The sequence below is a fragment of the Equus przewalskii genome, chromosome 29 (genome assembly GCF_037783145.1).
Source record: "Equus przewalskii isolate Varuska chromosome 29, EquPr2, whole genome shotgun sequence".
NCBI classification, from domain to species: Eukaryota; Metazoa; Chordata; class Mammalia; order Perissodactyla; family Equidae; genus Equus; species Equus przewalskii.
The window spans coordinates 36,543,544-36,613,325 of NC_091859.1; the positions used below are offsets into that span (position 1 = coordinate 36,543,544).

At 52.4% G+C, this 69,782-nt stretch overlaps 4 protein-coding genes across 7 annotated transcripts in view; 3 read left to right on the plus strand and 1 right to left on the minus strand.

The window, feature by feature from the left end:
• Window positions 1–1,322: 1,322 nt before the first annotated feature.
• LOC103545867 (DNA dC->dU-editing enzyme APOBEC-3A-like) lies at window positions 1,323–5,718 on the plus strand. Its single transcript, XM_070599196.1, is given in 5 exon segments — window positions 1,323–1,458; window positions 2,340–2,391; window positions 2,394–2,486; window positions 4,203–4,491; window positions 4,920–5,718. Coding segments are annotated over 5 exon segments (675 nt in total). The 5' UTR covers window positions 1,323–1,429; the 3' UTR covers window positions 5,132–5,718.
• Window positions 5,719–20,443: 14,725 nt separating this feature from the next.
• LOC103545296 (DNA dC->dU-editing enzyme APOBEC-3F-like) lies at window positions 20,444–36,945 on the plus strand. The gene is given in 14 exon segments (XM_070599197.1): window positions 20,444–20,570; window positions 22,625–22,781; window positions 24,047–24,292; window positions 24,294–24,318; window positions 24,545–24,659; window positions 26,014–26,087; window positions 26,090–26,169; window positions 27,440–27,640; window positions 27,642–27,711; window positions 27,934–28,048; window positions 34,752–34,770; window positions 34,772–34,909; window positions 36,180–36,450; window positions 36,672–36,945. Coding segments are annotated over 14 exon segments (1,665 nt in total). The 5' UTR covers window positions 20,444–20,535; the 3' UTR covers window positions 36,791–36,945.
• A 4,447-nt stretch (window positions 36,946–41,392) lies between these two features.
• APOBEC3H (apolipoprotein B mRNA editing enzyme catalytic subunit 3H) lies at window positions 41,393–46,188 on the plus strand. 2 transcript variants are annotated; one of them, XM_070599193.1, is made up of 5 exons: window positions 41,393–41,671; window positions 44,163–44,319; window positions 45,009–45,276; window positions 45,561–45,676; window positions 46,024–46,188. In XM_070599193.1, exons 1-5 carry the CDS (start codon window positions 41,589–41,591, stop codon window positions 46,093–46,095), a joined length of 696 nt encoding a protein of 231 aa, XP_070455294.1. In that variant the 5' UTR covers window positions 41,393–41,588; the 3' UTR covers window positions 46,096–46,188. The 2 variants fall into 2 exon arrangements, with proteins under 2 accessions (XP_070455294.1, XP_070455295.1); XM_070599194.1 differs by having other exon boundaries at window positions 41,397–41,671; window positions 46,027–46,188.
• A 13,562-nt stretch (window positions 46,189–59,750) lies between these two features.
• Window positions 59,751–69,782, minus strand: part of CBX7 (chromobox 7) — a 20,355-nt gene continuing 10,323 nt past the window's right edge. The window contains exons 4-6 of one of the 3 annotated variants that reach the window (XM_008541800.2): window positions 66,554–66,620; window positions 63,291–63,642; window positions 59,751–62,937 (exon numbers count right to left, since the gene is read on the minus strand). In XM_008541800.2, the coding sequence (XP_008540022.1) occupies window positions 62,780–62,937; window positions 63,291–63,642; window positions 66,554–66,620 (577 nt within the window). In that variant the 3' untranslated portion in view covers window positions 59,751–62,779. The remainder of the gene's footprint in view (window positions 62,938–63,290; window positions 63,643–66,553; window positions 66,621–69,782) is intronic. The other 2 variants (XM_008541801.2, XM_070599192.1) reach the window with 2 other exon arrangements.

Consider the following 69,782-nt stretch of genomic DNA (forward strand, 5'->3'; position numbering starts at 1 on the left):
ACCCCGGGCCTGGTCTCTACAGGCCCAGTCATTGTAGACATGCTGCAGAGACGCTGCTGGATGTGCAGGTGTGCTGTGTATGGAGACGGTGACCTGGGCAGTGTGGGCGCTGGTCAGGACACACAAGACTCCCCAGACACGTTCTCACCCAGAAAAGGCCTGCAACAAAACGGGGGCTGAGCTCCCCCCAGGGCAACGATGTCAGGTTAGAGAGGACCAGGTCTAGAGCAGAGAGGAGATGGGAGGGGACTCTGCACAGGGTGGGTTGGGAGGACACCCTCCTGTCGATCCATGAGGAGGGGTGCCCACCTGAGAAGGTGGGGACACTGTGCTGAGGTCTCCACCCTGAAGATGTGAGGCCAGCCTGGAGGTCAGCAGTCTGGGCCCAGTGCAGGCGCCCAGGGCAGGGTTTGGGGGCTGGTCCAGCTCTCCCAGGACGGGCATCTCCCCTGAGAGTGAGCACTGGACCAGGACAGGGTGGACTGAGAGGAGCCAGGATGGGGGAGTCTGTGGGACAGAGGGGCAGCCCCTCGGGGAAAAGCATGGCCGGCTAGGGCTCAGGGTTACATCTGGGGCTGGAATACAAATTGCCCCCTTTCCTCAGGGCCTGAGGTGGACAGAAAGGAGCACAGGCAGGGCCCTTTCTCAGGCGGGTGACCATCCTGCATCCATCTGCTCCCTGTGTGGTCATGGTTGGGCCGTCCCCATTGGGACCGTACTTTTCTCTGCGTGCAACCAGGGAGGGAGTGAAGGCTCCCTGTCTACTTGCTGTCCTTACCTGGTGCTCCTAAGGAGAGCTCAGCACATAGTGGTCCCCTTCCTTTCCAGCATGAGGGGTGAAGGCCTGCTGCCTGTCTCTCAGACCGGATTCCTCCCTCCCCACTGTCTCCCCGCTGGCCCTTCCACACAGCAGGTGCCAGAGAACCTGGACTAGGCCATGCCCTGTGCTGCTGCTGTGGGAGATTCAGGATAGGCACCCTGGAGCCTGCCCGTTAGGGCTCTGTGTCCTGCACCAGGGCCTTCCTCAGGGTATGGACATCTGTCCTCTGACCCGCTGCCCTGCTGGTCCCTGCTGTCGAGGGACCACTCCCTCCCCAGATCTCATTGTCGCCTGATCCGTCCAGAAGGCTTCCAGGTAGGACTGTTGTCAGAACAGAGAAACCAAAACCTAAACGTCAGCAAGGGCTTAGAGTGGGACATTGGGGCAGAGAAGTTCCTTCTTCTGTGCCACTCCTGTGGGTGGCATGAATGGCCTGAGCTCAGGAAGAGGTGGGGCCCAGCATCACACACTCAGCAGCTTCCAAGGAAGTTGTCTTGATGGTATATAAGGTTCCCGGGTCCCTGAAGAGCATCATAGGAGGAGGACACCGACAGTGAGCAGGCAGAGGAGCAGAGGACACAGAGCCAGAGACAGTGAAGGGACTGCGACATGGAGGGCAGTGCAGCGCCCATGGCCAGGTACCACCCATCCCCCCAGCACTCCTGCTCCGGAGCCCCCTCCTCTGGGTTCACTGATGGGGACTCGCCTGCTCCCCTCAGGGCTCCTCCAGACCCCCGGGGGCTCCTCCTCTTCTCTGTCTGTCTCCTGCTGGCCCATCTTCGGTCCAGCTGTGACCCCTCAGCTGATGCCCAGTCTGCTTGTCCAGCCCGCATCCCCCAGGCTCCTGGGGTCTCCTCCTTGCTGGTCCCCGTTCCTCCTCTTCCTCCAATCCCCTCTGAAATCTATCATTTCTGCTTAGGCATCACCTCTGAACTGTGGGTTAGGAGGTCACTTTCTGCTTTAGGATTTGAATTTTGTTAAGGACACACATTATTTCCACAGGTGAGAAAAACGTTCGATGATTCTGTGAGGAGCATAGTCTCTGGCATTCTCTTTCCACCGTGTTCCCACTCTGGACTGTATTTGGCCCCGATGCAGCTTGTGGCTCAACTTAACCCTGAGACAAGAGGAAAAAGCCCCAGTGGGTCCACTTCCCGCAGGGGAGTGGGTCAGCGGGGACGGGCTGGGAGGGTGAGGCCAGGAGAGGTGACCCGGCTACTCCAGGCAGAGGGAGAGGGCCACATCGGAGGCGCTGAGCCCCCTGCACTGCTCCTGGGGGAGACCCTGACTCAAGGACGGAGGCTGATGTCCCCAGGAGCCCCCAGACGTTGTCAGAGAGGGACGACCTGGTGTCTCCAGCAAAGGGAGTGGAAGCCAGTCCTCCATGGGTCTGGCTGCAATGTGGGCACAGGGGAGGGAGCTCAGGGTGGAGGGAGAAGGGGTGTGGGGGGCGGGAAGAGCACTGAGTGGTCAACTGAGGGAGCCAGGTCTCGTTGGGTTTCTCCCACCTTTGCTCCAGACGCCTGATGGACAAAGACACCTTCACTGAGAACTTCAAGAATGTGAATTGGCACGCAAGGCGACCTATTTGTGCTATGAGGTGGAGCTCCCGGATGGCGACTACAGGGTCCCGCCAGACCAGGACAAGGACTTCCTGCACAACAAGGTGACTGACCCAGCCCAACTGCAGCTGGCGGGACGTCTCAGTCCTGGGACTCTCAGGGGAGAAGCTTCTTGGGGCTCACAGGGTGTCCCACAGAGCTCTCCCTCCTCGTCCCCACAGCTGCTGCGGCTCCACCTGGGGTCAGGTGGGGTCCATTTCTGCTGAGATTGGCAGCTTTGAGCCACACGGTAGAAACTAGTCACAGTGCCCCAGAGTGGCACCACCAGCCAAGTGTCACCCCAGGCTCCAGCAACCCCTCCTGCTGTGCCTGTGAGCATAGGTCTGGATAGAGGGAAGGCAGTCTGGGACAAGGGTCCTGGGGCAGCCTCTGGTCTCAGAGTGCCGTCCTGTGGGCTCCCGGTGCTCCTTCTGGTCACTCCCGGGGGCGCCTGACCGGACCCCAGCCCATTACTTAGGAGATCCGGGCAAGGGCGCTTCACCACACACTGCATGGCCGGCTGCTCTGAGCCCAGGGACGCCCCGCTGGCCCTCGTGCACCCATCACACTCCCGCCCAAGGTCTCTGCACCTGCACCGCCAGCCTGACTTCTTCTCGGTTTCTGGTGGAGAATCTGTCACTCTGCAGTTTGGGCAAATCACCATCCTCTGAGCCCAGGCACCTCTCCCCTTTGCTCTCCTCACCCCTCTCCTCCCTGCACAGTGAGGACCTCACACACTTGGGCTCAGCACAGGGCGAAGCCCAGAGCAGAAGCTTGTAGAAGTTGTTGGTGCATGGATGGGGACAGGGGAGGGGAGTAGACAGAGAGCGGGTGGATTCCTCCACGGAGGAAGCACCCATTTCTGTGGCATCAGGTCCATGAGCCTGGCAGCACCCGGCCTCCTCGTTGCACTCCGCCGGCTCTTCTTCTCCTCCCTGTGGGGCCGGACCAGGTGAGGCTGCTGAAGGCACTTACCTCTGCACGCCAGCTCCAGGAGCTCGAGAAACTCCAGTCATCAAGATGCATCTGATTTCCTTTTTTCTTTTGCTGAGGAAGATTGGCCCTCAGCTAACACCTGTGGCAGTGTTCCTCTATCTTGTTTGTAGGACACCACCACAGCATGGCCACCGATGAGTGGTGTAGGTCCTTCACCCAGGACCCAAACCTGGGCCGCTGAAGTTGAGCATGCCAAGCTTTACGACTTAGCCACGGGGCTGGCCCTATTTTAATGCAATGGTTTAAAAATAAAAATTAACACACATTCCTTGATGAAGGATTGCAAAGAATGTAAATGAAGACTGATCAGAGCCACCCCTGAGGGCCCAGCAGTTACAGCTCAGCGCGCTCTGCTTCGGCGACCCAGGATGGTTTCCCGGTTGAGAAACCACAGCACCCGTCAGTCAGCAGCCGTGCTGTGGTGGTTCACGAAGAACTAGAAGGACTTACAGCTAGGAAATACAGCTGTGCTCTGGGGCTTTGGGGAGGAGAAATAAAGGCTGGTCAGTGTCAGTGCTGTGGGGATCCACAGAGAGCTGAGCTGAAATGAAGGCAGCGCTACGGAGCCGGCCCTGTGTAAAGTGGGGATGTGTGTTCACCACGGAGTGTTGCATTGTGTTTGATCATGTAAACACTGCATGGACATCTGATTCATCTTGATGCTGAGGTGGGCGCCCCGCCCCTCTAGTTTTGTGCTGAGGCCAGTGCCTCCCCTGCTCCCCCGTGCTGCCCTCCCCCTGTGCACAGCAAACGACAGAACACTTTTCTTCTTCTTCTCCACTCAGGGTGGTCACATGGCCGGGCCACCCCGCCACGCAGAGATGCGCTTCCTGGACCTGATCTCTTCTTGGAACCTGGACCAGGATCTGTGCTACAGGGTCACCTGTTTCATCTCCTGGAGCCCCTGTGCTGTGTGTGCTCAGAGACTGGCTGAGTTCCTGCGGGAGAACAGCCACGTGAGCCTGCGCATCTTCGCTTCCCGCATCTACACCAAGGGAGAGAATGGAGACTACAGGGAGGGACTGCGCACCCTGCAGGAGGCTGGGGCCCAAATCGCCATCATGACCTCAAAAGGTCAGCACTCCTGTTCTGGGGATGGGGTCCAGGGGCAGGGAGAAGCCTGTAGGAAGTTGCTAGAAAAGGATGGGCAGGATGCAAATCCCTGGGGGAGGAGCCTTTGTCTGTGGCTTGCAGGGGTGATGCTAGACTCTGGAAAGGACTGTGGGGCTAGTGGAAGGGAGAGTTCAGGGAGGCGAGCTGGTCCTAGGGAGGGAAGGGAGGTTGGGTGGAGGTGCAAGAAGGATGTGGGGCTTCCAGAAAGGAGGAGAATTGGGCTGGCTCAGCTTCCAGTTGGAAGAAAGAGTTTGACGGCTAAGTTCCTGGGGAGAACAGAGAAAAGAGGGCAGTGAAATTGATGGGGAATACTGTCCCTAAGAGTCAGCCAGACTCTGGCCCTTGCCCCTCCCAGGTGGGTCTCAGCCTCATGTCCCCTGTCCCTTCAGAGTTTGAGCACTGCTGGAAGACCTTCGTGGACAACCAGGGAAGGACCTTCCAGGCCTGGGATGAGCTGGATGCTGAGAGTCGCTACTGGTCCATGGAGCTGCAGCGCATTCTACAGCCGACTGCTCCTCCCTCCCTGCCTCCCCTCTACTTTCCTCCCTCCCATCCTGTCCCTGGCCCTTCCTTTCACTCACTCAGAGGCTCCTCTGGGTGATCTAGTCCCTCCTGGGTGGCCAGCTCCATGCCTCCCTTCCCTTCTCACAAGCTCTCTGCTTTCTCCCCTCCCTCCTCCTCTCTCCTCCTCCATCTTGGTGACTGCCCCGCACCTGTGTCCTCTTTCCACCTTTCCACTCCCTGCTCCACCCAGCTACAACTGCTCACCCTCGACTCAGGAACAACAAAGGATGGACCTTACTCTCTCTAAAGAAGGCAGGAGCCCTCCACTGAACCACACATCAAAGCACTTTCTATCAAGAAATGCGAACACACCATTCACCACCATGTCCACATTGATCCAAGGAAACCAGCAAAAGCCTCGGAAGCTCCTAAGAAACAGTTTCAGAAAAAAAACCTCCGAGTGGATTTACTTTTCATAACATCTGTCTTAGGTTCCGGATAAACATCAGTAAGACTACACTCAACACTATCAGAATAGTCTTAAATTTTTAGAGAAATAATTATTCTAATTGATTTTAAACCCAGAGCAGTACAGTGAAATACTAAGAATCTAACGCTGATTTTTTTCTCTGTAAATGTATGATGAAGTCCATATATTTAAATAAACACCTGCTAATGTGCCAACTCCGTGCTCTTTCTTAGTGGACCTTCCGGGGGCGGGGGGGGGGCAGTGGTCGCACTATTTCCATCTGTTGTGAGTAACAATCAGCTAAACCCTGTAGGAGGGGAATCTAGAAAACCTTCCCTCATGGACAACCTATCACACTGCTAGCAGTACTGTTTTTGAAATGACCACTGTTTTTGAAAAGGCCACGTGATAAGAGACAGAGAAAGACCAAGTCTAAGAATTGGGAGGGAGCATTTAAATGTGCAGCTAGACGGGTGGCTGGGACTCACTCCAGCCTTCTCCTCGTTCCTAAGTCCTCTGCCTTGGAGAGGAAGCTGAGGGGGAGTTTTGCTGCTCAGAGGATGGCTCCGCCCTTTACGTGCAGGAACCACGCGGAGTCCAGCCCTGGCAGCTGGGCGTCCTGCACAAGGCGTTCCAGGCAACCGGGGCTCCCAGGTCTCTCCTCACAGACATCTGCTGACATGTCAGGGGCCAAACTGTGTCCCAGCCTCACCCAATGACTGTCAAGGGCTGGGGGAGAGGAGTCATTTAGTATGAGACACGGGAGGTATACAGAATGGGGGCATCCTTCAAAGAAAGGATTAAAAACCTTTCACGATGGGATGCAGTCTTTGATTAAGATACAGAAACTTCTAAAAGACAAAATGATTTCAAAAATGGCTACAAAAGACATCTGTTAGCAAAAAGAAAAAAATCTTTGACAGAAGTCGCTTGTTATCTGAACAGGTCCAACTTCCAGAAAAACAGTTTGGATCCAACCGTTCTTTTGAGGTTTTTTTTTTTTTTTTTAAGATTTTATTTTTTTTCTCCCCAAAGGCCCCTGGAACACAGCTGTATATTTTTAGCTGTGGGTCCTTTAGTGGTGGTATGTGGGATGCTGCCTCAGCACGGCCAGATGAGTGGTGCCATGTCCCCGCCCAGGATCTGAACAGGCAAAACCCTTGGCACCCGCAGCAGAACGTGTGAACTTAACCTCTCAGCCACGGGGCTGGCCCCACTTTTGCGTTTTGTACGCGAGACCTGGTTCAAATTTTGAATGTGTCTGTTTGCGTCTGTGTGTCTCTGCCTGTATTTGTCTGCCTCCAGATGATCTAAGTTCTAAAGGAGCTCTATTTAATTGGTTTGGAATAAACACTTTTATAAGTTATTTATAAATGTAATAGAAACTAGCTCAGATGTTTTTCAGGACATGACATAAAATGATCTTTGGTAAAGGCAAACTTGCTTAAGTTTATTGCTTTGATAAAAATAAATATGTTTTCAGAGTTATCAAGTTGGGATGTGGTACAAACATTCTCTCTGTTACATAAGTTGTCAGCAAAACATAATAATTGAGAATAACAGCTGATTTTGTCTGATGTCTCATGAAGGTTTTGTAGGCAATAAAAATATAATTATTGGGAAGAAGAAAACTAAATAGATATGAAGAGGTTTCTGGAGGAACTTTTTAACAATAATTGTGTGTTATGGTAGAGGTACTTAAAACAAGTCAAGATGACGGCTGACTGTCTTAATATCACATTAAGATTTTGAGAGTAATCTAAACATAACTGTTTGGAACACAATTTAAATAGATACAAACTAGAAATAGTTTTGGGTGCAATAATTACGTTTTATGGTGTATGTATATATATATATATATGCTTGAAAAATAGCTTGCAAAATCTTTTTGGTAATTTGAAACTTAGAGTTTTGCTACATTAAGTTAGATGATAAAAATTTGTTGACTATCTCAGCCATTTCCACATAAGATAAAATATTGGAAATTGACTACTAAGCATAGATTTATCTGCCTTGATTTCTTGGCTCAAAGAAACTAAAAGATGCTTGAGTTTATTGATAAACATGTTTTGCACATGCTGAGAAATTTTCTATTAGAAAGCACATGTTTCTAAAAGGTCTATATACAAGGAAAGTAAAATGTATGTTTTCAGTAAAGAAGGTATAAAGAATAGAGATATTTTGTTTGTTCTATTAAGAAAGATAAATTTGTCCTAAAGTACTAGGAAAGAAGAAAAAAGGAAAGAAGGCATGGGACAAATTCTGAATGTAAAAAGTAATGGCAGAAGGTTTGTGGAAGGAAAACCCTGAGGAGTTTTGTGCATGGTCAAGTTGGCTAAGATTGAAATTAATTTAATTTCAGTATCAAAAGTAAGCTGGTACAAAAGTAGAATTTGGCTTCCTCTCTCTCTCACCTATAAAGATAATTCCCTGGGACTTTTGGTCTTGTATTGATAAAGAGGGTAGAAAAGGACTTTTTAATTTTTGAGTAAGTTTACCTAAACGACAGAAAATGTGTGTTTTGATAAAATAATTTCCTACGTTTACAAGGACTGAGGTCCACCTATGACGGGTTGTTTGAGTGTTTGACTCTCTGTGCCTTTGACTGCTTCTGCTGTCATCCTGAGTCAATCGATAGCTAAACATTGTTTCCATTTTACCAAGCGTTTTAAAACGTTTTGATATTTTTGACAAACTCGCCTCCTCCAAATTAAAGTCTTCCTTTTGACTTAAAAAGGAAACTTTGAGAATTTCCCATCAGCCCTAGGACTTCTCAAAGAATTGGTTCTGTCTGAAAAGAGGGAGATAATAGACTAATTAAACTTATTTGGCATGTTAAATTACATGGAAAGCATTATCAAATAAATGATAACAAACCTTCTTGCGTAACATTGTATGGATAAATGTTATTAACACAAATATTTTAAAAATTACATAACCTTCTGAAAATTCTGATCTCTCCTGAGTGTCAGTCATAGTTCTAGTTATTATCTCAAATTGTTTGTGACGAAAATAACCAAGTGTTTTTGTCAAGCCCAGGGGAGGTGGGGACAGTCCATGTCCTGGGACGGGAGGGCTGGGGGCAGTCATCACACGTAGGAGGGCCTGAGGGAGGGAGCCGCCAGCCCTGGGTCTTGGAATGACCGTGGCCCCAAGTCCAGCAGAGAAAAGGATGAGATGTAGCCACAGGGACCAGCCTGAATTCAGGGCAGGGCAGCTGGGAGGCCACCAGCAAAGGAAACGAAAGCTTCTTGGCTGGGCCCAGGCGTGGGGCTTAGAGAGGAACAAGGGCCTGCAGGGACCCCAGGACAGCGCTGCAGCCTCCCTGCCTCCTCCCGCTCTGGCCCCCAGGTGCCCGAGGCCTCCAGGGGCTTCCACCTCCACCCACTGGCCACAGGGCCGAAGGGCCAAAGGGCAGCACAACCCCTACCCATGCGTCTGGAGCAACTGGCTGGTGTCACCCCGTCTTGCTAGACATTGACGTCCTTCACAGCAGGTGTCAGCCAGGGACAGGCACAGACACGCCCCATGTGCAGGGAAAAAGGTAAAACTCTAGAGATTTCCTCCTTCGGACACCTTTCTTCCCATCAAGTTTAGACCTAAGACGCTGGCAGCGTGGAGTTGGGTGGAGGCGACACAGAAGGAACCCCGAGTCCCAGGTCGCCCCTCAAAGTTCCTCCCACACTCCCACAGGCCTCCCTGGACCATGTTGGGGTGGCCAACACCAGTCACAAGGCCGCCAGAGCCATTCCCTCCAGCCCTGGAGCAGAGCTGCCACCACGGCCACTCGGGGATCTTCCCAGTCTCCCCTGGGCTGGTCTCCAGGAGGTCAGGCCCGGTCACCCCTGCATTCCAGGCCCCCAACCGAGGCATGACCCCGAGAAGGTGCTCAGTTCACCATTACTGGTGAATGAATGAGGCATCAGCCTCGCCTTCCCTGGGCAGAGAGCAGGGTTCCAAAAGGCTGAGCCTGAGGACCCTCATCTGGCTTGCATGGTCTCCCAACCTACCGCCCCGCTCCCTCCTCCTCTGGGGGCCGGGATCTTGCCCCGTGGAGATGCGCCCGTATTCCCATGGACCTTCGGGAGAAGCTGGAGCCACACAGGTGCGTTTCCTGGAGCCCTCGTCCTTATGTGCCCAGACCATGGCCCAGATCCTGACTGAGCACGTGACCTCAGCCTGAGGCCCGACTTCTACAGGGACCTCCAGCAGATCTGCAGGAGCTGAGACCCTGCCCACGCCTGAGGCCTCATGGAGATGATGGCTTCCAGGGGTCAGCTGCCTGGCAGGGGTCTGGTGAGGAGGGCCTAGCTAGTCCCCAGGGGAGTGTCCTGAATTAGGACTGTAGGTGACACTGGGGGCGAGATTTGGGGTCCGAGACATACAGGCGCTGGAGAGGGGCATGTGTGGCCGGGCAGCCTCTGCTCCCTCCTGGAAGCTGACCATCTCCTCTCCCACGGAAGTTTGCAGAACGCTGGGAAGACTTTGTGCTCCACCAGGGAGGGCCTTTGAGCCCTGGCCCAGCCAGCACACAGGCACCAGCAGGCATCCTGGGGGGAGGCGCCCCCGGCCCTCTCTCTCTCTCCCTCTGGCTTACTCTCCCCACCTCCCCGGTCTCTGGCCCTTCCCACCCTTTCTGGGGAGACCTTCCTTCTGTGGGTTTTCCTTTGTCTCCCTTGCTCCCTGCAGCCTCTCTTCTGTCCTCCCTGTGCTCACCTCAGCTTCACTCTCTGCTTTGTCCCCAATCCTGTGTCCCCCTTCCATCCCCTCTGCCTCCCTCCCTCTCTCCCTCCTTCTTTCCCTCTACCTCCTTGCCTCCATCTCCTTCCCTCCCTTCTGTTTCCCTCTTTCTCTCCCTCCCCTCTCCCTCTCTCTCTCTCTCCCTCCCATCTAATTGGTCTTAATTTTCATTTCCCTGATCTCTAGGGAGGAGATGAAAGTGACGCTTTTGTTCTAAGCTCTTTTCAAGGGAAATCCTATCTTTCGCTCACTTCTTTTCTTCCTGTGAGATCTGGCTCTGCTGGCCTGCTATTGGCTCTCCTACTAAGTTCAATGGCCTCATTCTAAAAAAATTTGCAGGTCTTCCAAAATACAGAATGACATAAGCTAGCGATGAAAATGTCAGGGGCTGGCCCCGGGAGCGAGTGGTTAAGTTTGCACGCTCCACTTTGGTGGCCCACGGTTTTGCTGGTTTGGATCCTGGGCCCAGACATAGCACTGCTCGTCAGGCCATGCTGAGGCAGCGTCCCACATGGCACAACTAGAAGGACTCACACCTATGTACTAAGGGGATTTGGGGAGAAAAAGCAGGAAAAAAAGAAAGAAAATGTCCCCTTCCCTCTGCAACAACTGAGGGAGAGCGATCTTGCTGTGCCATTGAAATAATTCAAGAGCTAGTTCCACGAATAGGAACAGAAGATTAAAATCTTACATGCACAGAGAGTCAGTCTGGGTTCTCTGTGCTGTTGGACACTTGTGGGAACACTGGTGACCATGACCAAGTAGTGTGGGGTAGTGGTGGGAGTAGGGACGCCGGAGCCAGCTGCCTGGGTCCAATCCTGCCTCCACCCCTTACTGGATGGCGACATCTGGCAGGTGACTTAGCCAAATAATTGGCCTGTGATATGCAGATAATAGAACTTCCTCATAGGTGGTTGTGAGGCTTCAATGAATTTGTTTATTTTATATCCACATACACTATGGAGAGCACCTGACCCAGAGTAAGCATGATTGAAGTGTTTGCTATTACCTTATTATCAGAAATCTGTCTCTGAGAACAGAGCATTAATCATCATCTTGCAAAAGTCGTAGAAGACCCATACACTGAAAACTGCAAAACATTACCAAGAGAAAGCAAAGACCTAAAAAAATGGAGAGATATACCATGTTCGTGGATGGGAGGGCTCCCCATTAAGTTGTCAATTCTGTAGATTGCATGCACCGTCCCAGCCTCAGTCACATTCTCAAAGCTCTGCCCCCTTGTGGCAGCTTTGCAAAGTGTCGGGCTGGCCCAGTGCACTACATTTCCCACAATTCCCTTTCCAGTAGTTTGGGATCAGGATGGGCCAGGAGGGATCCCTGTGTTCTGGCGACTGAGAGGAGGAAGTGAAGCAGCAGCCTTTCCTGGTGTGCTGCGTATTGAGGTGCTGACGTGACTCATCTCCTTGGTGTGAAGCAGCAACTGCAAGGGCTTCCCCCACCTCCTCCTTGAGCTTCTCCGACCCCGGGGCCAGCTGTGCGTCCTTAGCTCCGTGACCAAGGGCCCCAGCAGGACACCCGGACCACTAAGGTCAGAGGCAAGGAGGAACCCATGGTTTCTGTCCATCCCCGTGTGCCCCACAGCTCTTACTGTGGGGTCCAGCTTGCTCCTGCGCTCCCACACCTCACATCCATCGTCCTTCCCAACTGCTCGTCCTGCAGACTTGAAGCTGCAGCCGCAAACAGGAAGACAGCACCTTCTAGAGACTGCCTCAGCAGCCCCACAATTGCATAGACTCAGAGTCCTATAGGGGATCCTTCTGTACATGTACCGTCGGATCCAGCAATCCCACTTCTGGGTATGTATACATTCGGAGGAAACGAAGTCAGTACCTTGAAGAGGTATCTGCACCCCCATGTTCATTGCAAGGTTATTCACAACAGCCAAGACGTGGAAACAGCCTAAATGTCCCTCAATAGATGTGTGGATAGAAAAGCTATTATATATCTCTCTGTATATTTCATATATATATAATGGAATATTATTAGGCCATAAAAATGAAGGAAGTCCTGCCGTTTGTGACAACCTGGATGAACCTGGAGGGCATTATGTTAAGTGAAATAAGGCAGACGGAGTAGGACAAATACTGTATGGTGTCACTTATATGTGGAATTAAAAAAAAAAAAGTAGGACTCATAGAAACAGAGAGGAGAATGGTGGTTGCCAGGGGCTGGGGTGGTGGAGATGCGGAGAGGTTGGTCAAGGGTACAAACTTTCAGTTATAAGATGAGTAAGTTCTGAGGATCTAATGTGCAGCATGGTGACTATTAATAGTTACGGTTAGTTATTAACACTTACGGTTATTAATGCTGTATTGTAGACTTGAAATTTGCTGGGAGAGTAAATCCTGGGTTCTCACTACATGAAAGGCAATTGTGTGAGGTGATGGATGTGATTAATTAACTTGACTGTGGCAATCATTTCACAATGTGTATGTATATCAGCTCATCACACCGTACACTTTACATATGTACAATTGTGTCTGTCAATTATACCTCAGTAAGGCTGGGAAAAAGAGAAATCATTATATGAAATCCTTATATGAAATATATATATATTGTAGTGGCTCTGCGTTTTGTTTGAATCCTGACTAATACATCCCTGAACTGTTCCCTTCCTCCTTTGTCTTTCCAGAATGTAGTAAAATTGTAATGCTCATTACACTTTGTGTGGTGTATTTGCTTCTTGGGGGACGTGATTAAGTCTGAGCTCTGATTAACCCACGGCCTGGGGACTGAGGGGTATGGATTTCCAGGGGTTCAGGCGAGGTTGCAGAGTTCTGGCCTGGGAGTGTCAGGATTTGAAGCAGATCCCCGTGTTTCCCTGAGCCCAGCACACTGCCTCTCCTAATGCTTCATGTGTTAAACACACAATTGTAGTGAAAATTGGCCATATTTAGAATTCATTGATTTTTTTAAAAAACAGTACCTATCTAACTTGTGGAATAAACTAAAATAGTACTTAAGAGAAAAATTTATGTCATTAAATGCATGTATTAGAAAAGAAAAAATTGAAGGGCCAGCCGGGTGGTGCAGCGATTAAGTTTGCACATTCCACTTTGGTGGCCTGGGCTTCCCCGGTTCGGATCCCGGCTGTGGACATGGCACCGTTGGGAAGCCATGCTGTGGTAGGCGTCCCACATAGAAAGTAGAGGAAGATGGACACGGATGTTAGCTCAGGGCCAGGCTTCCTCAGCAAAAAGAGGAGGATTGGCGGCAGTTAGCTCACGGCTAATCTTCCTCAAAAAAACCCACAAATAAGCAGAAGAAAAAGAAAAGAAAAAATTGATATTTGAAGTTTAAGTGATCAGTTCAAGAAGTTAGAAAAGGGAATAACAAAAGGATTAAAATTGAAACCTAGCTCTTTGAAGAAAACGATAAAGCTGCAAAATCTCTGCAAACAGAGAGAAAGCAAAAATAGAGTAAATTATGAATAAAAATTGGGGTCATCACTACAGAGACTGGAAAGTCTCTGTACTTCTTACAAAGGTGTGAAGAGTCAGAAGAGAATACTATGAACATACTTAAACCAATAAGTTTGAAAAATGAGGCAGAATGGACAATTTTCTAGAAAAAAAATGAGAAAAAGATACCAAAAGAAATAGAATACATGATTCAACTTTAAACCATTAAAGAAATGCAATGATTAGTTAAAATGTCCACATGAACAACCATATCAAATCACCCACCTGGAAGGTTTATGGTGAGTTATCAACCCTGTCAGTATTAGAATTGAACTTTCCCAGGAAACTGGAAAAAAGTTAAACCTTCCCAGTTGATTTTGGGCAGCTGCTATGTTCTTGGTTTAAAATTGGATAAGAAGAATATGAGAAAGAAAAATTAGAGCCATATTTATTTATAAACATAAGTGCAAAAAAAATCATAATTAAACCATTGGCAAACAAATATTCACGCCAAGAAAGATTTAAAGAATATGGGACTTATAATTTTCTATTTTCCTGTCTTAGAAGAATTTTCCTTAAAGGGGAAGGAGACAAAGAGGCCCTTCATGACTGCCACTGTTCAATGTTGTGCTGTAGTCCAAGCCAGTGCCCCAGGACCACAATAGAAAACAAGAGCTACAGGAATTGGAAAAGGATAGAAGCTACTAGAAATAGGAAGCAAGGTCTCAGCAAAGGTGGTAGATCCAAGTTCAATTTAGAAAAATTAATAGTGTTCTCAGAGAGTGGCCACAAACAAAAGCGTAAAGGTAGATGAAGTCTACATAAGGCCTTTATGAAAAAGTACAAGACTCATTGAAAACGTGAGAGAAGACCTGTGTAAACTGAGGTGTGTACCACGTTAACGGATGGGGAGACTCAGTGTCACAAAGCGTCTATGCTCCTCAAAACGGGTCTGCACGTTGATAAGAGGACTTTTCATGGAACATGAAAAAGCTTGTCCATAAATTCATGTTGATCTATAAAGGACTAATACAATTTCAAAGAATAAGAAGATAAGGCAGCTCTCCACACCGGAAATTAAGATGTGCTCTAAAGACCTAGGGAGACTGGCATGGTAGGCGCCCAGGCACAGACAGAGAAAACAGTGGAGCAGGAGCGTTCAGAGACAGCCTATATATACATACATGTACATGTATGCACACGCACGTACACACAGCAGCCTATACATATACACACACACACGTACACACAGCAGCCTATACATATACATACATATACACACACACGTACACACAGCAGCCTATACATATACATACATATACACACACACGTACACACAGACAGCCTATACATATACACACACACACGTACACACAGCAGCCTATACATATACATACATATACACACACACGTACACACAGACAGCCTATACATATACACACACACACGTACACACAGCAGCCTATACATATACATACATATACACACACACGCACACACAGCCTATACATATACATACATATATATACACATGTACACACAGACAGCCTATACATATACATACATATATATACACATGTACACACAGACAGCCTATACATATACACACACATGTACACACAGACAGGCATATATACCTATATACACACATACATGCATATACACACATGGACATACATATAGGCACATATGTACCCACATGAGGCATATATACACACACATGTACACACACATACAGGCATACCTCGTTTTGTTGCGCTTCACTTAATTGCAATTTGCAGATATTGCATTTTTCACAAGACCCTCCACCAGCAAAAAGATTATGACTCGCTGAAGGCGCAGATGACGGCTAGCGGTTTTGAGCAATAAAGTTTTTTTAAATTAAGGTATGTGCATTGTTCTTTTGTACATCCTGCTATGGCACACTTAATAGACCACAGTATGGTGTAAACATCACTTTTATATGCACTGGGAAACCAAAAATTTCATATGACTCGCTTTAGTGCAATATTTGCTTTATTGCGGTGGTCTGGAACCCACCCCACAATATCTCCGACGTACACCTACACAGATACACACACACACATATATTAAATAAGTTTATGGCATTACACATCAGTAGGACAGGGGGACATGGATAGAAATTCATTAAATTCTTCTTGTATTGGCCATCCATATACAAAATTAAAAATTAGATATCTATGTCCTATCACATACATACACGGAAAAATTGATACATTTGAAAACATTGAATATTAAAACATCTACATATGGAAAGATATCCTAAACTAGGAGCCTAGCCACAGATTGGAAGAAAGTATTTGCACGGATGGAACTGACAAAGGGTTACTATTCAGAATATCTGAAAATTCTTTTGAAGCAATAAGGAAAGACAAACTACCTAGTAGAAAAATACACAAGGGATTCAGCCAACAGTTTTATAAAAGAGGAAAACAGAACGGACAGAAAAATTTGAAAAGACGCTTGGTCTCAGTAGAAATCAGGAAAATATAAAATAAAACCTCAGTGGAGTAGCTTCTCACATCCCACCAGGCTGGGAAAGTGAGTGGCGTGGTAAGGCCGGTGTCGGGGAGGATGTGGGGGATGGTTAGGCTTGCATTTCTCCTGGGGCGTTTGTCAGCACAAGGGCTCCAGAAAGCAATTTGGCAATGCCAGGTATGGGTGAAGATATCCATACCCCCTTGCCAGCACTTTCCATTCTAGAGCCTTCCTTAGACAAACTTGCTCACAAGTACACAACAGGGGACCCCTGCCAGGCTGTCAGCAGTGGTGGGAAAGGGCGAGCAATCTAACTTCTCCCATGTAGGAGAATATTTCCATTGCCTTCCAATGCTGCGGTGGGAGACTGTAGCCACAACCAAAGCCAGAATTGGATCTCCATGTGGGAACGTGGACTAATCACAGTAGCATAATGTTGAGTGAAAAAGCAAAATAGATAGGCCGGAAAAATAGATACGAATGCTATCACCTAAGAAATGGTGGGAAAAAAGCGCCACATACTGTTTATGGAAAGATACATATGTAAGTAGTAAAACCGGGGAAACGTGGAAGAGAGGGAAACACACAAGTTTTAGGATGTGGTTATCTGTGGAAGGACAAGAAGCAGCAGGAATGGATACTCTATGTCTATCTCTATATAATGGTTATATATTTTCAGACAAATATTTAGAGAGATCTGTAGCAAATATGGGGTAACATAGTATCTATTAAATCTTGGTGGTGAGCACACGGTATCTGTTCTATTCTGTACTCTTCTCTTTGTTTACAGAATTCCATGATTGAAACACACATGCCCGGGGTTCCCTGCAGCGCAGGACCCAATGGAGATGCAGGTGATGGAAGATTCCCAGACGGGAGCCCAGGACAGGAGCCGAGAGTGAACGGAGCCCTGGCCAGCAGCTGACTTCAGCGGACTCAGCTCTTCACCATGTTATCAAGACAGCAAACACACACCCTAGAACAGTTGACTATTACAGACATTACTGAGGAGTTTTTGGAGAAATGAAGGAGGAGGCACACGTCCCAAGGAAGAGCATTCCCTCCCTTGACCCAGGGACTCTGCCCCCAGTCGGCCTCCTGACCCACCTGCGTCTCAAATCGCACCCCCACCCTGTCTCTCACTCTCCCCACCCCCAGCCCCCATAAGGCCCCTCCGATATGGCCTTGTCCCCATGCTTTCTGGGTTATCCCCTCCATTCAGCACCCCAACTTCTTCCTAATTCAAATGCGGAGCAATTGAGACTTCCCAGGTTCCTTTACGCTCACCACCACCACTGTGCCTGTCTCAGGAGTAAGAGATGGTGGCGAGTCACCCAGAGACCCGCTTGGCCCCAGGAAAAGCCCTTCCTTGGAAGGCTACTGGAAACCGTTAGGAGTGACTCTTCTCTCTAGGACAGACACACACATATACGCAAACAGACATGTACACATGGTCACACACAGAAATAAACACAGCGATACACACACACGTATACACATGGACACAAACACAGAGGCAAACACACATCTAATTGTTTCATATATATACTTGTTTTTTAAAAAGATGTGGCATTATAAACCAGGGGGAAGTAAATAAAACGCATTAAATCATGTTGGTACAGTTGGCTATGCCCGCGTGTGTGTGCATGCGTGGTTGTGGATAAAATTGAATTAATGATTCTTTTACCTGAGCGGTTTGGGTTTATTCATGTGCTCTATTTCTTTTTTAATATATTGAGGCGAAATTCACACAACATAAAAAGAGGCTGGGCAGGCGGCAGGCGCAGGGGTTTCCTCCTGATTTCTCGCTCCATGGACTCTGGCTGCTCAGAGTTGGGGGGCTGCTCTGCCGTCCTTGCCTCAGGGCCCCTGACCTGAGCCCGCCCTCAGAGCTGACCGTGACCTGGAGCCTGGGCCACACACAGACAGTCAGGGGGCGGGGGTGGGGGGCTCGCCAGCTGTGGGTCAAAACAGACAGGCTGGCTCTGCCTTCTGCCCTCCCTGAAACCAGGAGTGCTCCAGACCCCTACAGCTCCTTGGATGGATCCTTCCAGAGATCCACCATTTGGTCCCATTTTCCCCAACTCACGCAGGCGCCAGTATCCCTGAGGAGGGCCTGGGGCGCTCGGAGGAGCTGAGGAATCTCTGGGTACCAGGGTGAATCGGGGGAGAGGGTCCACAGCATCTGGGCCATGAATGCCCAGCTGCTTCCTGGGGCCCTCGGAACTGCGTGTGGTCCCTCCACCCTCAGGTCGCCTGGAAGGAGCATTGGCCCTCACCCTTCTCTCTGCAGGTGAGACAGTACAGAGGGGAACATCTCCGTGGCTGTATGGAAACACCACCTGTCATGGCCATGGAATAAAGGATATGGAGGCAACCAAGGTGATATCGAACCTGAAGTGAGTTCCTCACCCGTTGCGCAGCAAGCCAATCTCTGACACCGGGGGTAGTGGAAGAAAGTAGGAATTTTATGACTGCACAGCGCTGAGCAAGGAGAGAGGGCAGCTAATGCTGAAATCCCAAACTCCCCGAAAAGCTAAAAGGAAGGGTTTTTATTTGGGGTTTTAGGTAGGGGAGGGGGAGCATACGGCCTTGCTGGTCAGAGCTTTCCCATCAGCCTGTATTTGGCCTTGAGACTACTTGCAGAGAGGAGGAAGCCTGTGACCTCACTGGCCAGCAGCTTTCCCACCAGCCTGTATCTCTTTTCGGGGAGGAGATGATGAATCCAGGTGCTTGTCCTTGGCGGTATCTGTCTCCATGGAGGATAGTGGATTCCGAAGGCAGGAAGCCAGGGAGTAAGCAGGGAATGAGTGCTTTGGGTTTTTTTGTTTGTTTGTTTGTGTGTTTTGAGGAAGATTAGCCCTGAGCTAACTACTGCCAATCCTCCTCTTTTTGCTGAGGAAGACTGGCCCTGAGCTAACATCCATGCCCATCTTCCTCTACTTTATATGTGAGATACCTACCACAACATGGCTTTTACCAAGTGGTGCCATGTCCGCACCCAGGATCCGAACCGGCTAACCCCGGGCTCCTGAGAAGTGGAACATGCCCACTTAACCACTGCGCCACCAGGCTGGCCCCAGTGCTGTGGTTTTAACCCCATATATGCTGGGTTTAATGTAGGGAAACTGGTATCAGGGCCGGTATCAAAGGGAATCCACACAGGCAAAGAGAGGTGATGGGGCAAGAGCCTTGATGGGGGAGCAGCAGGGGGGACCCATGGCTTGTTCTTCGTTTGTCCATCACACCCAGGGCAGAGGGTGACTCTCCCCACAGCACCTCCCCCTGAGATGGCGCAGCTGCAGGGACAGCTGGCCCTCAGTTTCCTTGAGCGCTCCTCCCGTGAACACCTGCTGTTAAGTAATCTTCTGGGAAGACGCCCCCACGTCCTTTGCTCCTTTTTATTCCCACCAGGAGATCTCCATCCTTAGGGCAGCAATGGCCCAGCTAAAAATCCCCTGCGTTCTGGGCCTCCCAAGGCGGCAGCAAACACGACCTCCGGGAAGGCAGATGTGGGGTCTGGAGCCTCTGCTCTGGTGCCAGGCAGCAGCCCACCCCGTGCAGTGGGGACGGGGCAAACCGTCACCGCCCGTGAGGCAGCAGAAGGAATCCTCTGTGTCCCGGGCTGTGGTGGACTGAACACTCGTGTCACCCAACTTCCTGTGCTGAAGCCCTAACCCTGGTGTGACAGTGTTTGGAGATGGGGCCTTTGTGGTGAGTAAGGTTAGATGAGGTCATGAGGGTGGGCCCCCATGAGGGGATTAGCAGCCTTATATGAAGAGGAAGAGAGGGGCCGGCCCCAGGCACACGGGTTAAGTTCAGTTGCTCCGCTTTGCTGGCCCCGGTACGGTTCCCATGCATAGACCTGCACCCCTTGTCAGCCATGCTGTGGAGGTGACCCACATATAACACAGGGGAAGACTGGCACAGATGCTAGCTCAGGGACTATCTTCCTCACCAAAAAAAGAAGAGGAAGTGAGACCAGAGCTCGCTCTTGCATGTGGGCTCTTTCTCTGCCCTGTGAGGGCTGAGGGGACTTATGCAGAGGGCCAAGCACAGGATTAGGAACTCAAAGCCCACCTGCCCTTTGCTTCTGCTGTGCCGGGAGAAACCACAAGAGGCCCGATCCAAGATCCACACCTTCTCATCACCTCCAGTCACTCAACAGGGAGGTGGAGAGCAACTCGCTGGGCACAGATTGGGGCTAGGAGCATGGGTGGTGTGGAGAAGGCTCTAGCCTGCCCCTCCCCGAGGAGCCAGCCTCTGTCGTGCTCTCTTCAGCCACCGCCTGACCCATCCCCCCCTCTGGCATCATTACTTTCTCTTTCCCTTTGCAACAGTGTTGGGTCCTGCCACACAGAGGGGTGAGCGATGCCAAGAGGGAGGGGCTCAGAGAGGCAGAGAAGGTGAGTCTGAGGCTGAGGAAGACTACCTCCCCCACCCAGGGCCCTCGTAGCCCTGGTGCCTAAGCAGGAAGGAGGTGGGGCCTCGGCTCAGAAGCCAGGGAGGTAACTCTCAGATAAGGGGCTTTCCCAAAGCCAAGGTCTCGGGGATCAGAGGGTCCCCCAGCCTCCCAGGCAAGCGGTAGGGCTGGGTTAAGCCTACTGAGGCGGAGGCTACGTCCAGGCTCCCAGGAACAGGTAAGTCAACAGCCCAGGAGGACGAAAGAAGGTGGATCTGAGCCCAGACGAGCAAAGGCACCATAAGGCCTCCCACCAACCTCCCCAACTCCCAACTCCTAACCACCAACCTCCACTCCGTTACCGTAGCAGGAAGGGTGTGGGCCACCAGTCAGAGAGCTGTGGGAGGACTCTCTCAGATCAGGGGCTTTCCCAAAGCTGGGAGAGGAGATGGAGCCTCAGCGCTGCGTCAAAGGGCAGGGCTGGACCAGCCTTCCCGGGAGGCTAAGCCAATGCCCAGATTAGGTACCACCGCCCCCTCTGTCCTGCTGTGCCCTCTTTCTGCAGCCCCTTCCTTTGTGGTGGGCCCTGCTGTCCCTCTGTCCTCGGCCTCCTCCTCCTCCCCACTCCCAGCCTCGCTTCTCTCCCTCTCTGGGCTCCTTGGCTGCAGGACCCACTGCCATCTGGAGTCTTTGCCCACTGCTGAGGATGCCCTCGCTATTGCCTCTGACCTGATCCTTCCCACACCTCCACTCCCACCATTGGTCCTCCTGGCCCACCTCTGGGTCTGAAAGTCTGTCGGGCGGGGCTGTCCCCGCTGCCTGTGCGACCCTGCCCGCTCTGTGGGTCCTCAGGAAGTTCCGTGCTCTGTTAACACTTAGAATTTGGTCAAAGGATGATTGAAGCAGTTGGTGTATTTAGTTTAAAGCACTTTGATCGATTTCCTATAATATTTACACCATTATAAACATCAGGCGAGACTAGCTCTCTGGGGTGAGAAGATAAATGATCTCTTCCAAGGATAGCTCAACTATGACCAGAAAAGTGAATGCAGACCGTTCATAAACAGACCCACAGGGGCCAGCCCGGTGGCGCAGCGGTTAAATTCGCACGTTTCGCTTCTCAGCGGCCCGGGGTTCGCCGGTTCAGCTCCCGGTTGCAGACATGGCACGGTCAGCAAGGCATGTTGTGGTAGGCAGACCACATAGAAAGTAGAGGAAGATGGGCACGGATGTTAGCTCAGGGCCAGTCTTCCTCAGCAAAAAGAGGAAGATTGGTGGCAGATGTTACCTCAGGGCTAATCTTCCTCAAAATAAAAAAACCAGAGTCACAAGCTAGGCACCCAACGCTACCATTGATCACCATGCCACTAATGGAAATTGGAGAAAAGATGCCGCGATCGGGAGAAGCATTCTTATTTTTAAATCAAGTAGAAAAGAAAGCCACATCAAGACTGTGTCCTGCTGTAAGGTCACATAATGGGATAGCCGGAAACGTCCTTGCCTAGACAGGGCCCAGCGCCAGCACTTACTGGGCTGTGACTTGGGCAGGCTGCTCACCTCTCTGTGCCCCGGCTTCCTCCTCTATCAGGGAGGATGGCTCCCACAGGATTTGGGGAGGAGTGGGTGAGTTCAGATGCATAAAGCACGGAGAAGAGTAGCCTGAGCCTCTGAATTTAGGTGTTAACCTGATATTTTAAAAAAAGTCATAGGGGAAAAGTCAGCGATGAATGAAACTGAGGGGTTAAAAGCTATAATTTGGGGATAGAGGGGTTTTATTCATCCTTTCTGTTTTTCCGATGGGTTGGGAAAGGGTGGGCAGGAAAACTGGGGTGGAGTGTGCTGTTGGAAGGAGCAGAGCCGGGCCTGTGGGAGAGGTCACCCGTGCCTGCTGACCCCATGCCCCTCTCCCCTTCCCCTCCCCCAGTCTTCCTGCCTGGAAAGGCAGCCAGGAATGCTCAGGGCCCAGGAGGGCCCAGGGGGCTGTGTTCAGCAGGCACCAGCCAGGGGGTGCCCCAGGAGGCACTCTCTCTGTTTTCATTTTCCTCTCTTTGCCCCCAGAAACCCAATGGAGAAGTTGGATCCTGAGACCTTCTCCTTCCACTTCCTCAACATGGAATTTGTCTATGATCGGAACTGCTCCTACCTCTGCTACCAAGTGGAAGGAAGGTTGAGCGGCTCACCTGTCCTCTCTGAACAGGGGGTCTTTCCAAATGAGGTATGGCCTGGACAATACTCCCCTCGCAGGCAGGAGTTAGGCCCGGTGAGGATGCAGAAAAAATTGAGGGAAGTAAAATGCCAGATGGGGGGTTCTCAGTGGGGTATCCTTCTTTCCACAACATCTTCCTAAATCCTCGGCCTGGGATGTCCCTGCTTGGTCCTCCTGGAACCTGCTACACCATGGCCTCTGGCTTATCCCACAAGGCCTTTTGGCAGAGTCTGCAGATGACAAGGCTTGTCATCCGGCTTGGCCTCAGTGATGTTGGAGGCAAGAGTGTCTTTACAAAGTTCGGCCTGATGGACACTTTCTCTGGCCCTGCTAACTGCCCTGCTGTGCGGGTCCTCCCCGGCCACACCCCTGACTCCTCTCTGTCCAGGACCTGTGATCCCACAGGGAGAACCCACACCCTGGTCCTGCCTGCCTCCCAGCCCACTCCAAACCCGGGGCCCAGGTCTCCCTGGCTGACGACCGCAGAACCAGCAGTTACCAGATTGAGCCCACCACCACGCGTCCCCACAGCAACCACTGACCGCTCCTGCAACACATCCTACCACACGCCTGCCCTCTCTTCTCCATCCAGGAGAAACCGCAGGCTTTTCAGGACCTGTTTGGGAGAGGGAGGAGTGATGGGATGGGAGGGCGCTCTTGTAGTATGATCCCATAGAAACATCACCGAGGTCACATACGTCATTCAACTTTTTCTTGCACCCGGTGTTCAAAAAGTTAAGAGAAACTGATCAAATTAATATTGAGAATGTATTAGGCAACATACCTAAGATATTATTTCAACATACAATTAATATGAAAATTCTTCATCAGATACTTTACATTCCTTTTCATATTAAGTCACTAAAATTAGATGTGTCTTTGCCACACATCTCAATTCAGACGAATCACCTTTCAAGTGCCCAGGAGACACGTGTGGCTAGTGGCTCTGCTGTGGGACAGGGCAGCTCTGTGGCCCTCTGCAGCAGACACAAGCCGGGACCCTACGGGGCCTGGCCTGGAGCAGGTGCTCGGGATGCTTGTAGAATGAATGAAGGGGAGAGTGGCTGTTGGAATTAATGAATGAGTCCGTGAACGTGGGAAGGGATGACTACATAGACAAAGAAGGGAAGGGAGATAGGGAAAGAAGGGCTAAATCAATGAATCACACGCCCCTGGGACTCCTGCGCCCTAGCCCTCCCCGCTCCACCCAGCCCCTGCCACCCCATCTGCTCTGGCAGCTAAGAGGGTCCCCTTTGCTTCTCCGTCCCTCCCAGGTCTGTGGCAAGACTCGCCGCCACGCAGAACTCTTCTTCCTCAATTGGTTCCGCGGCAGGCTGTCCCTCGACGAGTATTACTGTGTCACCTGGTTCATATCCTGGAGCCCCTGCTCCAACTGTGCCAGGGAGGTGGCCGAGTTCCTGAAGCGGCACAGGAACGTGGAGCTGAGCATCTTTGCCGCCCGCCTCTACTATTGCCGAGACCACGAGCAGGGGCTTCAAAGCCTGTGCAATCGTGGAGCCCCAGCTGGCCGTGATGTTGCGCAAGGGTGAGAGCAAAGTGCGCTGGGAGCAGGGCTGTGGGGGCGAGGGGCGGCGCCAGCACTGGGTGGGGCACCTAGATGCTCCCAGGGAGAGTGCATGGGAGGAGAGCCTGGGAAACTGAGGCAGGACTGATGGCACCTAGCAGGGAACCCAGACCCTGAGGGGGGAGGGACAGGAGAGAAAGGCCCTGCCAGGCCCAGACCTGACTGCCCCCTCCCCTCTTCATCTCAGATTTCACATACTGCTGGGACAACTTTGTGCACAACAGTGGAAGGGAATTCAGTCCTTGGGAAAACATTGATGCAAATTCTGATCTCCTGGCCAGAAAGCTTGAGGACCTTCTCAAGTGAGCGCTTCCTCAGCCTCCTCGCTCCCTCCTCTGTGCTCTCCACTGTTGAGAAGGTGGAGCTGTGACCCTGACCTAAGGAGACCTTCCTACCTCTGTCTGGCCTGTCCCCGCTGCCTGTGGGAGCCTGCCCCTCTGTGGGTCCTCAGGAAGTTCCGTCCTCTGTTAACACTTAGAATTGGATCAAAGGATGATTGAAGCAGTTGGTGTATTTAGTTTAAAGCACTTTGATCGATTTCCTATAATATTTGCACCATTATAAACATCAGGCGAGACTAGCTCTCTGAGGCGAGAACATAAATGATCTCTTCCAAGGATAGCTCAACTATGACCAGAAAAGTGAATGCAGACCATTCTTAAACATACCCACAGAGGCCAGCCCGGTGGCGCAGCGGTTAAATTCACACGTTCGGCTTCTCAGCGGCCCGGGGTTCACCGGTTCAGATCCCTGTTGCAGGCATGGCACCGCTCAGCAAGCCGGCTGCTGTGGTAGGCAGACCGCATAGAAAGTAGAGGAAGATGGGCACGGATGTTAGCTCAGGGCCAGTCTTCCTCAGCAAAAAGAGGAAGATTGGTGGCAGATGTTACCTCAGGGCTAATCTTCCTCAAAAAAAAATAAGCATAGCCACAAGCTAGGCACCCATGTTCCGTTTATAACCATGCCACTAATGGAAATTGGAGAAAAGATGCCACGATCGGGAGAAGCATTCTTATTTTTAAATCAAGTAGAAAAGAAAGCCACATCAAGACTGTGCACTGCTGTAAGGTCACATAATGGGACAGCTGGGAACGTCCTCCGCCTGGACAGGGCCCAGCGCCAGCACTTACTGGCCTGTGACTTGGGCAGGCTGCTCACCTCTCTGTGCCCCGGCTTCCTCCTCTATCAGGGAGGATGGCTCCCACAGGATTTGGGGAGGAGTGGGTGAGTTCAGATGCATAAAGCACGGAGAAGAGTAGCCTGAGCCTCTGAATTTAGGTGTTAACCTGATATTTTAAAAAAAGTCATAGGGGAGAAGTCAGCGATGAATGAAACTGAGGGGTTAAAAGCTACAATTTGGGGGTGGAGGGGTTTTATTCATCCTTTCTGTTTTTCCGATGGGTTGGGAAAGGTGGGCAGGAAAAGTAGGGGTGGAGTGTGCTGTTGGAAGGAGCAGAGCCGGGCCTGTGGGAGAGGTCACCCGTGCCTGCTGTCCCCAGGCCCTCTCAGCTTCCCTCCCCCAGTCTTCCTGCCAGGAAAGGCAGCCAGGAATGCTCAGGGCCCAGGAGGGCCCAGGGGGCTGGTCCAGGAGGCACCACCAGGGGGTGCCCCAGGCGGCACTCTCTCCGTTTTCACTTTCCTCTCTTTTGCCCCCAGAAACCCAATGGAGAAGCTGCATCGAAAGACCTTCTCCTTCCACTTCCGCAACCTGAAATTTGCCAAGGGTCGGAAGTACTGTACCTCTGCTACCGAGTGGAAGGAAGGTTGAGCGGCTCACCTGGCCTCTCTGAACAGGGGGTCTTTCTAAATGAGGTATGGCCTGGACGACACTCCCCTCACAGGCAGGAGTTAGGCCCGGTGAGGATGCAGAAAAAATTGTGGGAAGTAAAATGCCAGATGAGGGGTTCTCAGTGGGGTATCCTTCTTTCCACAACATCTTCCTAAATCCTCGGCCCGGGATGTCCCTGCTTGGCCCTCCTGGAACCTGCTACACCATTGCCTCTGGCTTATCCCACAAGGCCTCTGGGCAGAGTCTGCTGATGACAAGGCTTGTCATCCGGCTTGGTCTCAGCGATCTTGGAGGCAAGAGTGTCTTTACAAAGTTCGGCCTGATGGACGCTTTCTCTGGCCCTGCTAACTGCCCTGCTGGGCGGGTCCTCCCCCGGCCACACCCCTGACTCCTCTCTGTCCAGGACCTGTGATCCCACAGGGAGAACCCACACCCTGGTCCTGCCTGCCTCCCAGCCCACTCCAAACCCGGGGCCCAGGTCTCCCTGGCTGACCACCGCAGAACCAGCAGTTACCAGATCGAGCCAACCACAACTGTGTGGCCCCCGCGCCAACCACTGACCGCTCCTGCGACACCTCCTACCACACGCCTGCCCTCTCTTCTCCATCCAGGAGAAACCACAGGCTGTTCAGGACCTGTTTGGGGGAGGGAGGAGTGATGGGATGGGAGGGCGCTCTAGCAGTGTGATCCCATAGAAACATCATCGAGTTCACATAGATCATTCAACTTTTTCTTGCACCCAGTGTTCAAAAAGTTAAGAGAAACTGATCAAATTAATATTGAGAATGTATTCGGCAACATATCTAGGATATTATTTCAACATACAATTAATATGAAAATTCTTCGTCAGATACTTTACATTCTTTTTCATACTAAGTCATTAAAATGAGATGTGTCTTCGCCACACATCTCAATTCAGAGGAGCCACCTTTCAAGTGCCCAGGAGACACGTGTGGCTAGTGGCTCTGCTGTGGGACAGGGCAGCTCTGTGGCCCTCTCCAGCAGACACAAGCCGGGACCCTACGGGGCCTGGCCTGGAGCAGGTGCTCGGGATGCTTGTAGAATGAATGAAGGGGAGAGTGGCTGTTGGAATTAATGAATGAGTCCGTGAACGTGGGAAGGGATGACTACATAGACAAAGAAGAGAGGGGAGAGACGGAAAGAAGGGCTAAATCAATGAATCACACGCCCCTGGGACTCCTGCGCCCTCGCCCTCCCCGCTCCACCCAGCCCCTGCCACCCCGTCTGCTCTGGCAGCCAAGAGGGTCCCCTTTGCTTCTCCGTCCCTCCCAGGTCTGTGACGAGAATTGCCGCCACGCAGAACTCTGCTTCCTCCATTGGTTCCGCGGCAGGCTGTCCCCTGACGAGTATTACCGTGTCACCTGGTTCATATCCTGGAGCCCCTGCTCCAACTGTGCCAGGGAGGTGGCCGAGTTCCTGAAGCAGCACAGGAACGTGGAGCTGAGCATCTTCGCCGCCCGCCTCTACTATTGCCAGAGACCACGAGCAGGGCCTTCGGAGCCTGTGCAGCAGTGGGGCCCAGCTGGCCATCATGTTCTACCAGGGTGAGAGCAAAGGGCGCTGGGGGCAGGGCTGTGGCGGGGGTGCCTAGCACGGGTTGGGGCACCTAGAATGCTCCCAGGGAGAGTGCATGGGAGGAGAGCCTGGGAAACTGAGGCAGGACTGATGGCACCTAGCAGGGAGACCAGACCCTGAGCGGGGAGGGACAGGAGAGAAAGGCCTCGCCAGGCCACGGCCCTGACTGCCCCCTCCCCTCTTCATCTCAGATTTCAGATACTGCTGGGACAACTTTGTGCACAACAGTGGAAGGGAATTCATTCCTTGGGAAAAGATTAATGTAAATTCTCGTCTCCTGGCCACAAAGCTTGAGGACATTCTCAAGTGAGCGCTTCCTCAGCCTCCTGGCTCCATCCTTTCCGCTGCTGAGTAGCTGGAGCTGGTACCCTGACCTAAGGAGACCGGCCTACCTCAGAGATGTTGCAAGCTTGCTTCCAGACCACCACAAAAAACCTAATATCACAATAAAGCGAGTCACGTGAATTTTTTGGCTTCCCAGTGCATATAAAAGTGATATATATATATAAAAGTTGTATTTAGGGCCCGGCCCAGTGGCTGATTGATTAAAGTTCTGGGTGCTCTGCTTCGGTGGCCCGGGTCTGTGGGTTTGCATCCTGTGCACAGACATACTCCACTCACCAGCCATGCTCTGGCAGTGACCCACACAAAGAAAAATAGAGGAGGGTTGGCACAGATGTTAGCTCAGGGCGAATCTTCCTCAGCAAAAAAAAAAGATATATTTATACCATACTGGAGTCTATTAAGTGGCAATAGCAGTATGTCTTAAAAAACCCCAATATATATACCTTAATTTAAAAATACTTTATTGCTCAAAAACGTTAACCATCCTCTGAGCCTTCAGCGAGTTGCAATCTTTTTGCTGGTGGGGGCTCCTGCCTCGACGCTGATGCCTGCTGATGAGGGTGGTGGCTGCTGAAGGCTGGGTGGCTGTGGCAACTCCTTGCAACGAGACAACAGTGAAGTTTGCCGCATCGATTGACTCTTCCTTTCATGAACGATTGCTCTGCAGCACGCGAAGCTGATTGACAGCATTTTACCCACAGAAGAACTTCTTTCAAAACTGGAGTCGATCCTCTCCGACTCTGCTGCCGCTTTACCAACAAAGTTCATGGAATGTTCTAAATCCTTTCTTGTCATTTCAGCCGTCTTCACAGCGTCTTCACCAGGAGTGCACTCCACCTCACAAAACTGCTTCCCTTGCTCATCCATGAGCAGCAACTCCTCAGCCGTTAGAGTTTATCACGGGATGGTGGCAATTCAGTCTCGTCTTCAGGCTCCACTTCTCATTCTAGTCCTCTTGCTGTTTCCCCTCCATCTGCATTTACTGCCTCCACTGGAGTCTCGAAACCCTCAGAGTCATCCACGAGGGCTGGAATCAAGTTCTTCCGAAGGTCACTGGCTGTGGATTCTGACCCATTCCTCTCGTCTTGCTGAGAATCGCAGATGTTCCTTTCTCTAATGGCCCTTTTGTTTCAATTACGTCCCACGAAGAAGACAGGGGCACCAGCTACCTTGAACTGCTGCAGACCGCACTGCAAGACTGACCCACATGCAGAAGAACCAGGCAGGACCCTAGAGTGACCTTTGCTTCATCGACACGGTAACACCCCCGCCACGTAGGGAGCAACAGCACGCTTTTAGGCACACAGGAAGCACGAACACCTAAGGAGCCTGCTCGAGCTTATGCCCACCCCTACACCTAACGACAAAACTTCCACGTTGAATATTCATTCCCCACCTCACATCAACAGTACCTGCTTTCCCTTACTCGGGGAGCCACGGCGTGGGAAACTGCGGTCTCCTTATTTGCTGCAAATAAAATTTACTTTGTGGGACAACTGCTCCTGGTGAAGGCTTTGATTTCGACTCACCAAGAAGCGAACTCACGTTGCTCGGTGACACACACTCCGTTTCATGCTCATATTTGGACCTCTTCCCACGAATCACAAATGTTCTTGATGACATCTGGATGGCGCATCCTTTCCAGAGGTTTTCAGTTTACTTTTCCCAAATCCGTCAGAGGAATCAATAGCTATGGCAGCTGTAGCATCATGAAATGTGTTTCTTCTTAAGTGATAAGACCTGCCAGTTGAAATTACTCCTTGATCCATGGGCTGCAGAAAGGCTGCGTGTTAGCAGGCATGACAACATTAATCTCGTTGAACATCTCCATCGGAGGTTTTGGGTGAGCAGGTGCGTTGTCAACGAGCAGTAGTATTTTTAAAGGAGTCTTTTCTTTCTGAGCAGCCGTTCTCAACAGTAGGCTTAAAATATGCAGTAAACTGTGCTGCAAACACATGTGCTCTCGTCCAGGCTTTGTTGTTCCAGTGATAGAGCACAGGCAGAGTACATTTAGCATCAGTCTTAAGGGCCCCAGGATTTTCGGGATGGTAAATGAGCATCAGCTTCAGCTTAAAGCAACCAGCTGCGTCAGCCTCTAACAAGAGTCAGCCTGTCCTTTGAATCTTTGAAGCCAGGTGTTGGCTTCTCCTCTCTAGCGATGTAAGTCCTAGATGGCATCTTCTTCCTAGATAAGGATGTTTCATCTTACATTGGAAATCTGTTGTTAAGTGTAGCCCCTTCGTGAATTATCTTAGCTAGATCTTCTGGGAAACCAGCTGCAGCTTTTCCATGAGCACTGGCTGCCTCTCCTCCCACTTCTCTGTTATGGTGACGGCTTCTTTCCTTAAACCTCCTCAACCAGCCTCTGCTGGCTTCAGACTTTTCTCCTGCAGCTTCCTCCCCTCTCTCAGCCTTCACAGAATTCAAGAGGGTCAGGGCCTGGCTCGGGATTAGGCTTTAGCTTAAGGGAAAGTTGTGGCTGGTTTGATCTTCTATCCAGATGCTAAAACTTTCTCCATATCAGCAATCAGGCTGTTTCGCTTTCTTATCATCCGTGTGTCCATTGGAGTAGCACTTTTAATTTCCTTCAAGAACTTTTCCTTGGCATTCACAACTCACCTAACTGGTGCAACAGGCCTCGCTTTTGGCCTGCCTCGGCTTTCTACATGACTTGATCATTTCCAGCTTTCGATTTAAAGTGAGAGACATGCAACCCTTCCCTCCACCTGACCACTTAGGGGCCATTACGGGTTATTAATTGGCTAATTTCAATCTTGCTCCGTCTCAGGGAATAGGGAGGCCCGAGGAGAGGGAGAGAGGCAGGGGAGCAGGCAGGACACACAGAACATTATCAAGTAACTTCGCCATCTTACATGGGTGCACTTGGTGGCACCCCAAAACGACTACAAAAGTAACATCAAAGACAACTGATCACACATCACTGTAACAAACATAATAATTATGAAAACGTTTGAAATATTGCGAGAATCACCAAAACGTGAAACAGAGACGCAACGTGAGCAAATGCTGTTGGAAAAATGGATCCCACAGACTTGCTCACTTCCAGATTGCCAAAAACCGTCAATTTGTAAGAAAGGCAGTATCTGCAGAGCACAATACAATGAAGTATGCCTGTATGTCATTTAAAATTGGTAAATAAGGGGATACAAGCCACCCCCACGGGGTCAGCAGGTGGCTCCCTCAGTGTCTGAGCTCCCGCTCTGGGGAAGTGAAATCCAGGGGTGGCTTTGACTCAAGGCACAGCCTCAGTGCACCCACACAAAGGAAGGAGAGTCACAAGGTTTATTATTACTCGCAGGTCCCAGAAGCCAGGAGGTGCAAGGAGCTGGAGTCCTCTGTTCCAGGTCGTGAGTGAGCAGACCTCACTAACTCTTCATGGCCTTAAATCTAAGCGGCTGTTTTAGAAGCTTCCCGGGGAAAAGCGAAAGCACAGCAGGAACTGTGGCGGGCATCCCAAACTCAAGTCGTTATCTGAACGTCCAGTCCTTGTCCAAATGCGGGCAGGGTTGTCCTACTGCAAAATGCCTGGGCAGCAACTCGGACAAACAAAGCTGTTCTTCTCATCACAGACACCTGCTTCCACTCCACACCTAGCCGCCCCTGGCATCGTCCACCTTGCCGCTCACTCCGTCATCAGCCCGCCACACTCTGCTCCTCCCTTATCCCCTTCCCACATTGCTGCCAGAGAAGCTCTGGGGGGATGCAGCCTAGGGATGGTGATGGCGAAAAAAACAATTAACAGTTAAGTTTCCGTTTAAATAAGTTTTTAGAAGAGAAGTAGGATAGGGTATGTGAGGATTGAGATGATCAGAGCTTTTCCAAAAAGCAGAATAGAAAACGGAAGGTGGCCGAGAATCAGGTGCGAGACACAGCAGCTCAGGCACTCAAGGACAAACAGGAGTGCACGCCTGGTTGTTTGGCCACAGAGCCGACTACCGTGCAAAGGCACTGGGGAAGATCTCAGTGGAGGTTCCAGACAGGGTGGCCTGGACCACGGCACAGCCAAAAGGGAGCAAGAGATCAGCCGGACGCAGTGGGATTCTGGGCAGGCAGAGGCAGAGGCAGAAGAAGGAAGAGCAAGAGGGAAGGGGTTCGCTTTGGAATACATCCATAACATCGTGGTGGAGAACGTCTTGGGTCCCACACGGACCTGCTGGCTCTTCCCCTGATTGGCCGTCTCAGTGTGAATTGTTGGTGACAGCAGACACTCGTCTCTTCACTACCCCCCACCCCCACTCCGCCCCGTCCACATGGCTGCCCGGGAGTCTAGGGCAGACTCCAGGGGGCTCTCTGGCTGCTGCAGCTCATCTACTTTGATGCCCCCCCGTCCGTGTCTCCTCCAAGGAGGGAGGCACCGAGGGGCACAGATGTGGGTGACACACCTCTTGATCATCTCAGTCATCAGTGGAGAGGCCTCCAGCCTGCCCCTCCCCTGAGGAGCCAGCCTCTGTCCTGCTCTCTTCAGCCAGGGCCTGGCCCATCCCCCTCTCTGGCATCATTACTTTCTCTTTCCCTTTGCAACAGTGTTGGGTCCTGCCCCACAGACCGGCGAGCGCTGCCAAGAGGGAGGGCCCGAGAGAAGCAGAAAAGGTGGGTCAGAGGCTGAGGAAGTCTACCCGCCTCCCTAGGGCCCTACTACCCCTGGTGCCTAAGCAGGAAGCAGGTGGGGCCTCAGCCAAAAGCCGAGTAGGTCACTCTCAGACAAGGGGCTTTGCTGAAGCAAACGCCTGGGAGAGGAAATGGACCCCCAGCCCCCAAGGCAAAGGGCAGTGCTGGTTCAAAACTACTGAGGCGGGGGCTACGTCCAGGCTCCCAGGAACAGGTAAGTCAACAGCCCAGGAGGACGAAAGAAGGTGGATCTGAGCCCAGACGAGCAAAGGCACCATAAGGCCTCCCACCAACCTCCCCAACTCCCAACTCCTAACCACCAACCTCCACTCCGTTATCGTAGCAGGAAGGGTGTGGGCCACCCCTCAGACAGCTGTGGGAGGACTCTCTCAGACCAGGGGCTTTCCCAAAGCTGGGAGAGGAGATGGAGCCTCAGCGCTGGGGACAAAGGGCAGGGCTGGACCAGCCTTCCCGGGAGGCTAAGCCAATGCCCAGATTAGGTACCACCGCCCCCTCTGTCCTGCTGTGCCCTCTTTCTGCAGCCCCTTCCTTTGTGGTGGGCCCTGCTGTCCCTCTGTCCTCGGCCTCCTCCTCCTCCCCACTCCCAGCCTCGCTTCTCTCCCTCTCTGGGCTCCTTGGCTGCAGGACCCACTGCCATCTGGGGTCTTTGCCCACTGCTGAGGATGCCCTCACTATTGCCTCTGACCTGATCCTTCCCACACCTCCACTCCCACCATTGGTCCTCCTGGCCCACCTCTGGGTCTGAAAGTCTGTCGGGCGGGGCTGTCCCGCTGCCTGTGCGACCCTGCCCCCTCTGTGGGTCCTCAGGAAGTTCCGTGCTCTGTTAACACTTAGAATTTGGTCAAAGGATGATTGAAGCAGTTGGTGTATTTAGTTTAAAGCACTTTGATCGATTTCCTATAATATTTACACCATTATAAACATCAGGCGAGACTAGCTCTCTGAGGCGAGAAGATAAATAATCTCTTCCAAGGATAGCTCAACTATGACCAGAAAAGTGAATGCAGACCGTTCATAAACAGACCCACAGGGGCCAGCCCGGTGGCGCAGCGGTTAAATTCCCACATTCGCCTTCTCAGCGGCCCGGGGTTCACCGGTTCAGATCCCGGTTGCAGACATGGCACCGCTCAGCAAGCCTAGCTGTGGTAGGCAGACCACATAGAAAGTAGAAGATGGGCACGGATGTTAGCTCAGGGCCCGTCTTCCTCAGCAAAAAGAGGAGGATTGGTGGCAGATGTTACCTCAGGGCTAATCATCCTTAAAAAAAAAAAAAACATACCCACAAGCTAGGCACTCACGCTTCCCGTTTATAACCATGCCACTAATGGAAATTGGAGAAAAGATGCCACGATTGGGAGAAGCATTCTTATTTTAAAATCAAGTAGAAAAGAAAGCCACATCAAGACTGTGCCCTGCTGTAAGGTCACATAACGGGACAGCTGGAAACGTCCTCGCCTGGACAGGGCCCAGCGCCATCACTTACTGGCCTGTGACTTGGGCAGGCTGCTCACCTCTCTGTGCCCCGGCTTCCTCCTCTATCAGTGAGGATGGCTCCCACAGGATTTGGGGAGGAGTGGGTGAGTTCAGATGCATAAAGCACGGAGAAGAGTAGCCTGAGCCTCTGAATTTAGGTGTTAACCTGATATTTTAAAAAAACGCATAGGGGAAAAGTCAGAGATGAATGAAACTGAGGGGTTGAAAGCTATAATTTGGGGGTGGAGGGGTTTTATTCATCCTTTCTGTTTTTCCGATGGGTTGGGAAAGGGTGGGCAGGAAAAGTGGGGGTGGAGTGTGCTGTTGGAAGGAGCAGAGCCGGGCCTGTGGGAGAGGTCACCCGTGCCTGCTGACCCCGTGCCCCTCTCCCCTTCCCCTCCCCCAGTCTTCCTGCCAGGAAAGGCAGCCAGGAATGCTCAGGGCCCAGGAGGGCCCAGGGGGCTGTGTTCAGGAGGCACCAGCCAGGGGGTGCCCCAGGCGGCACTCTCTCCGTTTTCACTTTCCTCTCTTTTGCCCCCAGAAACCCAATGGAGAAGTTGGCATCCCGAGACCTTCTCCTTCCACTTCCGCAACCTGGAATTTGCCTATGGTCGGAACTGCTCCTACCTCTGCTACCGAGTGGAAGGAAGGTTGAGCGGCTCACCTGGCCTCTCTGAACAGGGGGTCTTTGTGAATGAGGTATGGCCTGGACGACACTCCCCTCACAGGCAGGAGTTAGGCCCGGTGAGGATGCAGAAAAAATTGAGGGAAGTAAAATGCCAGATGGGGGGTTCTCAGTGGGGTATCCTTCTTTCCGCAACAACTTCCTAAATCCTCGGCCCGGGATGTCCCTGCTTGGCCCTCCTGGAACCTGCTACACCATTGCCTCTGGCTTATCCCACAAGGCCTCTGGGCAGAGTCTGCTGATGACAAGGCTTGTCATCCGGCTTGGTCTCAGCAATCTTGGAGGCAAGAGTGTCTTTACAAAGTTCGGCCTGATGGACGCTTTCTCTGGCCCTGCTAACTGCCCTGCTGGGCGGGTCCTCCCCCGGCCACACCCCTGACTCCTCTCTGTCCAGGACCTGTGATCCCACAGGGAGAACCCACACCCTGGTCCTGCCTGCCTCCCAGCCCACTCCAAACCCGGGGCCCAGGTCTCCCTGGCTGACCACCGCAGAACCAGCAGTTACCAGATCGAGCCCACCCCCACCACGCGGCCCCCGCGACAACCACTGACCGCTCCTGCGACACCTCCTACCACACGCCTGCCCTTTCTTCTCCATCCAGGAGAAACCGCAGGCTTTTCAGGACCTGTTTGGATGAGAGAGGAGTGATGGGATAGGAGGGCGCTCTAGCAGTGTGATCCCATAGAAACATCATCAAGGTCACATAGATCATTCAACTTTTTCTTGCACCCAGTGTTCAAAAAGTTAAGAGAAACTGATCAAATTAATATTGAGAATGTATTCGGCAACATATCTAGGATATTATTTCAACATATAATTAATATGAAAATTCTTCGTCAGATACTTTACATTCTTTTTCATACTAAGTCATTAAAATGAGATGTGTCTTCGCCACACATCTCAATTCAGAGGAGCCACCTTTCAAGTGCTCAGGAGACACGTGTGGCTAGTGGCTCTGCTGTGGGACAGGGCAGCTCTGTGGCCCTCTCCAGCAGACACAAGCCAGGACCCTAGGGGGCCTGGCCTGGAGCAGGTGCTCAGGATGCTTGTAGAATGAATGAAGGGGAGAGTGGCTGTTGGAATTAATGAATGAGTCCGTGAACGTGGGAAGGGATGACTACATAGACAAAGAAGAGAGGGGAGAGAGGGAAAGAAGGGCTAAATCAATGAATCACACGCCCCTGGGACTCCTGCGCCCTCGCCCTCCCCGCTCCACCCAGCCCCTGCCACCCCGTCTGCTCTGGCAGCCAAGAGGGTCCCCTTTGCTTCTCCGTCCCTCCCAGGTCTGTGGCAAGACTCGCCGCCACGCAGAACTCTGCTTCCTCCATTGGTTCCGCGTCAGGCTGTCCCCTGACGAGTATTACCGTGTCACCTGGTTCATATCCTGGAGCCCCTGCTCCTACTGTGCCAGGGAGGTGGCCGACTTCCTGAAGCAGCACCGGAACGTCAAGCTGAGCATCTTTGCCGCCCGCCTCTACTATTGCCGAGACCACGCGCAGGGCCTTCGGAGCCTGTGCAGCAGTGGGGCCCAGCTGGCCATCATGTTCTTCTGGGGTGAGAGCAAAGGGCGCTGGGGGCAGGGCTGTGGTGGGGGTGCCTAGCACGGGGTGGGGCACCTAGAATGCTCCCAGGGAGAGTGCATGGGAGGAGAGCCTGGGAAACTGAGGCAGGACTGATGGCACCTAGCAGGGAGACCAGACCCTGAGCGGGGAGGGACAGGAGAGAAAGGCCTCGCCAGGCACGGCCCTGACTGCCCCCTCCCCTCTTCATCTCAGATTTCAGATACTGCTGGGACAACTTTGTGCACAACAGTGGAAGGGAATTCAGTCCTTGGAAAAAGATTAATGTAAATTCTCGTCTCCTGGCCACAAAGCTTGAGGACATTCTCAAGTGAGCGCTTCCTCAGCCTCCTGGCTCCATCCTTTCCGCTGCTGAGTAGCTGGAGCTGGTACCCTGACCTAAGGAGACCGGCCTACCTCAGAGATGTTGCAAGCTTGCTTCCAGACCACCACAAAAAACCTAATATCACAATAAAGCGAGTCACGTGAATTTTTTGGCTTCCCAGTGCATATAAAAGTTTTATATATATATAAAAGCTATATTTAGGGCCCGGCCCAGTGGCTGAGTGATTAAAGTTCTGGGTGCTCTGCTTCGGTGGCCCGGGTCTGTGGGTTTGCATCCTGTGCACAGACATACTCCACTCACCAGCCATGCTCTGGCAGTGACCCACACAAAGAAAAATAGAGGAGGGTTGGCACAGATGTTAGCTCAGGGCGAATCTTCCTCAGCAAAAAAAAAAGATATATTTATACCATACTGGAGTCTATTAAGTGGCAATAGCAGTCTGTCTTTAAAAACCCCAATGTATATACCTTAATTTAAAAATACTTTATTGCTCAAAAACGTTAACCATCCTCTGAGCCTTCAGTGAGTTGCAATCTTTTTGCTGGTGGGGGCTCCTGCCTCGACGTTGATGCCTGCTGATGAGGGTGGTGGCTGCTGAAGGCTGGGTGGCTGTGGCAACTCCTTGCAACGAGACAACAGTGAAGTTTGCCGCATCGATTGACTCTTCCTTTCATGAACGATTGCTCTGCAGCACGCGATGCTGTTTGACAGCATTTTACCCACAGAAGAACTTCTTTCAAAACTGGAGTCGATCCTCTCCGACTCTGCTGCCGTTTTACCAACAAAGTTCATGGAATGTTCTAAATCCTTTCTTGTCATTTCAGCCGTCTTCACAGCGTCTTCACCAGGAGTGCACTCCACCTCACAAAACTGCTTCCCTTGCTCATCCATGAGCAGCAACTCCTCAGCCGTTAGAGTTTATCACGGGATGGCGGCAATTCAGTCTCGTCTTCAGGCTCCACTTCTCATTCTAGTCCTCTTGCTGTTTCCCCTCCATCTGCATTTACTGCCTCCAGTGGAGTCTCGAAACCCTCAGAGTCATCCACGAGGGCTGGAATCAAGTTCTTCCGAAGGTCACAGGCTGTGGATTCTGACCCATTCCTCTCGTCTTGCTGAGAATCGCAGATGTTCCTTTCTCTAATGGCCCTTTTGTTTCAATTACGTCCCACGAAGAAGACAGGGGCACCAGCTACCTTGAACTGCTGCAGACTGCACTGCAAGACTGACCCACATGCAGAAGAACCAGGCAGGACCCTAGAGTGACCTTTGCTTCATCGACACGGTAACACCCCCGCCACGTAGGGAGCAACAGCACGCCTTTAGGCACACAGGAAGCACGAACACCTAAGGAGCCTGCTCGAGCTTATGCCCACCCCTACACCTAACGACAAATCTTCAACGTTGAATATTCATTCCCCACCTCACATCAAAACTACCTGCTTTCCCTTACTTGGGGAGCCACGGCGTGGGAAACTGCGGTCTCCTTATTTGCTGCAAATAAAATTTACTTTGTGGGACAACTGCTCCTGGTGAAGGCTTTGATTTCGACTCACCAAGAAGCGAACTCACGTTGCTCGGTGACACACACTCCGTTTCATGCTCATATTTGGACCTCTTCCCACGAATCACAAATGTTCTTGATGACATCTGGAATGGCGAATCCTTTCCAGAGGTTTTCAGTTTACTTTTCCCAAATCCATCAGAGGAATCAATATCTATGGCAGCTGTAGCATCATGAAATGTGTTTCTTAAGTCATAAGACTTGCCAGTCGAAATTACTCCTTGATCCATGGGCTGCAGAAAGGCTGCGTGTTAGCAGGCATGACAACATTAATCTCGTTGAACATCTCCATCAGAGGTTTCGGGTGAGCAGGTGCGTTGTCAACGAGCAGTAGTATTTTTAAAGGAGTCTTTTGTTTCTGAGCAGCCATTCTCAACAGTAGGCTTAAAATATGCAGTAAACTGTGCTGCAAACACATGTGCTCTCGTCCAGGCTTTGTTGTTCCAGTGATAGAGCACAGGCAGAGTACATTTAGCATCAGTCTTAAGGGCCCCAGGATTTTCGGGATGGTAAGTGAGCATCAGCTTCAGCTTAAAGCAACCAGCTGGTCAGCCTCTACCCAGAGTCAGCCTGTCCTTTGAATCTTTGAAGCCAGGTGTTGGCTTCTCCTCTCTAGCTATGTAAGTCCTTGATGGCATCTTCTTCTTAGATAAGGATGTTTCATCTTACGTTGGAAACCTGTTGTTAAGTGTAGCCCCTTCGTGAATTATCTTAGCTAGATCTTCTGGGAAACCAGCTGCAGCTTCTCCATGAGCACTGGCTGCCTCTCCTCCCACTTCTACATTACAGAGACGACTTCTTTCCTTAAACCTCCTCAACCAGCCTCTGCTGGCTTCAGACTTTTCTCCTGCAGCTTCCTCCCCTCTCTCAGCCTTCACAGAATTCAAGAGGGTCAGGGCCTGGCTCGGGAGTAGGCTTTGGCTTAAGGGAATGTTGTGGCTGGTTTGATCTTCTATCCAGATGCTAAAACTTTCTCCATATCAGCAATCAGGCTGTTTCGCTTTCTTATCATTCGTGTGTCCATTGGAGTAGCACTTTTCATTTCCTTCAAGAACTTGTCCTTGGCATTCACAACTCACCTAACTGGTGCAACAGGCCTCGCTTTTGGCCTGCCTTGGCTTTCTACATGACTTGATCATTTCCAGCTTTCGATTTAAAGTGAGAGACATGCAACCCTTCCTTCCACTTGACTACTTAGGGGTCATTGTGGGTTATTAATTGGCTAATTTCACTCTTGTTCCATCTCAGGGAATAGGGAGGCCCGAGGAGAGGGAGAGAGGCAGGGGAGCAGGCAGGACACACAGAACATTATCAAGTAACTTCGCCATCCTATATGGGTACAGTTGGTGGCACCCGAAAACAACTACAAAAGTATCAGCAAAGACAACTGATCACACATCACCGTAACAAACATAATAATTATGAAAACGTTTGAAATATTGCAAGAATTACTGAAACGTGACACAGAGACGCAAAGTGAGCAAATGCTGTTGGAAAAATGGAGCCCACAGACTTGCTCAATTCCAGATTGCCGAAAACCTTCAATTTGTAAAAAAGGCAGTGTCTACAGAACACAATACAATGAAGTATGCCTGTATGTCATTTAAAATTGGTAAATAAGGGGGCACAAGCCACCCCCACGGGGTCAGCAGGTGGCTCCCTCAGTCTGTGAGCTCCCACTCTGGGGAAGTGAAATCCAGGGGTGGCTTTGACTCAAGGCACAGCCTCAGTGCACCCACACAAAGGAAGGAGAGTCACAACGTTTATTATTACCCACAGATCGAGAAGCCAGGAGGTGCAAGGAGCTGGAGTCCTCTGTTCCAGGTCGTGAGTGAGCAGACCTCACTAACTCTTCATGGCCTTAAATCTAAGCGGCTGTTTTAGAAGCTTCCCGGGGAAAAGCGAAAGCACAGCAGGAACTGTGGCGGGCATCCCAAACTCAAGTCGTTATCTGAACGTCCAGTCCTTGTCCAAATGCGGGCAGGGTTGTCCTACTGCAAAATGCCTGTGCGGCAACTCGGACAAACAAAGCTGTTCTTCTCATCACAGACACCTGCTTCCACTCCACACCTAGCCGGCCCTGGCATCGTCCACCTTGCCGCTCACTCCGTCATCAGCCCGCCACACTCCGCTCCTCCCTTATCCCCTTCCCACATTGCTGCCAGAGAAGCTCTGGGGGGATGCAGCCTAGGGATGGTGATGGCGAAAAAAATAATTAACAGTTAAGTTTCCGTTTAAAGAAGATTTTAGAAGAGAAGTAGGATAGGGTATGTGAGGATTGAGATGATCAGAGCTTTTCCAAAAAGCAGAATAGAAAACGGAAGGTGGCCGAGAATCAGGTGCGAGACACAGCAGCTCAGGCACTCAAGGACAAACAGGAGTGCACGCCTGGTTGTTTGGCCACAGAGCCGACTACCGTGCAAAGGCACCGGGGAAGATCTCAGTGGAGGTTCCAGACAGGGTGGCCTGGACCACGGCACAGCCAAAAGGGAGCAAGAGATCAGCCGGACGCAGTGGGATTCTGGGCAGGCAGAGGCAGAGGCAGAAGAAGGAAGAGCAAGAGGGAAGGGGTTCGCTTTGGAATACATCCATAACATCGTGGTGGAGAACGTCTTGGGTCCCACACGGACCTGCTGGCTCTTCCCCTGATTGGCCGTCTCAGTGTGAATTGTTGGTGACAGCAGACACTCGTCTCTTCACTACCCCCCACCCCCACTCCGCCCGGTCCACATGGCTGCCCGGGAGTCTAGGGCAGACTCCAGGGGGCTCTCTGGCTGCTGCAGCTCATCTACTTTGATGCTCCCCCGTCCGTGTCTCCTCCAAGGAGGGAGGCACCGAGGGGCACAGATGTGGGTGACACACCTCTTGATCATCTCAGTCATCAGTGGAGAGGCCTCCAGCCTGCCCCTCCCCTGAGGAGCCAGCCTCTGTCCTGCTCTCTTCAGCCAGGGCCTGGTCCATCCCCCTCTCTGGCATCATTACTTTCTCTTTCCCTTTGCAACAGTGTTGGGTCCTGCCCCACAGACCAGCGAGCGCTGGCAAGAGAGAGGGCCCGAGAGAGGCAGAGAACGTGGGTTGTGGGTCGGAGGCTGAGGAAGTCTACCCGCCTCCCTAGGGCCCTCCTACCCCTGGTGCCTAAGCAGGAAGCAGGTGGGGCCTCAGCCAGAAGCCAGGGAGGTCACTCTCAGATAAGCGGCTTTCCTAAAGCAAAGGCCTGGGAGACCAAATGGACCCCCAGGCCCCGACACAAAGGGGAGGCCTGGGTCAAGCCTACCAAGGCGGGGACTATGTCCAGGCTCCCGGGAACGGGTAAGTCAACTGCCTGGGAGGAGGAAAGAAGGCACCCTAGGGCCTCCCACAGGCCCTGTCCTGAACTTCCAGGCCCCCTATAACGCCTACCCCAATACTGATTTTGGCAGGAAGGGGTGGTCCACCCGGCAGACAGCTGTGGGAGGACTCTGCAGATGAGGGGCTTTCCCACGCCCAGGGGCAGCCTCGTGAGAGGGAGCAGGAGCTGGAGCGCCCAGTGTCTAGGGCAGGCTGGGACAAGCCTGCTAGTGGGGCTGCGGCCGGGCTGCAGGGACCAGGCACCGCTGCCTGCTCTCTTCTCTGCCTCCGGCTCTGCCTCCTGCCTCCTCCTGGCTCCAGGCCCTCGGTTCTCTCCCTCTCTGGCTCCTTCTCTGTGGAGCCTGCTCGGGCCTCAGGCCCCCAGCCCTGCCTCTGCAGATGCCCCCTGCAGCCTGGCTCTCTGCATCCCTGCCCACAGCCCATAGGCGCGGCCCCCGGCTCCTCCTGATGCTCCTTGTTCATGCTCGATTGTAGACTTTAGGTTCAAGGATGGTGGAAACAATTGTGGGAGTCAGTTCTAAACGCATATTCACAAATTTTGTTTTAAAGACTTGCACAATTTTGCACAGAATGTTCTCGTTTCTGCTCTGTGGAGGGAAAACGCTCCAAGGCAAGAAGAGAAATTGTTTCCCATAAAGACACTACCAAGTGTGAAAAATTAAATTGGTCTTTAAATTCTTCCTACAAGTTGTTTTTTATCATCATACCTACAGTTTTAGCTGTTCAAGGTCCAGGTTCGACGTCTGTGCCATTAACATAGTGCATTTGGGGCCGGCCCACAGCTGAGGGGTTAAGTTCGGGCGCTCCGCTTTGGTGGCCCAGGGTTTTGCTGGTTTGGATCCTGGGCACGGACACGGCACCACTCATCAGGCCACGTTGAGGCGGTGTCCCACATAGCACAACCAGAAGGACCCACAACTAAAAATACACAGCTATGTACTGAGGGTCTCTGGGGAGAAGAAAAAAAAAAGATTGGCAACAGGTGTTAGCTCAGGGCCAATCTTTAAGAAAATAAAAGGTGCATTTGTCTAAAATTTGAACTGTTTCAGCCTTGAGTGGCTGGGTTTGCCAGGACTGGGGAATTTTCCAGAAGAAGGGAACTTCCGCGCTAAAATCAGGAAGATTCCTGAGTCCAGTCAGTGGTGTCCGTGGTGTGCTCGGAATGGTGTGTTTCCATTCCAGTCCTCACCCTGAAGGCGGCCCGTTCCCGCAACCGGGAGCTCGAACTTCACGTAAGAGCACGGGCTGGTATCAAAGGCCACAGTGGAGAGACAGTCTCTTCAGCAATTGTCCTGACATTCCAAACCCACCTGAGATTTTCACTAACTAGCACAAAGGGGTCAGAGCTCGGTTTCCACTGAGGAAACTAGTGGGTTTGTTAGCTAGCGTCACAGATGTCACAAATGGTTCTTCGTTGATAGAATTACCGCTGCTCAAGTGAGTTGGCTGGAAATAAGGGGCAGGCATTTCTGGCCTTGCAGGAGCAAGGTATGGAAATCAATTGTGCCCCTTGGTCTGTGCCCTGAGGGATGGCACCCGTGGCTTAATTCCTGTGTCCAGATGCAAGTCCTAAGGGGTTGTGGTCACCTGAGACTGGCTTGATGGTCAGCCAGGTCACATTCGCCTGAGATGAAGTGTCCAGAGGGACAGCAGGCTGGGGCGCCATCAAGCCTCCGAAGTTTGTTCAGATCGTTTGGCATCCGCTGGGTCATGAATGTCCACATGCGGCAGGGCCCCAGCATGGCATGGCTCTGTCCACCTACTCCTACCTGTGCAGGGCCAACAGCACTATCAAAAGGACGCCAGTGCATCTGCATGCCCACACGGGCCAGGTCACTTTGCACTATAGTAGTAAATGAGAAAAAAGCGAGACACAAAATGAATACCCTGCAGACTATAACAGGGGGAGGAGAAGGTATCTGAGTCTTGCAGCCCCAAGTCTCTGTCACAACCCTCGGTGACAACAGTTTTTCCTATTCACCCGCCTCTGTGCTCTTTGTACAGACGAAATTGTGATACACACACCCAAGCAGAGGACAGAGTTCGAGGAAGTACCAGCTTCCATCCCCACTCCCCAAAGAGAAGGGTTCTGACACCAGACGCGGGTTGAGATGCCTGGGACCTGAACAGACGGGTCTGGACAGCGGCATGTGAGCCAAGGAAGGCCACGTGGTGTCCAGTTCTCTGCCCACCCCCCCCATCCAGCCCAGGCATCCTGCCTGCAATGGCCTCCAGCATGGGGGAGGGCAGTCTGCCAGGCTGGAGGTGGGAGGCAGTGGGCACGGTGGGGGAGCCCACCCTCCACCTCCTCCCTCCCCAGTCCTCCTGGCCAACAAAGGAGATCCTCCTTTACCTCTCCTCAGGGGCCCAAGGGAACCAAAGGTGTTGGGTTCAGAAGGCGACAGAGCCTGAAGGCGCTCTGCGTCTCCGCTTTCTCCTCCCTATTGCGTAGAAACACACAGCATCTGCTAAGTGAGGATGTATTCAAAAAGCAGTTTGGCAACCAGCGCCGGGTCACCAAGCCCTACTACCGGAGAAAGACCTACGTGTGCTACCAGCTGAAGCTGCTCCGTGGCCCCACGATTGCCAAAGGCTACTTTCGAAACAAGGTGCCAAGCAGGTTCTCCCAGCACAGGGCAGGTGGGGGCTAACCCTGCCCAACGCTAGGGGAAAAGACTGAGGCTCAGCGGGGTCTGAGTCAGCCCAGCTGTCATCCCGGGCCTCCGCACGACAGTCCCCCCAGCAGAGTGCTCCTGCCCGTTTGAGAAGTTGGTGCTCACTGTCCGCCAGACCCCAGCTCAGTGGCTGCTTTGGGGAAGCCGAGTGCGCTCCCCAGCCTGAGCACTAACTCCAGCCGCAGACCTCCATCACATTTCTGCTTCGCGCCTGTCTCCCACTCTGCCCCGTCCCTCCTCCCTCCCGCTCTGCCCCGCTCCTTGGGACCCCCAGGTCCAAACATCTCCAGACAACCTCCTGGGCAAGTGCCCAAAGGCGAGGTCTGCAGAGCATTCGGGACTGTGCCGTGGGGCGTCTGCGTGCCGACCCATCTCCTCCGCGTACCGGACTCTGGTCTGATTCGGACCCAGCTGCAGGTGCTTTGAGGGTGTTGAATTAACGGATGAGGAAGTGAGTGAAGGAGTGAATGACGAAGGAAGGAAGGAGGTTCTTTCTCTGTCCTAGGCAAGTTCACATACTCCAAGTCCACAGCAGAGCCCCTCATCCCCAACTCCGCCCTCAGTACATGACCTCTGGCCTCTGCCCTCTAACCTTCTTTCTCTCTGTCTGGGACCCTCCCCAGAAAAAGCGCCATGCAGAGATTCGCTTTATTGACAAGATCAACTCACTGGGCCTAGACCAAGACCAGAGCTACGAAATCACCTGCTATGTCACGTGGAGCCCCTGCGCCACCTGTGCCTGCAAGCTGATTAAGTTCACCAGAAAATTCCCCAACCTGAGCCTGCGGATCTTCGTCTCCCGCCTCTACTACCACTGGTTCAGGCAGAATCAGCAGGGGCTGCGACAGCTGTGGGCATCCAGCATCCCCGTGGTTGTCATGGGTTACCAAGGTTGGAAGGGAGACAGAGCTGTCAGTGGATGGGAGGGTTTGCAGTTCCAAGAGGGAAAAGCCACTGAGGGGGGCCACTGGGAAGGCGGGGAGCTGGACCAGAAGGATGGTGGCCCAGCCAAAGCCCAAGATGTGATACCACCTGGGAGGGAAAATTCCAGGGAGAGACTAAAGCCCTGGGAGAGGAGGAGAAGGGAGGGGAAAGGAAGGAGGACCCTGTGGGGACTGCAGGCTTGCTGCTGCCCCACCCCCGGGGCCTGACTCGCTCCCCATCTTTCATCTCAGAGTTTGCTGACTGCTGGGAAAACTTTGCAGACAACAGGGGAAACCCTTTCCAGAGCTGGGAGAAGCTTACAGAATACAGTAAAGGCATAAAGCGACGGCTCCAGAAGATCCTGGAGGTGAGAAGCTGTCCCTGCTGCGGGCCCCTGGCCTCCCTCTCCCAGACCCCACCCTCCCAGCCTCAGCCCCCCTTCCCTGTCACTGCTCTCCTTGCTCTCTCCCGACTGCCCCCACTCCTTTCTCTTTTCCCACCATGCCCTTTTTCGCTCTCCGGCCGGGGGCATCCGGTTCCGTCCTTCTCTCCCTTTCTCAGGCTGTCGTCAGCCTTCTGTATCTCTCAAGGCCTCCTTGGCCCAGTTCTTTTCTCATCCCAGGTTTTCAGTGTCACCTCCCCTTCCCTTCCTCCAGCACGGTTTCCTGCCAATCAACCAGTGGATGCTTCCTAACGTCTGTCCTTCTCTCTCAGCAGCCCTTGAACCTGAATGGTTTAGAGGACGCCATGGGAAATCTGAAACTTGGGTCGGTTGACCTCGGGTAACTGAAACCGTGGATAGCGAAACTGCGATAAGGGGCAAATACTGTTTATATTTTTATAATTGAAAAAATAAAGATAATTTTCAAGTCTATAAAACTTGGGTTACTTTTTTTTTTAATATTTTTTTATTTTTTTTCCTTCTTCTCCCCAAAGCCCCCCGGTACATAGTTGTATATTCTTTGTTGTGGGTCCTTCTAGCTGTGGCATGTGGGACACTGCCTCAGCGTGGCTTGATGAGCAGTGCCATGTCTGCGTCCAGGATATGAACCAATGAAACACTGGGCCGCCTGCAGCGGAGCGCGCGAACTTAACCACTTGGCCACAGGGCCAGCCCCTTGGGTTACTTTTTAAAGGGGAAATCAGGTCTTTCTCTCATAAAAATGAGTATAAAGGAGTTTTACTCTGCATCACCAAGAAAAGAATTTATTTGAGAATTCCCTGTGTATTCTAGAATAGTTGGATCATTTTGTGGTCCAAGTAGCCTCTATTCCTTCTCATTATCTAATATGTGTCTAAATAAATAAGGTAAAACTTTATCATGTGGAGTTGCCCCATAGAGTCCCACTTGGAACTGTGTTATTCAGTGTTCTTGGCTGAAGCAACAAACACCAACTGTGGCTAATTAAAACAAAAAAAGATTTGTTAAACAGCTGTTGAGTGTCTCGCTGAATCTCTGGGAAAGATGGAGGACTAGATTTGGAGGTCACCAAGCCGGGAAGGAGACCGCAGGCTGCGCTCAAAGCCTGTCTAGTGCAGACAGCATTGCTGGTGGCGGTTTGCTCCATCCACACCAACCGCGCCTGAAGCCGTCGTTAAAATACTAAGTAAAACAGAAAATACTGAAGTACAGGAAAAGATTGCTCTGAAAAAGATAGCAAGAAATATTTAAATGGCAAGATAGTAAAACCAATTAAATCGAGAATGTGACAGGGACGGTGTACGTCACCATTTAGTCCACGCGCTCCTGGAGGTCTAAGGAATGTAAGCAGACAGAGAAGTTTTGGAAAAGAAGACGTGCACTTTCTCCTGTCGTTGTTGTTGACGATTTTATACCTTCCGAAACCGAGAGGCTTGAATTTGGGGAGGGAGGGGAAGACTCCGAGTAAATCAAAGGGCCGAACACAAAATGAAGACATGAAAACTTTTCTTTCTATATTGACAATAATCATCGGAAAATGGAAAAGGGGAAACACACTTGAAATAGCAATAAAAATTATCAAGCCAAATCAACATACAAAAATCAGTTGCGTTTCTAGACACTAACAATGAACATTCCAATGAGGAAATTAAGAAAACAGCCCCATTTATAATAAAATAAAAAAGAATAAAATATTTAGTAGTAAACTTAACCAAAGAGGCGAAAGACCTATTCGTGGAAAACTGCAAAACATTGCCGAGAGAAATTAAAGGCACGAATATGGAGAGACCTCTCACGATCATGGATGGGAAAACTTAACATTGTTGAAATGTCCACATTACTCGAAGTACCCACAGTTTCAGTGCGATCCCTATCAACAACTCAACCTCACTTTTTGCAGAAATAGGAAAAACCATCCTAAAATCCATGTGAAATCCAAATGACTCTGACTTGCCATGCAAACTTAGAAAATGCAGAAATTCTTGGAAAGACACCAAGCTGCAAAAATTAAGATCTCTATGACGAAGAGAAACTTAACAGTCTCTGATGCCACAAATGGATAGCTATTTTTATTTAAAAAGAGGCTCAGCCTAATGATCAAAGATTTCAGTTTAAATCTGCTTGGTTTGTGCATCTCAGTGAGGAAGCAGTCATTACATTACTTGGATCCTGCAATCTCGATCAGTCTGAAATATTTGATTTGTGTATGTTTGGCCTGTTATTTAAGATGTCTGCAGGGTTCGAAGAATCAGTCATACTAGATTTGTAACTGCCATTGAAGTTTTAAGTGACAGTAATTAACCAAATTAATAATAATGTTTAAATGCTCAAGGAAAACTGATTTTTCTGAGTTATATTACTTTCATAAATTATACAATAAGCCAAGTACCAATACTATTGAGTATTCCCCTCCAGGCACAAAAACCTCCTGGATATTGAAGAAACTATCAGAAATCTATTATATTAGTTAAAATTAAGATTGCCTGAAAGTAACGGAAACTCCAAAACCAGGGGCTTAAACCAGACAGAAGCAGGGCCTCTGAGGATGACCATGCAGTCTGTTCACCTCACAACTCCAAGGTCTTCCCTCAGGTCCTCTGCCGTGTGAGCGGTGCCCCTGGGCTCGTGCAGCATGCAGCCCAGTATGGACGTTTATCTCAAACAGAAAAGTCCAGATGTAAGCTGCAGAGCTGGGACAATGACTCCAAGTCATTCAGGACCCAGGCTGCTTCCAGCCTTCTGCTGTGCCATCCTCAGGGTGTGTGGCGCCTGTGTCCTTGTGGCCCAACATGGAGCCAGTCATAACATCTGTGTTCCATCAACTAGACGGGAGAAGAGGAGTTGAAGGGGGCAAACGATCACACTAGCTGCTTCTTAGGGAAGGGTCCCAGAAGCTGCTGTGTGGCATTTATCTTCACATCCCACTGACCAGGACTTAGTCACTTGACCACAACCAGCAGCAAAGGAGTCTGGGAAATGTAGCCTTTATTTTGGACCGCCGTGTAACTTGCTAAAAGTCAGGGATTATACACTGAAAAGAAAAAAAGAACAAATAGAGTGGGACAATTAGTAGTCTCTACCATAGATGTGAAAAAGGTTTTAATAACAAGTGTGAAATATATAGTCACTGGGCTGGACAGCATCTCCCCAAAATTCATGTCCTCCCCAGAAACTCAGAATGTGACCTTCTTTGGAAATAGAGTCCTTGCAGATGTAATTATTTAAGATGAGGTCGTTCTGAAGTATGGTGGGCCCTCACTCCAATACAGCTGGTGTCCTTATAAGAAGAGGAGAGACACAGACCCAGACTCAAAGGGAAGCCATGCGAAGACAGGGAGAGACTGGAGTGATGTGTCCACAAGCCAAGGATTGCCAGCAACACCAGAAGGAAAAAGACCCCACCCGCAGAGCGAGACAGGCATCTTGGGCTGGGTGGGGCCCTAGGTTGAAACAAGTCTGCACAAACAGGAAGCCACATCTGCCTGAAGTCGGCCAAACATCCTGGCGACAAGAGTGAAACCGGCCCTGATATCAGTTCTCCTACATTAAACCTAACATGCGTGGGGTTAAAACCAAAAGCACTCTTTCCCTGCTTCTCTAAGTTGCATTCATATGTAAATATCGGTTCTTTTAAACCTTTGCATCCCTGAACTTCACAAGGCAAATAGAAGTTACAAGTTTTTAGAGCCCAGGTGGCCTCATGCTAACATTTTGGCTAGTCACAGTCCTCTGAAGTTTTGTTACAGGGAAACTGATGTCCAGAGAATATCAAGGAGCTGGAGCTTCCCAGACCCCAACTCCTGGGCTTCCTGCACAGAATCCACCATCCACCAGGGGGGCTGACAACCAAGGACATCCACCTGCACATTCCCTTATCTCGCCACCCTCCGTCCTGCAGGCAGCCTCCCAAGGCCAAACGCAGGCTGGTGGGAAGGCGCCGACCTGCAAGGCCACAGGCTCCCCTCCCTACAAGCAGCTGCCTTCCTTGCAGCCTTTAAAACCCTTGCCTCCCATCATTCGGGGAGACGAGATGAATTTGAGGGCTCACTCTCGTCTCCCAGCTGATATCACCTGAAATAAAAACCCATTCCTTGCCATAAGCCTGGCGTTCCAGTTTTTATTTGGCCCCTCCTGTGTGGCGGGTAAAGAACCTGTGTTTTTGTCCGGTAACAAGAGGACACAGAAAAGATCCTGCCCAGGAGCCTTCAGAGAAAGCACAGCCTGCTGACAGCCCGATTTTAGACTTCTCCCTCCAGAACTGTGAGCACATCAGTTCCTATGGCAGTGGGGGCCGGCCCAGATCCCGCGTGCGGACATGGCACCACTTGGCAGGCCATGCTGTGGTAGGCGTCCCACATATAAAGTGGAGGAAGATGGGCACAGATGTTAGCTCAGGGCCAGGCTTCCTCAGCAAAAAAAAAAAAAAAAAAAAAAGAGGAGGACTGGCAGTAGTTAGCTCAGGGCTAATCTTCCTCAAAAAATAAAAAAATAAAAATAAAGCCACCCAGTGTGTGCTACTTTGTTATGTGTCCTAAGAAACTGTTACAATCATATATAAACAGTGGTCCTATAAACTAGTGCTAACCAACTTAAAAATATTTGTTTGTGTTCAGGGGGATGCTACGCACAACTGTAGCAAAAAGTATGAACCGTCTAGGAAGACCCTAAGGAGAAATACGCACACTTCATGGATACGATTTGACAACTTTAATAAAGGCCTCACAAAGAAGCTGCATGGTGAAGAAAGGCTTCATGTTCCTAGAGAAAATATTTTACTTTTCTGCCTTTTTCTTCTATAAATTCAAATCAATCTTAACCAAAATTTCACTTGAATTTTTTACATAATTTGACAAATCAATTCTAAAATCAATAGAGAAATAAAAAATCGGCAAGAATAGTCAAGATAATTCTGAAAAAGAATAACAATGTTGGGGGAGGGGGTTGCCCTACCAAGTCATAAAAAACTTTTAAAATATTAAAATGTTAAATGTTAAACATACCCTAAACCTATAGTAGTGACAATAGCTTAAAAGGGCTCCCACTGGCCAAATCTGAGAAATTTTGAGCATTCAAGTAAAAAATGATAATAATGGATTATAGACCCTTGAATAAAATAGGAAACCATGAACCCATATTAATGTAAGTAAATAACTACATTGAAAATGTGATGAAGAATGGGATATTTACATAGTTTTAAATCACCTCCTCCGGGAAATAGTTATTAATTTCAACAGGAAAAAGAGTAAGTTCACAACGGGGAAGCCTGGCAGACGCCCCCTTAGTCAAATGATCAAAGTGGACATCACGAGCGATGGGACAAACCAAAATCATGTGCCACCTGATGCGGTACAGTGAGAGGAACACAGTGTCACTTTGGTGCTGTTCCTGCCCAAGACGCATGAGCTGAATCTGATCACGAGGGGACATGGGAGAAGCACCAGCTCAGGGGCTCACTACACACGCTCACTTACCTGTCGTTGGTCACCGGGCACACCTAGCTGTGGGGGGCTGGGGAGGGGGCTGGGGAAGTGAGCGTTTCATTGGATAATTGCCACTTCCTCCCCTCCCACAGATAGGAAGTTTCTATTAGCAGAAGGATGAGTTGGGTGTTGATAGGCAACTGTCAAGGGCTGAACTGTGTCCCCTGCCAATTCATATTCAGAGTCCTAACCCCCAGGACCTCAGAATGTGACTGCATTTGGAGAGAGGGCCTTTAAAGAGGTGATTAGGTTCAACGAGGTCCTATAGGTGGGCCCTAGTCCAACATGACTGCGGTCCTTATAAGAAGAGATTAGGACACAGACACACAGAGGGAAGACCGTGTGAAGACGCAGGGGGAAGACGGTGCCTGCAAGCCGAGGAGAGGGGCCTCAGGAGCAACAACCCTGCTGGCAGCTTGATCTTGGACTTCTAGCCTCCAGAACTGTGAGACATAAGTCCAGTTGTTTGGGCCCCAGTCTGTGGTCCTCTGTTGGGGCAGCCCTAATGCTAACACAGCGACCAACAGTGTCAGCCTCAGCGAGGCGCTGGGGAGTCGGCCTGCTGGGGCCTCCTTCAACGAGAAGGGGGTACAAGACACCGGGGGTTCGCAGCCATCGGGGCCACTTTATTCCCTCTTCAATGTTGTGTCCCCTGACCCTGATGTCCACGTCAGAGGCCTATTGGGAAAGACCGCCTGTAGGAGCCCACCTGCCAGTCATTTCTGGGGAGCTCCTGGCTCAGCCAGCCACTTTGTTCAGTCCAGAGGCCCTAAAATAGGTCACCAAGTCCAGAGCCGGGCCGTTCTCCAGGTCTGTTTGAAAAACTAGACTCTTTGTAGCTCGAGAGCACCCCTCCCATCCCCTACCTGTCCTCCTGGACATGCCCTCTACCTGCTGCCCCTTTGGCTCCGATCTGTCCATCTGCTACTCTGACCTCAGCCACTTTTACACCTTCCGGAAACTGCTCAGCCTTCCTGGCTCATTGGATGCCCCCCTTCCTGTTTGCCAATCCTGATTCCATCTTTCCCCTGTTTTAGCTCTCCTTTTACTGACTGGTTGCTTGACGGTCATTTAGCCGGGATTTTGGGAGGGAGGACAGACGGCCGCTTGGGCTCGGCTCGCCGTTTGAACCCAGAGGTGCAGTTGGTGTTAGCTGAATGAGTGGACAGATGAGAGGATGCAGAGGAAAGTGAACGAACAGCAGACGAAAAACGTGCGCTCCTCCTGGAGGACAAAGCATACAGGACTCCGGTGCCTGAGAGCCGGCAGTGGACAGCTGCTGGCGTCAGCCTGACCACGTGCTCGGTTATTCAACCAGAACCCTACCCCATCCTTCTCGGCCGCCCTGAGACTCCCCCGGCCGCACAGCTTGCTTGGCAGGACTCCTTCCTGTCTGCGGTGGGCAAGGGCCCACATCCTCCCAAAGCCGTAATGTACCCAGTGGGGAGAGAGGCTGAAGAAACAACCGAAAGCAGAAGTGACTAGAGGAGGGCGGGAGAGATCAGACTTCCAGGAAAGAGGACCAGGGTGTGAAGGTGTTAGGGTCACACCAGGCTCAGACACCGTCTGACTTCCTCTCAAAAGTGGGGTTCAGGGGAAGACCAAAGGCCCTGTCGTGCAGCGCGAGGGGACAGATGGTGGGCCTGGCCCGGGGCATGTGGGGCTTGCAGCCCCCAGTCCTGGACCCAGCTGTTTCTTCCCCTTTCCCCTCAGATTTCAAGGACAGCCGGGAACCTTTGGAAAGCCAGGAAGGCTGCTGGCTGCCCCCCATAGTCCGAGCAAGGGTGGTCCCCCTGTCCCAGCCCCTCTGCCTCCTCTCTGCCCCCGCAAAATGTTCTCTCCCTTCCCCCACCTCTGGGGTGGTGGTCCTCTTCCCTTCCTTTTCACCGCAGCTGGCCCTGTGGTTCTCCACGTGGCTTCTCATGCGTGGTGCCTTCCTTTCCTCCCAACCCCCCTCTCCAGACCTGGGGTGGGGGTGATGGGATGGGGGTCAGTCCACTTGCCTTAAATCTCTCCTCTCTTGTCTATCTTTTCTCCCACTGCCTCTTTCCCCTTCCCTCCCTCCCTCCAATGTTTCACAGAAACTTCCTCCACTTTCTTTCTTGTTCTTTGGCTTTTCCTTCTAGGAGGCAGTGAAGAGTGAAGCTGGGATGTTGATAGCTGACCTCAAGAAAAGTCACCCGCAGTGGGCTCTCTTAAGGCCTCAACCAGGAGAGACCAATGAGGGTGCCACACGCCTTTGTGGAAAGGGCTGGAACCAGGTCTCAACCCAGCCAGAGAGCTCACAAGGAGAAAAGCAGTGCTCTCCAGTGCGGTCCACGGAGCCCCGGAGTCCCAGGACCCCTTCAGAGGTCTTCGAGGCCTAAAGGTTTTCATAATAATTCTTAAGACATTATTTGTCTTTCCCACTGTTACGAGTGTATGGTGGAATTTTCTAGAGGCTGCATGCCATGGGATATTGGGACAGACAATGCAGGGGCAGGTGCGAGAATCCAGCTGTCTTCTATTAAGCCAGACATTAAAGAGATTTGGGAAAAAAAGGTAAAACGATGCCAGTTCTTCTCTAAATTTTTTGTTTTGGAAAATGTTGTTTTTCATAAAATGTTATTTATATTAACATGCAATGGGTTTATTATTGTAAAAAATTAATTAATAAATATTTTAAATTTTTTTCCATTCTAATTTCGAATATGGCAAATGTTGGCAGATATAACCCACATACATAAAAACTCTTTGAGATTCTCCATAATTTTTAACAATGTAAACGGGTCCTGACAAAAAAATATTGAGAGCTGCTGTAAAGGTTAGTGAGACCCGGGTTCCAACTCCTGCTTCACTCTCCGAGCTGGGCGGCCTGGACCAACTGGCTGTAAGCTCTTTGTCTCCGCCCATAGAAACGGGGGCGACGAGAGTGCCCACCACAGAAGGCTGCGCTCAGGCACCGGCTGAGAGTCAGGCTGCGCCCTTGTCCCAGGGTGCTGATGTGACTTTTGGGGGGACCCAGAATTAGCGTCAAAGCTCAAAGCTGAGGGCAAAGTATGCTAAGTCCTGCGCTTTCGAAAGGGAGATGAGGAGCCGCCCGGGACGAGTGCCAGATGCCCCCCAGTGTGGGAACTCAGAGGCGGCAGAGCACACGTTTCCCACCCCACCCACTGCCCTCTCTCCTCCGAACCCTGACCCCGGACCCCTCCCACCACTGCTGGGCCCACGAACCGCGCACCTGCGTCCCAGCAAATGTGGGATAACACTGGTGAGGACCAAGTTCAGGTGAGGGGGGCCGGGGGCTGCTTACACTGTCGCCTCTACTTCTGTCTATGTTTGAACTTTCTCATAATAAAAAGTTTAAAAAATATGACACTGCATCAGGTGTGTTTTTCTCCCCAAGATTCAGAACCATGTGTGCTGGTGGGACCTCTCTGCCTGAACACTCGCAAACAGCTTAAACTCAGAATGGAGAACTGGCCGCATCGCCTTCCTTGCTCTACAGGACACTTGTGTTTGGCACCTCGTGTCCTCTGTCCTCGTCTGAGCTGCCGTGGCCGGGGTGGCCCCTCTTCACTTCCTGCCCAGGGGGCTCCTCTGATGCCGGCAGGAGCTCCCTTGGCCTCTGCACGAACACAGCTCCTAAGTAGAGGGAGTCAATGCCCCAGGCACCCTTGACAGTGAGAGACGCGAGCCTGTGGATAATCACTCCATCTTCCGGGCAGACAATTTGAGGAGGCGTTTGAAAACTTCTCAGCAAGTCCAGACGGAGTCCAGTCCCCGTTGCCCACAGCATCCACCTCAATGAGACAGCTTCTCTCAGCTTTTCCTCCTTCCCTGTCCCTCTCTCCCCAGCCCTCGCTCCTGTTCCCTAGGGCCACCTCCCAAATAAAGTGCCTAGAGCCAAGCCTAGTCAGACTTTGTTCTCTCAGACCCTGTAGCAGTGTGCTGCAGAGGCCGTAACCAAGACGGAGGGGCTTAAACGATGGAAATGTCTTGTCTCGCAGTCTGGAGGCTGGAAGTCCAAAATCACGGTGTTGGCAGGGCTGGTTTCTGACGCCTGTGTGGGAAGGACGGTCCAGGCCTCTCCCCTTGGCTTGCAGATGCCATCTACTCCCGGTGTCTCTGCACTTCATCTTCCCTTTGTGTCTGTCACGGGGTCCCAATTTTCCCCTTTTAGGAGGACACCAGTCACACTGAATTAGGGCCCATCCTAATGACCTCGTTTTCACTTGATTATCTCTGTAAAGACTCTGTCTCCAAATGAAGTCCTATTTGGAAGTCCCGGAGGTCAGGACTTCAATAGAGAGAGGCGGGGGGAAAGGGCTCACGATTCGACCCATGACAGATAGCAAAGCCAAGACAGACACGGACCTCAAAAGCGCATTTTCAGGTGGGATGTGGAACTGGATCCCCTACTAGTCAGACAGCAGCAAGGACCCAAGGCTGGAAAAGACAGGGAGGTGGGGCTGGCCCCGTGGCCGAGTGGTTAAGTTCGTGCGCTCCGCTGCAGGCGGCCCAGTGTTTCGTCAGTTCGAATCCTGGGCGCGGACATGGCACTGCTCATCAAGCCACGCTGAGGCAGCGTCCCACATGCCACAACTAGAAGGACCCACAACGAAGAATATGCAACTATGTACCTGGGGGCTTTGGGGAGAAAAAGGAAAAAAAAAATAAAATCTTTAAAAAAAAAAAAAAAGAAAAGACAGGGAGGTGATCATCCCTGAGGTGCTGCAGCCTCACCACCTGTGGACCAGGAAGGGATGCAGAGATGCGATGCAGCCCTGGGACACGCACAGCTCTGGGCCTTGAATGGTGGAGCTGGCTCAATGCAAAACCCTGAAGAAAGAAAATGGCAGCCTCAAGTCAGCCCACTCTCAACTCAGGCCGTGCTGTGAAAGCAGGCCTCTTCTGAGTTTTGGAAAATAAAGTTATTTTCCACATATATATTTTTTTTTTCACCCTTTACATATGACAGTGTTTAAAGGGCCATGCTCTCTTGCCACGGGGCATATCCAGCTGACCATCAGGCCCGACATTTGGTTATAAGAGGTGCAGAGCTGCAAAGGAGATGTAAGGCACAGCCTCGGCAGGCCCCTTGTGCTAAGCTGAGGGCCCTGACAGGGAAGGAACAGAACCCTAAGCCATAGGTTGAGGACATTTGACATAAAGGGTCTGAGAAGCTTGACCACCAGAATCCTCTGGGTCCTCAGGCTGGCCTCGGAAGCCTGTCACCCTGACTAGGGAAGAGCAGACCCCTTGCCTGGTGGCCACGCGAAGGCCTCATCTGAGGCCAATACCCCTCAAGATGGCACTTTTCCTTCTCAAGAGTCACCTTCGCCTCCCCTCCTCATCCCAGCACAGACCCAGGCAGTCCCACTAGCAAGACCCACTAACACACACAAGAAGGAAGGTGGGGTGCACATGTGGGGTTGGACTTGAGGGTTTGAGACTTGGAGGGGAAAATAAACTGGACAGGGAGAGGGGCTGACGGGATGGTGCTCTCCACGAGTCAGGGTTTAACAAACTGACAAGGACACTGGCGCCAGTCCCAGTGCACTGCCAAGATGGCTCCATGCGCCTGGGCATGACGACAGCCTCCTACAGGACAGAGATGCTGTCATGGAGTCTGAATCCCTTTTTGATGCTCAACTGCTGACAGCTTTTAAGCCTCATTTCTCTCTCTTCCCCTTGTGCCCTCATCTGAGCAAGCTGATAAGAAAGCCTGGTGTGCCTTCTTGGGCACCGGCAGGAGATTTGAACCACGCAGGCCTCTGCTCACACAGGAATGCTCAGCCCAGCCCACCATCCAGCCCCGGGAAACCCTGACCAGTGCCTTTCCTGGCTCTCTTTGACCATTCTGACCTGCTTGAGAGGCCCGCCCTGCTCTCCCCAGAGACCTCAATGATGTATGGAATTGATATTTTCATACCCTCTTGGTGTGTGCGCGTGTGTGTGTGTGTGTGTGGCATAAATCTTAACATCTGAATCAAATTTTGGGTGAGTGGCTCCATCTGCCTCTGCAAGTGACCATAATGATGCTAAAGCAGCCTTGGCATAGGTTTGAGAAAGGAGCCAGAAGGCTCAGGTTGGTAGAAATTCGGGGATGGATTTACTATATCTGACTATGTTTTCTTGAAGGGGTCAGACTGTATCTCAGATTTGTGCCCACTGGAGAGCACTCACTGTGGAGAAGACTCAAGAAACAGGAGGATAGGATGATCCATCCATCCATCTATCCATCTGACAGTGGGAGGCAGCCGGCCAGTCCTTGCCATCCGGTGCCTACACAATCAGCCCACCAATTGACAGGCCACAGTGGATGAAATGGAGGCTACGCATGGGCCCAACAGCATGGGCTTCCTTTCACAAAGCCGGTCCCACGACTAGTGCCCACAGCTGATGAACGTGCAACCTGTCAGAGGCAGATACTGATGGTGAGCCCTCGATGCAGGACCATCCCTCAAGGAGATCAGCTGGATAGTTCATGGCAAGTTGATTGCACAGTACTCCTTCCCCGCTGGAGAGGTCAGCACTTCACACTTACCAGACTGCATGCCCACTCAGGACGTGGGTTTGCCTTCACAGCCCACAGTCTACACCGTCACCAGCACCAGCACCTGCGGAGCTGGGCACGGTCCTCCAGGGCTAGTGCATGCACTGAACCAATGGAGCCACGTCCAGGGAGGGCCAAGGGGTGGAAGCCTGACTGGCCCTCCTCACCACTGCAGCTCGGACCCTGGCAGATCAGAGGTCTAACGCTTCTACCAGGGGACAGTGTAAGGAATTCCCCAGAAACTGGAGCTGCAACTACCACCGGGTCACTGTGGCAGAAAGAGTGGAAATTAAACTGATGAGGTTAACTGACGGTGATTACAAGAGATGCCGGGTCGCTGCTCCGTACTGTGGGCAGAGAGGACTCGGTCTGTCACTGAGCATGTCTCGGTGCCCACAGGTGACTGTAAACGGCACTTGCTGCAGCCTCAGCCTGATGGGACAAGGACAATCAACGAAATTCAGACTCTTCATGGACAAGAGGTTGAGTCACCCCACCAGGCAAATAACCTAGACGAGTGGGAAGGCTGGCTGAGTGGGGGGCAGAGAGTGATGAAGGAGGGAGACGATGGGTATCACTTACAGCCTTGGGGCCAGCAGCAGCACCGAGGACTGTGGTTTGTCCCACTAACCATCAGTTATTGTCTTCATTTATAGAGATTGTAACTGGCCACCTCTTTGAAGATTCAGCAAAAGAGTGGATTTATTATGGATAATGCGCAAAGTGGAGCGCTGCAAGGGGTGGACTGTGTCAGACACCTTGAGTGGCCCCCTTGGGCACTCGTGGCTTGGCCTCAACTCTGATTGCAGCTGTGGATGGGGTAGACAGTTCCACATGGGGTTGTACTGGGTGCACATCTCCACTTTCTACCCGAGGCTCTTCCAGTACAATGGACGGGGTAACAGACAGGTGGAAGCTGGCATATGCAGAGCTTGGAAGCTGGGGTGTTGGTTAGCACACCCAAGGGCAACCCTCAAACAAAGATGGATGGCACTCAATGGATAATGCTCCCATCCCTCATCCTTTGGGAGTGGACAATTCTAGGGGACATCTGTATACTTCTTGGGTGATCTCAGGTAGGATGACATGCCAATCGCCATAATGGTGACCTCATTAATGCTCCTTATCATGACTTTTCTTTCTTCCCTCACCCATTCTAATCCCCCATCCCCGCTTTTTGGATCACTTCCCAAATACACCCTCTGCCTATAAAACCCTTGTTTAGGCTCTGTTTTTTGGGGTGACCAAGGCACCTCCAAACCTGCTTCTCCTTCTTCAGTCTCCATCCAGATAAAGAGCCACCATTACACAGTTCTCCAAACTGGAAACCTGGGCATAACTGTGACACCTCCCTGCGCCTCACACCACATGATGGCAAAAATGCCATGTCGCGACAATCCTACCACCTAAGTCTACCTCCAGCCTATCCATTCTCCCCCTTTCACAGACACGTCCATGGCTGTAGCCACCACCATCCCCACCTGGGGGGCTGCAGCAGCATCTTACCTGTCCTCCACGCTGCCAGCCCTGCCCCCTCCCACGCACACTTGGAGAACTCTCCCTTCACTCACTCTTTTTTGCTCTGACCACCACTCTCTGGGTTGGTTGAACACAACGGTAGATGAGAGTTAGGCCATGACAGTCCTGGCTTCCAGAAGCTGCAACTGGAGAGGCCTAGGATGCTGGACACCCCAGGTTCTAGAACACAATACTCGTGGCAGGGAGCAGAGACCAGCAGCTCTGCTTGGCCTCTGATGATGCCCTGCAGGGACCACCGCAGTGGGCACCTGCTCATCTACTCTCCAATTTCCGGTTCCACCCATCACCCAAATCAATCTTCACGGTACGTCTGGAGGGCTCAGAAAACGGAATGACCTATCCAAGAAAACGGTCAGTCACTGGCCGAGCTGGGACCTACATCCCAGGCTGCTGTCCCAGGGGCTGAAGCACTTTCCTTGGTACAACTGTGACACCATCAAAAGGAAGGATCGAATGCAAGAGCTTTTTTAAAATCATCTTTAATGTATTTTTAATAATTTTTTGCCTCATTTACCAGATAAATCATCTAAATAAATAGATGCTATACAGTCTCTTACCAATATCAGTACAAAAATAAAACCGTGCTCTGCATCCACACTAGCTCTCCCCAGCACACACTCACTCAGAAAAGGCATGTGCTTGGAATCAACTCGGCCCCAAACCCTCCCAAATACATTCATTTCGTCTGAACAAAACTCGATGCCCATTCTGTGCAAAGGAAGCGTTCTCGTGCTGGGACCCGGAGGCCAGGCTGCCACTTACAGAGCAAAAGTAAAACCACCTCCTGGCAGCACAGTGCCTTCCCCGAGCCGGAGAGGAGGAGAAAGTTGGCAATGCGATCATCGATCATCGATCACTGTCCTAGGAGGGGTGATCTTCAGGACGCCCAAAGGGCTCGGCCCCAAGTGGCCGTGCCAGGGGGAGGAACACTGTCCTCGCCCCAGCCCACGGCAAAAGAAAAGTACCAGCCAGTCTCTCTACATTCAAAACGGGTGGGGCTGGGGGTAGGAAAGACCAGTGGTCCAACTCTTTCTGAGCCTCCCACCCCCGGGAGTACTGGCCTTCTGGGGTGGCGGTGGTGGGGTCAGGAGGTCAGTGTCGGCCTCACTCCCTCTCGCCTCACTGTGCTGGGATGCTCAGGGCTGGGAGGAGGACTGCCCGCCACACCCAGCCCCTCAGAGAGGTCTCTCGCCCACAGCCCTTCCCCCAGGGGCCAGTCTGCTGAGGGTTCAGCCCCCGAGCCTCAGGGCGCCCTGTGGGCCATGAAGGGCTAAGAGGCAAGAAGGTTCCGCAGCAGCTGCCAGAAAACAGCTGCTCATTCCACAAAAGGGCCCCCAAACCCACAAAGTGCACAAAGAGCTCTTTGAGAGTGCCCATGAGGCGGGGGAGGTCCCACGTCCCCGAGGATGGGGAGGATGACTTCTATTGGCAGCTGCCAGCCACGTCCCAAAGCCACGGCCGACAGCATGCAGTTAGAGAGGCCCCTCCACCACCTCGCCTCTGCCAGGAGCCCCCGTCCTGGGAGAGCCCCAACTCCTAGCTGCCCTTTGACCCCCACGGCCCCACAGTTGGGAAGGTGGGGTTCCCTGCTGCCCCCCTTTCCCTGACACACCCCGCAGACTCCCCTAGATTCCACTCCTCAGGCTGGGGGTGAGTCAAGCCCCCGTGAGGGGACATCCCCCAATGGAAGCACTGAATTGACCCTGGACAATGAAGGATTAACGAGGAAGGGGAGAGAGACTCAGGGATTTGGGAATCTTGCCAGCAGGGCACCCCAAACAGAAATGGGGTGCAGGCTGTCTTTGGCTTGGGAATGTGGGAAGGGGTCTGTGGGAAGAGTCGCCCCATCCTTGCCTCAGCAGGGGTTCTGCTGACTTCCTCAGGACACAGCAGAGGGCGGGGGACAGCCCTGGGCGGAGGGCGAGCGGGGCACAGCAGTGCCCCAACCCTGACAATGGGGGGCAGGGAGCCAGCCTTGTACTGGCTCCCCCAGCGCCCACCCCACTCTGGCTTTCTCACCCCACAGGGCTGGGAGAGGGGAGACGTCACTCCTCAATGCCAGGGAGGCTGCTAGCCCACAGGACACATTTGTGCAAACTAGAAAGCTTCCATCTGGCAAACACAGTCACTTGCCAGGGCGCGGGGCTGTGCACAGCCTGACCCACCATCCACTGCTGCAGCCGACCACGAAAAGACACAGCCAAGGTACTCCCCACCGCCGCCCCTGTCCCCGCAGAAGAACAGTTGGTCAGCCCCAGCTGTGGCATTTAGGGTGGATGGAGAGGGACACAGGATGGAAGGGCAAAGGGCATGAGGAGTCGAGGCTGCCCTGAGAAGGTGGTGGGACACTCCCTCCTCCTGGCCACCCACACTGCGCCTGGGTTGGCCGAGTTGGAAGGGAGGGCAGAGAAAGAGGGGAGTGGGATGGGCTGAAAAGCCACCTGAGTCAGAGAGGACGAGAGCCCCAGGAGAGGAAGGACAGGGCCCTGAGAGCCTCGGAGCATGTGCTGGCGCCCAGCCCCCCTGCACGCTGCAGCTGGCCAGGTGGAGCCCCAAGAACACATCTGCATGCCTGGGACGTCCACAGCTGGACCCTGCCCTCCGCTGACAGCTGTGAGCACAATGAGCTAGGAGAGATGCTGTCCCGTGACGGGCCATGCACGGTGGGGTGAGTGTGGGGTGCCCATGGCAAGTTCCTTTGCGCTGTGAATCACCGCATGTTCACCTGGTCAGGGCTTCTAAACAGGAGGTTTGCAAGACCCACTGCACACATCTGCAGACACGTGCACGCAGTCACAAGGGCGCGAGGGGCAGTGTGTGCACACCTGTGCGGCTGGGTGTGCACAGAAGCATTTCTCACAGGCCAGGTCGGGCGGGCAGAGCTCTCGGCCGAAGGGGCTCAGCTGGCAACTGCCCCCAGGAAGGCAGAGGCCTCGCTGAAGGGCGTGGGTGCACCCCAGCAATCTCAAACCCTTCCTCCTACCCTCCTCTCTGACCAGTCACTTTTGGCCAAAGCCAGCCTCCACATCCCCCCACAAAGCTGGAGTGGCAAGTCAAAAATAAAGACCCCTCCCCCAAAAAAGGAAAGGGGGACCAACCAGAAAGGCTGGGGTGGGCTGCTCACAGGGGAGGGTTGGGGCCTTCCCACCCTCCTTTAGTTTCTAGGACCAGCTGCTGTGTCTGTGGAGAAGAACGGTGACAGAGGTGTCCAGGGGAGAGCGGGTCTGTCCCCACTCTGCCCTGGAGATGACATCCCAACTGACAGAGCAGTGCCAGGCCTCCCGGCCCCCGAAACAGAGCCCACGGCTTCTCCATAAACATCACGCGTAGAGAAAGGGGCAGAGGGGCAGGTGGGGGTGAGATCTCCCCCCACATCTCCTGTTCCATATTTTCTTAAATAAAATAATTACCCCACCCCAATCCCTCCCCATCTCTGGAAGTCCCCACCCCAAGCCCTAAAGAAAACAGTTTAAGAAGAGTAAAAACGGTGACTCAGAACTTCCCGCTGCGGTCTCGGAAGAAGCCCTCAGCCGCTTGGGCCTCGCGGAAGGTGACGGTGATGGAGTTGGCGGTGATATCGGTCACTGTCACTTCACTTGGGGGGAGCGTGGGTGTCCAGGGAGGGGGGCCCTCGGCCAGGTCTGCATCTGCTGCAGCCATGGGAAAAAGACAGACAGACAGACAGGGGACAGCATTGATGACAAGGTGGGAAGGTGGGAGCAGGTGGTAACATGCAGACTGCCCCCCTCCAGCACTGGGTCCTCCTCTGAGTCTCCAGTCAGGTCAGGGCCTGGCTCAAGGCTGGACACACGGAGGGGGTCACTACCTTTATCTTCCCTGGCTGGACAAGAGCTCATCTGGAGTGGGACCACAGAAAGAGCTCTGGGCTGGGTGTGAGAGTCCCTGCAGGCTGTGCAGCCTCGGGAGCACCTGGGCCCTCTCTGGGCACTGATGACTCGGGGACCTTTCCAGGCTGAGGGTCTCTGGGCCTGGGCCACCTTACCCTCCTCTTCAGGGGGCTGCTCAGCAGGCTCCCACTCGCCGGTCGCCTGCAAGACGTCCGGGGCCGGCGACTCCTGCAGGAAGAGCTCCCGTCGATGGCTGTGACTCTCCAGGTTGGGCCCGCGGGGCGGGAACTTCTTGCGTGAGAGCCGCAGGTACTTGTGGGCCTTGCGCGGCTTGCGGAGCGAGAAAGGCAGGGCGGGCACCAAGGGGCCCTTGTCCACCAGCTCGGGCGCCCCCGCCTTGACCACCCCCTCGGGGCTCCCGCTGCCGAGTGGGCGCGTCAGGGAGAAGCAGAGCTTCTCCTTGCCCTTGGCCTTGTGGGAGCTCCGCAGGTCCATGCTGTACAGCCGCTGCGGGGGCAAGCCAGGGCACGGCGGGTCAGCCCTGCCCTCCCACCCGCTGCCGCGCCTTTGCTCATGCTGTTCCTCCCCCCGAGCCAGCGAGCACCCCTACCCCACCCCAGCCCCGAGAGCCACCCCTGACCAGCCCCAGCCCCAGGCCCAGCCCGGCCCAGCCGCTCATCGTGGCCCCACAGTGCAGCCTCATCTCCCCAGGGGGCTGTAAGTGGCTCAGGGATGGGGGCCAGGGCATATTCCTTTGGTACACAGCAGAGGAGCGTACGAGAGGTACAAACTGAAAACTGACCAACAAAAACAAATCTGGATTTACGAAGCAGATAAATTAAGGAGTTATTCCTCATTACAGAAAGGAATCTTTGCTTACTAAAGGACTCCCAAAGCTGAAACAGCTAGCTTTTAGGGAGATGGTGTGATGCAGAGGGCTAAGTTTCTTGGGACAAGTCAGCCAAAGGGTACACACAGCACTGGGGTGCACCACATCAGACAGACACCAGGACGGAGCTCTGCCAGCAGCCGGGGGCGCCTCTCCATCCCTCCAGGCGCTCCTCGGCTCTGAGCTACAGTGCGGTCCCTCGTGGGTCCCGCCCTCTGTTGATGCCCCATCTCACTCTCGTTAAAACGGGGCTGGAAGCCACATGCTTCCACCACTCAAGGGCTGGAGTTTTGTAATTTGGGGATTTGTCTTATTGACTTTGGGGCAAATTTATACAAATCCAAGAAAGATTCCTGGTGTTGAGGTGTTGGGAGGGCCTGGATCACTCTGGGACAGTACCTTCTACTGCCACCTGTCACCAGAGGCCAAGAGCTCCTAGGAAGAGAGTGAGGCCATCAGACGGAACTTGTAGGTCAAACATCTCCAAGTTGGGAGCAGAGATCACACGCGCAGGCTCTATTTGCAGTTGGGCCTGCTAATGCCCATCACCAGGCACAGGGCCCGGGCTGTTCTGGGACGGGAGGAGGGCTGAACTGAGAGGGTATTGGGAAAATATAGTCATGCGCCGCATAACGTTTCGGTCAACAACGGACCACGTACAGGACGGCTGTCCCATCAGATTAGTACCACAGCGCCCAGTGCGTAGTAGGCTACACCATCCAGGTTTGACACCTAGAAATCACCCAACGATATATTTCTCAGAACGTGTCCCTGTCATTAAGCTATGCATGACCGTACTGCAAAGCTAGGAGGGCTGATCCTAGACGCAGCTTTACCAAAACCCGCTCCTTCAGCCTGGCTCGTAGGCCGTCACAAGCCCAGTAACACTCCCATGATTCTACATGGTGAACTCGTCTTTGTCCTTCTCCACCTCACCATGAGAAAACTACAGCTACTAACAGGGCTCCAGGAGCACCAGGAGTCAGCTCTGGGTTATAACCCAGCTGGGGGCCCTGGTAAACTAGTGACCTCCCTGAGCCTCGGTTTCCCCATCAGTGAAACCACGAAGAACCTGCAGTAGCCAGCCCCGAAGACAGCCCCGGGGACACCCGCCTCCAGGAAAGCACGCATGCGGTCCCCTCTGCAGGGGTGCTGTGGGGCTCCTGAGGCCGGGTCGCTAGAGATACTATGCTTCCTCCCTGCTGTCTCTCGGATCACCCACTGTGGGGAAGCCGGTAGCTGTACTGTGAGGCCACTCAGCAGCCCTCTGGAGAGGCCCATGTGGTAAGGAACCAGGCCTCCTGTCAACATCCAGCACTGACTCGCCGGGCATGTGCGCAGCCACCTTGGAAGCAGATGGTCCAGCCCCAGCCAGCCTTCAGAGGAGCGCAGCCCTGGCTGACATCAGGACTGTAACCGGCACCAGAATCACGAAAGAAGCAACTAAAGGGCTCCCAGGTTCCTGACCTGAGGGGCTGGGTGACACATGAACTCTGTATTGCTTTAAGTTGCTTAGTTAGGGGTAACTCATTACACAGCAACAGATAGCTCCTACACCATCCCCACGGGGCGAGAGTGTGGAGGGAGTGTGCTCACTGTGAGCAGCATTCGCAGGGAGAAGACGTCTGACGGATGCTACTTTCCTTCCTGGGACCCAGTTCACACCACTCCGTGGAAAATGCCCACGACATCAAGGGAGGCCCATCTACTCTGGTAAAGCCCCAGGTGATCTAGAATCAAGAGTGGGCAGGAGGCTGGCCATGGCTCACACTACACGTGGACCAGGAAGCCTTATGTTTTGGCTCCAAACACCTTATTAAGGAGAAGAGCTATTCTTATCATCCTGATCCTACAGACGAGAAAACTCAAGCTCAGAGAAGCTAAAAGACTTGCCTCAAATCACACAACCAAACCACTGCAGACCCAGCCGCCTTTCGGTGCAAAGCAGTGAGGTCAGCAAAGTGCCCCCAAGACCTGGGCAACTCGGGGTGCTGCCAAGTCTAGACGCCCCCTGGCAGAGGATTGGAAAAGGAGGCCCTGGAGGTTTTTTCTCACTCAAAAATGTCATGTTTCTAGGACATTCCAAGGCTATGGTTCCAGAATTTTAAGAGTCTCCTTTTCTTAGATTCTAGAATTCCAGGCTCCCATGTTTCCTCAGTTCTAACATTTATGTTTCTAAGGTTCTCAAATATTACAATTTTGTGTTTTGGGGACTTTGAGCATCCAAAAGGCTTACCTACAAGGTTCTAAGGTTTCAGAATTCTAGGATCCCATTAGCCATATATCCCCTCCCTCCCATCACAGTCCCTCCCCGCAAGGCTGTCTTCCTGGGGCACTAGCCCCATATTCCAACTTTTCCCAACTCCTCCCACTGAAACTTACCCGCTAGGTGTCCCACCCACAGTGCCCCGGGCAGAGCCGAGGAGGGTACGTGGTTCAGCTCCACTAGCTGGTGCAAAGGCACAGATGGGGGGCTGGTGGGAGGAGCAAGGGGGACCCGTGGGTGAGCACCAAAGCTGGCGGGGTTACCTGCAGCAGAAGCCGCTTGGGTTTCGGACCTCTCTTCCTATACCCCGACGCTCGGTCTCTCTCCTCCCTGGGGTGCAAAGCAGACGGCAGAAGAAAAGGAAACACTGGTGACATTTAAGGGACTATAAGGCATCCACTCCACCCGCCCTCTGCTGTCTATTGGGGAGGGGGCACTCTCGTGGGGGTACCCCCCATCCTAGGGTGGGGGCTTCTCCTCTTTGTTCTCTTGAGGCCATAACAACAGGCTCATGTGTTCCACTCCCAGGGCCTCGGTCTTCCCTCTGATGAAAGGCGAGGCCACAGCCAAGGGTCCCAATCGCTGAGGTGGGACTCGGGTGGCATCTCCAAAAATATGTGGGTCTTTACTGGACTCCAGGGTCGTGCCAGAGCTCCACTCTACAAGCCACTGGGAATCCCCTCAAAGCAATGAGTTCCAGCTTCCACTTGTAGCAGAGCTGTATAGAAACCTGTCAGTCCAATTTGCCTTGACTGTCCGGGGAGCTGATGCAAAGGGGAACAGTCTTTTCTAAGTGAGGCTCTGCCCAGGGTCTCCCCCATTTGGGATCTGCTTGATAATCTGGTCAGGGAAGGGCAGAAAAACTAGCCTGTGTTGAGTCTCTACTAGATACCAGACTCTCTGCTGGGTGCCTTCTCCACACCCCAAACCCACAGACACACAGGCACAACCTGAGGATCCCACAAAGTCACGCACGACACACACACTGGGAGAGACTCCAAGAGCAGCGCCGGAAGAGGTGGGAAAATTCAGTCATTTCGTTTCATCCTGCCTCTTTCCACCCCATCACACTTTCTGTAGCCTCCACCGCAGAGGCCACGTGGACGGCAGGAAGAACATGCAGGTCGGAGTTCGCCCTGTTTCCCTTACTGGCTGTGTGGCCTGAGGCCGGTCTCAGGCCGAGCTCAGCTGTATCAGTGATCCCGGGCGGCTGTTTCCACGTTCGCCCCCCTCAGGGACTGACATCAGTCTCAGGGGCGCTGGGGGAAGTGCGCCCTGTGGAGGGCCCTCCCTCCCCATGGAGTCACCCATGGGCCGCAGAACCAGCATGTGAAAGAAGCCTGCGGGCCCTGTGCTGCCAGCCCCAGGTGGCTCGCCAGGACAGACCTCCCAGCCTTCGGGGGTGAGCGTCTCAGCTCAGCACCTGAGCTGGGCGCCAGGAGGCCTGTTCCAGGCCCAGCACTGTCCTGACCCACGGGGACCATGGCTGTCGCTTCCCATCTGGGCCACAGGGCCTCATTTGGAGCAGGAGGCTCCCTTCTCAGCTGGCCACAGGGCTCCTGGGAACAGCAAGGGAGGTCCTGGTGTGTATCAAATGGGGCTAGAAAGGCTAAAATAAGGAAGCGCAGAGGGAGAGAGGGAGGAAAGGAGAGAGAGGAAGAGGAGGAGGAAGCAGAGAGGAGAAGGGAAGGACCTGGGGAAAAAGAATAAGAATAATGATAACAATGCATCTGTGCTGTTTATCATTATCATTCTCACCTTCTGGACACTCTGTACAAGGCACCGCCCTAGATGCGTTAACCCTCACAACCACACTGTGCTCACTTTCTAGTTGGGGAAACTGAGGCACAGAGAGGTTAAGTCACTTGCCCGATGACCAAATTCTGACAACTTCTGTCACTGGTGAAAATGCTGAGCTCCGGGCTGCAGGACAGTCAGGGCCAGCAGGGCAGGCCAGGAGTCCCGGGCACATGCTCCAGCAGGAGTCCCCAGAAGGGTGCTCCTGCCCTGCACAGTGTGGGTGGGGGAGAGTGGGGTTGGGGGCAGGGTGGCGGATAGGTGTGGGCAGGTCTATTCTATCCAGCCCTTACCTACCCAGGGCCTGGTTTCTGTTGGCCCTGGACACTTGGCCCACTAGTGTCCAGGGCTGTAGGGTGGAGGTCCCCAGGTCGTGGTCCCATAAGCCCTCAGCTCCCTCTCAGCCCCTCCAGTCGTGAGGGGCTCCCTGTTAGAGCCCCTTTGCCTGACTTGTTCTGAGTCTCTCAAAAGCCCTGTGAGGCAGGTGTTAAGATGGGCGTCCCCACCATCCCTTTCATCCAGACTGAGGGAGAAAGAGTAGGCCAAGAGCCATGCGGTGGTCTGCAGAAGTCCCCAAGCTCCAAGTTGTTCCTTAACTAGTGACTTTCTGACTCACTCAAAATAACATCCACATCCTCTCCCAGGACTCACACAGCCCTCCCTGAGCTGCCACCCCCGCCCCCCAGCTGCCCTGCCCCTGCCTCATCTCCCACACCTTCCCCAGCTCACACCACTCCAGTCAGCCACACTCAGAGCCACACTCACCTCCACACTGTTCCTTAAACACAGGCCTCCACCCCAGGGCCTTTGCACTCACTCTTCTCTTCACCTGGCTGTTCTTCTCTGAAATACCCACTGGGCTCATTCCCACACTTAATTCGGGTCTCTGGTCAAACACCACCAGGTAACCAGCCCATTGGAACCAGCCCCCACCCACCCCCTCTCCTGAGCCCACTGGCTCGGCAGTGGTTATCACCATCTGCTACCATGTCTGCTTAGTGGGGTACTTTCTATTGCCTGTCTCCACACTGGAATGTGAGCCCCAGGAGGGTGGGCACGTCGGTTGGTTTTATTCCTTGCTGTGTCCCCATCACCAGGAACAGTGCCTGGCACATAGTAAGACTTCAATAAAGACTTGTCAAACAAAGAATGACCTAGCTGACCCCTGACTACCATCAGGAGGATAATTCTCATGTGGGCCACACTCACTAACTCACAAAGTGTTCTCACATACCTTCCCTCCCCCCAAGAGCACATGAGGTCAGCACTGTCATCCCCACTTCGCAGACGGGCACACTGAGGCTCGGCGGGGAGAAGGCCATGCCCGACTCCCCACAGCTGGTGAGCAGCACAGCCAGGATTCTAATCAGGCCTTTGTCACCCGTCCAGCGTCCTCCTTACCACAGTCCAGGACAGCACACAGGCTGCTCCCAGTGTCACAGCCTTTTGGGATCAAGGCCCCACCAAGCACCCGGGAACCAGAAAGATCATGGGACAGGGAGAGCCTGACTTTTAAAGGAAAGAACAGTGGAAACTTCTTTGAATGCACAGCAGGAAAGCTCCTGGGGGAGCAGAGCGGGAAGGAGGACAGAGGCAGCAGCCCCGGGCTGAGGTCTGGTGGGGCCACTTCCCAGCTGTGAGGCTCCTGGACAAGTCCCTCAGTTCTTCAGAGCCTCAGTTTCCCCATCTGTCAAA

Bases quoted from the DNA above. Each gene is read 5' to 3' on its own strand.
- APOBEC3H (XM_070599193.1), top strand. From the start codon at position 41,589: ATGGACCCCCAGGCCCCGACACAAAGGGGAGGCCTGGGTCAAGCCTAC. The intron at 41,672-44,162 runs GTAAGTCAACTG...CCTATTGCGTAG, and splicing joins GTCCAGGCTCCCGGGAACGG to AAACACACAGCATCTGCTAA. The intron at 45,277-45,560 runs GTTGGAAGGGAG...CTTTCATCTCAG, and splicing joins GGTTGTCATGGGTTACCAAG to AGTTTGCTGACTGCTGGGAA.